General features: G+C 37.4%; 1 protein-coding gene across 2 annotated transcripts; it reads right to left on the bottom strand.

Moving 5' to 3' along the window:
- Window positions 1-34,021: 34,021 nt before the first annotated feature.
- On the bottom strand, window positions 34,022-66,843 carry VN2R621 (vomeronasal 2 receptor 621). Of its 2 annotated transcripts, XM_007497303.2 has the most exons (6): window positions 66,599-66,843; window positions 56,201-56,492; window positions 53,148-53,951; window positions 39,857-40,075; window positions 38,349-38,472; window positions 34,022-34,943 (listed from the first exon to the last, which is right to left on the bottom strand). In XM_007497303.2, exons 1-6 carry the CDS (start codon window positions 66,841-66,843, stop codon window positions 34,039-34,041), a joined length of 2,589 nt encoding a protein of 862 aa, XP_007497365.2. In that variant the 3' UTR covers window positions 34,022-34,038.
- Between the last annotated feature and the right edge of the window lie 5,246 nt (window positions 66,844-72,089).

Genomic DNA, 72,089 nt, shown 5'->3' with positions numbered 1-72,089 from the left:
GGTTTGCAATTTTCTTTCCAGTAAACCCCTGTACAATACATTTATTCAAGAGATACATCTGATTTCAGAAGAGGTGCAGAAAGATGTCTGTATCACAAAATATTTTTTAGAGTTTGCCAAGATCAGATCACTATCAAAAACTCTTAGTGTTTTCCTAGCTAATAAGATGGTCAATTTATTATTGAATGCTCAACTTAAAGAGAAGTGCCCCAATGGGATTTCACAATTATATACACCTAAATGAAATTGGTCAAGTTCCATTTTTGTCAGTGATTTGTACAAAAGCATAGATGGCCTATTCATTGAAATTACGAATCTCTGGGAGAGATAGCAAACACTTGTGATGACAAAGCCAGGACTCAAATGACTTCAACAATTTAAATGTTTGGGCCAAGGAAGTTATAGTGAAATTCAAGATAGATAAATGTAAAGGATAGCATTTTAGTTTAAAAAAGGACATCTAAGCATGTACATGATAAAAAAGTCATGGTTATGAAGATAAACATAAGATAAAAAAAATCAAAGTATTCAGTTGACCATAGAATCAATGTGAGTGAGTAATGTGATGTATCAATGAAAAATACTAACTTGGTACTGAATTAAGGAAAGAGAAATGTCTTTCAAGAATAAGAATGTTGGTTCTACTATAAATCACCCTCTTAAGAAGAACTCTGTAGTACAATATTATTTCTCATTCTACAAAGGACTTTGTCACCCTAGGGTGTTTCTGGAGGAGAAAACTAGAAGGAGAGTCTCAGGCACAAGCCATATAAGAACTTATTAAAAGAATTGAAGATTTTTATCCTGGAAAAGGGAAGACTTCTTTAGGGTGTTGAGAGGCTGGTGACGGTAGAGTCAATGAATCAATTAAAAAGTTATTAGGATTCAACTAATGGGTACACAGCCACTCTCTGAACAAAATGACGTCTACTTACTTAAAGGATGAAGATGATTTGGTCTTGCAGAGGAGACACTTGACAGGAGGAAGGTTATTGTCAATTCCTTCATGCTCATGAACGGGAAGATATAATTTTTCTCATAATCATCTGCTTATGATTTCAGATTCAGTTGATAAATCTTAGTCAGTATAGAGTGTCGAGGTATACTTTCAGCTTAATGCTGTATTGAAACCTGAGCATCATGAGGTTTAATTGGGTCCTCATATGCTTCTCACTGCAGTATTCTGTGTGACTCCCGGTACTTCCTGAGCCTCCAATATCCTGTGGAAAATATCACCAAAGACCTTTATCTGCTGACCAGCGTCAACCTGGAATATCAGATCTTCAACAATCCCCATCTAGCCATGGAGAACTCCTAGAGGTGGTAGTCAGGGACCAGGCTGACCTGATTGAATTATAGATCTGACAGGCAGCACAAGTCAGTTGTTTACCTCAGGGCGCCATCACTCCACTTGGCATCACTCTTGGCTCTCTAACATCATCAGGCAATTCCTAAAAGTGCCCGCTAGACATGAATTCTTATCTTCCTATTCAGTTAAGTGGTTCAGGGTTAGAAAATGCTGGGCCTGCAGTCTGGAAGATCTGAATTCAGATCTGATTGTGTATCCTTATGAGCTGGGTGAGCAAGTCATTTAACCTCTATCTGCCTTAGCGTCCTCATGTGTAAAGTATGAATAACAATGACACCAATGTCCCAGGCTTGTTATGAACATTAAAGGAGACAACATTGTGATATTCTTTTTTTTTTAATTTGCTAAATTTCAAACATTATTCCTTGGTTACAAAAATCATATTCTATTCCTGACTCCCTTCCCCCCACCCTTCCCTTTGCTGACACGCAATTCTACTGGATATTACATGTGTCTTTGATCAGATCCTCTTTCCATGCTGTTGATGTTTGCAATAAGATGTTCATTTAGAGTCTGTATCTCTAATAATATCCCCTCAACCTATGTAGTCAAGCAGTTATTTTTCTTCACTGTTTCTACTCCCACAGTTTTCCTCTGAATGTGGGTAGTGTTCTTTCTCATAGATAGTGCCGGGTTCTTCATGATCACTGCATTGCCACTAATGGAGAATTCCATTACATTCGATTGTACCACAGTGTATCAATCTCTCTGTACAATGCTTTCCTGGTTCTGCTCCTTTTGCTCTACATCACTTCCTGGAGGTTGGTCCAGTTACCATGGAATTTCTCCACTTTATTATTCCTTTTAGCACAATAGTATTCCATAATCAACATATAACACAAAATTTTCAGTCATTCCCCAATTGAAGGGCATCCCCTGATTTTCCATTTTTTCCCCACCACAAAGAACACAGCTATGAATATTTTTGTACATATATTTTCCCTTATTATCACTTTGGGGTACAAATCCATCAGTGCTATGGCTGGATCAAAAGGCCTACAGTCTTTTAGTGCCCTTTGGGCATAATTTGAAATTGCCCTGAAGAATGGTTGGATCAGTTCACAACTCCACCAGCAATGAATTAATGTCCTGACTTTGCCACATCCCCTCCAGCATTCATTATTTTCCTTTGCTGTCATGTTAGCCAATCTGCTAGGTGTGAGGTGACACCTCAGAGTTGTTTTGATTTGCATCTCTCTGATTATCAGATATTTACAACACTTTTTCATGTGCACATTAATAGTTTTGATTTCTTTGGCTGAAAATTGCCTATTCATGTCCCTTGCCCATTTATCAATTGGAGAATTGCTTGATTTTTTTGTAAAATTGATTCAGCTCTTTGTAAATTTGAGCAATTAGACCTTTGTCAGAGGTTTTGGTTATAAAGACTATTTCCCAATTTCTTATTTCACTCCTAATTTTGGTTATATTGTTTTTGTTAGTACAAAAACTTTTTAATTTGATGTCATCAAAATTATTTATTTTACATTTTGTGACTTTTTCTGTCTTGCTTGGTTTTAAAATCTTTTCTTTCCCAAACATCTGACATACATACTGTTACAAGGAAATCACTTTAAAAGACTGATATATATTAATTTAAGGTCGCCAAGGAATTCAGCTATGTAATTCCTAAATGAAAACTCAAATCAGCAGTTAATCTTTTATGGAGTTTAATTACAATAGGAGGAAGAAAGGAATTAGAGATAGAGAGAGAGAAAAAGGGAGAGAAGGGAATAGGGCTTAAAGCTTAAATACCCCTTCTGTTTAGGCTGGGCCAAAAGGCCCAAGCCCTTAGATAGCTGGGGCAAAGAAAAGAGATCAGTCCCTATTACTGACGTGACCAAAATGGAGAAACAGTCTCAGAGGCCCCTACCTTCAGCTTCCTTCAGAGCAAGCTTCTCAGAGCCACACCAACCACACCGACCAACTTCTCAACAACCACCCCGAGTCTCCAGACCCCCTTATCTTTAAGGAAACCCTCCAAGTTGCCTCCTCTCAGTTCTCACATCAACCAATCACTGTCCATCAATTTCCCTGTGCCAATGGAGGCTCTAGCTTAACCCAGGACCACCCAGAGGCTTTGCACATGTCTGTTGAAGGTCATATTTTCAAATAATTAAATCTTTGCTCCTTTGCTACAGCCATTTCTAAATCCTGTTAACCTGAGTAGGGTAGAGATTGGAATAATTAAATTTTGATCTAGGCTGCAGCCCTTACTCAATCCTGTTAGGACTGAATAGGGTGGAGATGGATTCCAAGTATCTCCATTGTATCAATTCTAAAATCAATCAGGACTCAAAGAAATTCCTGTTCTATGCTTAAGCATAGGTCAAAGCCCTTTCCATTGTTCAGCAAAAGGTTTCTGTCCTAAAGTAATCTTAAAAAAGGGAGTAGCAGGAACCTCCTATGCCAATGGGGTTCACATTCCAATAGTCAAGACCCACTATCAATAGGAAATTTTTCAAGTATGAAATTTCCCAATGGTGAAATTTCCAACATTTATAAGTCTAAGAAATTTTGAGGTTTCCAATACCCCCTGATGATCATTGGGAGACTAGTCTCCCCATTGATCATTTAACATAATCATTTTGTAGTTCTAAATTCACTTCTAACTAAAGATATACACAATATTCAATTTTCTAAGAGAAATTAGAATAGTGAGAGAGGAAATAGAAAAGAAAAGAAAGCAAAAACAATGTTTGCTAGGCGCAGAAATTTGACAGAAAGCCAAATTAGGGGCAGTCCCTTTTGGCATAAATGTGTACAGTTACAATAAATGTTCAATCAAAAGATCAGTCTAATCAATCACATCCAAAGTTCATTCTTGATCTTCTTGATGAAGTGTAGGGTTTCGGCATCTTTCTGCAACAGTTCATTCTCTGGATATAAAAATTTCAAGCTTCTTTCTTGAAGATCTTTTCTCAAACAGAATCAAAATCTTTGAATTTTTTTTTATAAAAGTAAAATCTTAAACAAAATTCTTGGATTTTTATAAAAATACAATCTCAAACAAAAAAAATTCAAAAATTCTTAAATTTTAAATTAAAATACAATCTCAAACAAAAAAATTAAAAAATTCTTAGATTTTAAATTAGAATACAATCCCCCCTGAAGTAAGTATTAAAAAAATATCAAGTTTAGCTCAGAATGCAATGTTCAGTTATGGGGGTGTATGTGTCAATTATCAAAAAAATAGAAAAATAATCAAAAACATAAGAAAAATTCAAAATAGACCTTGTATAGGTCCAGTTTAAAGTAATTTCTATCCCACAAGTATGTAGGACAGAATGCAGTAATATTTCACTTAGCCATTTGTAGCCAAGACTACAGGAAGTTGCCATAATATAAGAAGGAAAGAATTAGAATTCTATTTTGATGGGGAAATGTCATTCCCTTGTCTGATTTTTTCCTCAGGGATATAGGGAGCCAGCATGATAGTCAATCTTTGTACTTGTTTGAGTACTTCGAAAAGAGTGTAGATACAAGGAAGTCCTACAATTTAAACATAAGTTAAGCGTCGCAACCTCGAGTCTCACTTTAATATTTCTTGTGTGCTCTATTGGCACTATTCAGGTTTAGTCTGTGCTCCTTGTTTTTATCCCTTTTCCTGGAATCAGACACAAACATTAATCACAGTCCTATAATATTTTATCAATAAATGGCAGGTTCCCATAGTTTAAAGCTTTTAGGCATATATTGATATTATAGCAAGAGTATATATATTAACTTGTATTACTGCAGGGAAAAATAATATTAATATTAATTATGTGTACTTTCAGTACAAAAAATGAGAAAAAAATCAAATATTCTGATCAAAAAATAAAAGAAAAGAAATAAGAAAAATAAGAAAAAAATCAGTAATTCAATGTATTCTTGAAAAAAAACAGCATCCATTTGTCTATGGATTATTATCTCCAATTCATATGATAAGATAGAGTCACAATTCATATGATAGGATAGAGTCAATCAGTCTCAGCAGAAGATGCTTTCTTCACATGTGAGCAGTGAATCCAAGAGTCTCTTTCTCCAATCTTTATAGATGTTGGAGTAGTTAATAATATTTGGAATGGTCCTTCCCATGAAGGTTGAGTTGCTCCAGTTCGCTTGAAATTCTTGATATAAACTTTATCTCCTGGGTTCAGGTCATGCAGAGAAAAGTCTAATGGTCCAGGTTGTACTGCAGCTCCGGATTCATGAAGTTCACATAGTTTGTGCTGTAACTCCTGTATATAGGAAGCAATAGTAATATCTCCCCCTAATAGCGATGTATAAGCCGGGGAGAAAGGCTTAGCCTGTATAGGCGGATGTCCAAAAAGCATCTCAAATGGTGAAATATGTAAGTCTCCTCTAGGCCTGCTTCTAAGATAAAATAGGGCCAGAGGGAGAATTTCAGGCCATTTTAAATGGGTCTCAGTGCATAATTTGCCAATCATAGTCTTAAGTTCTTTATTCATCCTCTCCACTTGGCCTGAGCTCTGGGGGTGATATGGAACATGGAATTTTGGAGTTATCCCCAAGCAAGAATATATTTGATTTAAGACAGAATCGGTAAAATGATTCCCTTTATCAGAGTCAATACGTGCTGGTAGGCCAAAACGAGGAATAATTTCTTTTAAAAGTATCTTTGCAACAAAATCTGCTGTGGCTCGGGTCGTAGGAAATGCTTCCGGCCATCTGGTTAGTTGATCTACAATTACTAGACAAAATTTATAATGTCCAGCCTTTGGCATTGTTATGAAATCTATCTGTAGATGTTCAAAAGGTGTGTAAGCCAGAGGACGTCCCCCAAAGGCTTTTCCACGATATGCATGTTGGTTATATGCCTGGCAAATAGGGCAGGCCGAACATACTTTAGAGGCTATAGTAGTTATACCAGGGGCTATCCATACTCTCTTGACAGAGTCCACAATGCCCTGGGTGCCAAAATGACCATTTTTATGAATAGATTGGCAAATTTGGTTATAGAAACTTCTAGGGAGCAGGGGTTTTCCTTCAGATGACACCCATACTCCATTAATTTGTTTTGCTTTAAATTTTTGTTTCCATTTTTCCACTTCCTTTTCATTATAGGAAAGTGATAAATTTAAATTATCAGTGGTTGTTAATGTTAAAATTAATCCAGGTTCTTCTATGGCTGCTAGTTTTGCAGCGGCATCTGCTCGGTCATTTCCTCTAGAGGCAGGGTCAGAGCCACCTATATGGGCAGAGCAATGAACTACAGCTAGGGCTTTAGGCAGTTTGAGAGCAGAAAGAACTTCATTAATAATTTCTGCATTAGCTATGGATTTTCCAGCTGAGTTTAAAAATCCTCTTTGGAGCCATAACATCCCGATTGAGTGACAAATGCCGAAAGCATATCTAGAATCTGTATAAATTGTTGCCTTTTTATCCTTGGCAATTATACAAGCTTGCTTCAGAGCTATGAGTTCTGCTCCTTGAGCGCTAATGTTAGAAGGTAGTGAAGCTGACCATTCAGTGGCAAATACTGAGACTACGGCAGCTCCAGTGTAACGTATGCCATCCCTCATAAAAGAGGAACCATCTGAACAACAAGAGTATGGTGTGAGCATTCTCTTCCCAGCTGGCATCACGGACACCTAAAGGGAAGGAATGAGGCGGGGGCGGGGCAGCATTCTTTGAAGGGGGTCACAATGCACAAAGGGATCTATTTCTGTTTCTGTCCAGGCCTTTTCTTAATGCTGCAAACCAGAGACAGGCAGACCATAGGCCAGGGCTGTTTTGCTCCTGCAGAGTAACTGGTTCTCCCCGCCCGGGAGATCCCCGGCACTTTGGATAGCAACTTTTCCCAAGGCGAAGGACCAAGGGAAGTTTGAGGGAAGGGATCAAAGCGGTACGTTGCAGAAATTCCAAAGCAAAGCAGCCCAGGACAAATGGGAAGAGTGAAGGAGAAAAATGGAAACTGCCTATTACGTGGAGCAGGTATGTGTGTGACCCATGAGTCACAGCGCAGAAGATACACAAGGAGCAAGCATTTGTCTGCAAAGACCTCGTCTCCAAAGGAAGTCAGGACGCAGAGGTGGGCAGAATCCGTGCTCCCAGAGCCGCAGTCTAGCTTGAGGCCCAGAGGGTGCATTGACTGCAGACACCAGCTGGGGCTGGAGGAGAAGCAGGCCAGGCAGGGAGGTGGTGGCTAGTGGACACTTTGGGTGGCTGGAGGCCACCAGGAGTCGGTCCCTGCTTCAGATGGTGTCCCCCGGGTTTTGTTGACATGGGCAATTATTTTATTTTTTTCACTTTCACTTAAAAAGACCTGTAGTAAGTTCTCAACGTCCTTGTAAGACGGATTATACTGAAAAAATATGTCTCCCATCTTTTTTGTTACTAGAAAAGGATCTTGTTCATATGTGGGAATATTTCGTGTAAATTCATTTATTTCTTGGGGAGTAAAAGGTATCCTATGTCTTAAAGTCACCACATCCCCATTCCTTCCTATTTCAGGTACTTCTCTTAGAGGAAACAGGCCTCTAGTTGAATTTTGTACCTGTGGGTCAGTTTGACAAGGACAGGTTTCTCTAGGAGGACAAGATCTCCCTTGCATTGGAATTTGGTTTTCTGTAGGAGAGGGAACATGAGAAACTGGGATTGCAGGGGAAGGGTTTTGGGGATTAAATTCAGTCAAGTTTTGCACTGCACGAGAGAAGCAGTCTGTTAACTGGGTTATAGGGAAGATGTTTTCCATCTCTATTTCAGGGAAGGAAATTTCCTCATTCAAAGGTTCAGAAACAGGTCTGTTTCTGGTAGAGTGGTTGTTTGCCAATTGATTCTGTAAGAAACTTTTTAGATCTTCTAATTGGGCTTGCATTTTATCCTCAATTTTTCCTATTTTATCCTCCATATTTCCCATTTTATCCTCAATATTTCCTATTTTATTCTCAATATTTCCTATTTTATCCTCAAGTTATTCTATTTTATCCTCAATTTTTTCTATTTTATCCTCAATTTTTTCTATTTTATCCTCAATATTTTCTATTTTATCCTCAACATTTTCTATTTTATCCTCATTTTGTTTTATTTTATCCTCATTTTGTTTTATTTTATCCTCAATTTTTTTTATTTTTTCATCTCTAAATATAGTATTGAGGAGTACGAAATGACAGTACCTATTAATATAAAAATTTGGAGGTATCCTTCATTCCTCAATGCCCCTACTTCTTCAGCTGCCATATAATTGTCAAAGAATGTAGTACTCATTTTTTTAATATATATTTTGTAATTCCACAAAACACGTGGGGAGCAGGGCAAAGCCACAAACTTTCCACAAGGTTGTTGTTTTTTTTTTTTTAATCCAGGAAGTTGTTCCTTAAGGGAAAGGATATTTAGAAACAGCTCTTCCAGCCAGGAGTTTAGAGTCCTGTTGCTGAGATTTAAAACAGCTGTTTTCTGTCTATCAGAGTCACACAGCTGGGAAGTATCTGAGGTCCGATTTGAACCCAGGACCTTCTGTCTCCAGGGCTGACTCTCAATCAGGCTGAGCTACCCAGCTGTCCCTTAAGATTAAAGGGAAGAAAAAGAAAAAACTGCTGATTCCAATTTAACTTAAGAAGAAAAGAGAAAAGAGAAAAAGTTTTCTATACTCACGTGTTCTAGCAGCTGTGTCTTTAAGCCACGTTTTTTGTTAAAAAAAAAAGGGACTAAGTGGTGAGACGGTATAGTAAAAAGGCAAGGAATTTCAAAAGTTTTATTGAGAGGATTCTTTAGACTCCCGTGTGGTCAGCCACAATGTTACAAGGAAATCACTTTAAAAGACTGATATATATTAATTTAAGGTCGCCAAGGAATTCAGCTATGTAATTCCTAAATGAAAACTCAAGTCAGCAGTTAATCTTTTATGGAGTTTAATTACAATAGGAGGAAGAAAGGAATTAGAGAGAGAGAGAGAGAAAAAGGGAGAGAAGGGAATAGGGCTTAAATACCCCTTCTGTTTAGGCTGGGCCAAAAGGCCCAAGCCCTTAGATAGCTGGGGCAAAGAAAGGAGATCAGTCCCTATTACTCACGTGACCAAAATGGAGAAACAGTCTCAGAGGCCCCCACCTTCAGCTTCCTTCAGAGCAAGCTTCTCAGAGCCACACCAACCACACCGACCAACTTCTCAACAACCACCCCGAGTCTCCAGACCCCCCTATCTTTAAGGAAACCCTCCAAGTTGCCTCCCCTCAGTTCTCACATCTACCAATCACTGTCCATCAATTTCCCTGTGCCAATGGAGGCTGTAGCTTAACTCAGGACCAACCAGAGGCTTTGCACATGTCTGTTGAAGGTCATATTTTCAAATAATTAAATCTTTGCTCCTTTGCTACAGCCCTTTCTAAATCCTGTTAACCTGAGTAGGGTAGAGATTGGAATAATTAAATTTTGATCTAGGCTGCAGCCCTTACTCAATCCTGTTAGGACTGAATAGGGTGGAGATTGATTCCATGTATCTCCATTGTATCAATTCTAAAATCAATCAGGACTCAAAGAAATTCCTGTTCTATGCTTAAGCATAGGTCAAAGTCCTTTCCATTGTTCAGCAAAAGGTTTCTGTCCTAATGTAATCTTAAGAAGGTAGGAGAAGGAACCTCCCATGCCAATGGGGTTCACATTCCAATAGTCAAGACCCACTATCAATAGGAAATTTTTCAAGTATGAAATTTCCCAATGGTGAAATTTCCAACATTTATAAGTCTAAGAAATTTTGAGGTTTACAATAATATTCTGTGTTCATCTAATTTACTTATAGTTTTCTTCTTTATTTTCAAGTCATTCACGCATTCTGAGTTTGTTTTGGTGTAGAGTGTGAGGTGTTGATCCAAACCTAATCTCTTCCACACTGTCTTCCAATTTCCCAGAAGCTTTTGTCAAATAGTGGATTTTTGTCCCAAAAGCTGGGATCTTTTGGCTTCTCATAGACTGTCTTGCTGAGGTCATTTACCTCAAGTCTATTCTACTGATCCTCCTTTCTGTCCCTTAGTTGGTACCAAATTGTTTTGATGACCAATGCTTTATAGTAGAGTTTGAGATCTGGGACTGCAAGGCCGCCTTCCTTTGCATTTTTTTTTCCATTCATTCCCTGGATAGGCTTGATCTTTTGTTCTTCCAAGTGAACTTTGTTATTTGTTTTTCTAATTCAGTAAAAAAAGTTTTTTGGAAGTTCTATGGGTATGGCAGTAAATAAATGAATAATTTTGGGTAGGATGGTCATTTTTATTATGTTAGCTCATCCCACCCATGAGTAGTTAATATTTTTCCAGTTGCTCAGATCTAGTTTTAATTGTGTGGAGAATGTTTCATAGTTGTGTTCATATAGTTCCTGTGTTTGTCTGGGCAAATAGATTCTAAGAATTTTATATTGTCTAGGGTGATTTTAAATGGAATTACTCTTTCTAATTCTTGTTGCTGAGATGGGTTGAAGATATATAGAAATGCTGATGACTTATACCTGTTGTTTTTTTTTTTTGTATCCTGCAATTTTCCTAATATTTTTGATAATTTTGACTAGCTTTTTGGTTGATTCTCTAGGATTCCCTATGTGGACCATCATATCATCCACAAAGAGTGATAGCTTGGTCTCCTCATTGCCTACTTTAATACCTTCAATTTCTTTTTCTTCTCTAATTGCTACTGCTAGTGTTTCTAGTACAATATTAAACAATAGAGGTGATAATGGTCCACAGGCTATCATACCACTCTGGAAGAACTGAAACATTCAGAAACCAATAGGTAAAGCTGAGGGTAGCACCAAGAAAAAAATTGATGTTTAAAAAATTGCCCTCTCTACCTACCTTTAACTGAAAATAAAAGTCAAGTAAAAGGCTAAGAAAATGAAGAAATACCTTAAAAATCACTAACCATAGAAAATAATTTTGGAGACAAAAGGAGAGTAAATGAAATAGACTTTTGGTTAATTTGATTTTTAAAAATAAAGAAGGAAATTAAATCATTAGCATCAAATCAGTCTACAGACCCCCAAGAGATCTTCCCTTAACAATTTGGGAAAGGAAACAAACCTGTCCTAATCAATAAATCAAGAGTAAAACAGAGAGAGTAAAACATGCCAACCCAGGTCAGCATAAAGAGATAGAAAAAATAGATAGAAAAAATATTGTACTCCTAGAACCCAAGGCCCCGCACTGGGCTATGATATTTTGTATTTTGTTAAGGAATTTTGTGAAAGGAAAAGGTCTTCCTGCATCTATAAATTAGAATAACTTCCCTAATGTGTTTGACAAAAGGCAGGTCAAGCACTTATCCCTAACATACTAAATTTACACACATATCTGAAGAGTAACTCTCCTTATCCTCATGATGAAGTAATAGAGGAAGAGTTGAGATATATAAATCTCACTCATTAAAAGAAATACCCACAAAGTACCTTGTAATGTCATATTTATCAGATTGGTTAATATAACAAAAGAAGGAAAATAAAAACTGTTCAAGGGGATATGGAAAAGTAGGGACACTAATAGACTCTAAGTAGAGCTGAGAACTGGTAAAATCATTCTAGAGAACAATTTGCAATTATGATCAAGGGTCATAAAACTGCCCATGCATTTGACAGTTATACTACTATTGGATCTGTATTATAAAACATTTCCATAGAGCAAAAGGACATGCATATACATAAATATTTACTGTAGCTCTTTTTGTGTTGGAAAATAACAAACAAATATTGTTCAACAATTTTGGAATAACAAACATTTTTACTATATGATTATTATAGAATACTATTGTGCAATTTTTTGAACACAAGACTAATAGAAAATGATATAAAATGAACTTAGCAGAACTAGGGAAATATTTCAGACAGTAACAGCAAAAAAGTAGAATGATCAGCTGTGAATGAATTGACTATTATCAGCCATGCAAGGATCCAGGACAACCTGAAGGAACTCATGATATCAAAACCTTTCAACTGCCCTAGAATGTGTTTGAAAATGTTTGAATGCGGATTGAAGCATATCATTTTTCAATTTGTTACTCTAATTAATTATGACAAGTTTTTTTCACAATTATTCATTTTACATTTTGTAATGTATTCTATCTCTTGCTTGCTCTCTTCCTTTCTCATATATCTGAAAAGTATACTCATCAATGTTTACCTACAATTTCCCTCTTTCTATTTGTCATTTACCCATTTTGAATTTATCTTGTATAGGGTGTGAGATATGGATATAAACCTAAATTGACCCAGCAGTTTTTGTCAGATACTGGGTTCGTGGGTTTATTGAACACTATCTTGCTGCTATCATTCACTCTGACTCTATTCCTTTGATCCAATCTTCTATCTCTTAGCCACTTCCATATTGTTTCACTGCTTTATAGTACAGTTTGAGATCTGATACTGCTAGGCTTCTATCCTTCCCACTTTTTTCATTTGTTCTCTGGATATGCTTGATCTCTTCTTCTTCCAGATTACATATGTAAAATTTTTTTCTAATTCTATTAAAATTTTTTGATAGCTTGATAGATATAGTACTTAATAAGTAAATTCACTTTTTTCATATATCTATTAACTAATTTTTTATAAAATTTTTATAAAATTTTCTAAAAATTCATTCAGGTGAGAGGGGAACAAAAGAACAAAGAGGGAAGATCTTTAGAGCTCACAGTGTGGCTCCAGAGAAGGAGCAATTCTTATGGCAAGCAGCCAAGTTCAGGGGGATAGAAAAAGGGAGTAGTCTTGAAATTCCTGTCTTTATTAATGTACTGTGTGGGAGGCACTTAATGCATATGTAACAGCACACAGTGGATTGCCATTGGTTTAAATGTAAATTACCATAAGTTCCAGGCATGCATAACTTTATCCTGTGAAAGAGAAAGAAAACTGGATTTGCACCACAATGTTAAGAATGCTGAGATCCAAGGTCTCATGGCCAAGCCTTGATCATGCATTTCTTAATACAATCCCCATACATCAAATATATATCTTTTTTTTTTTAACCCTTACCTTCCATCTTGGAGTCAAGACTGTGTATTGGCTCCAAGGCAGAAGAGTGGTAAGGGCTAGGCAATGGGGGTCAAGTGACTTGCCCAGGGTCACACAGCTGGGAAGTGTCTGAGGACAGATTTGAACCTAGGACCTCTAGTCTCTAGGTCTGGCTCTCAATCCACTGAGCTACCCAGCTTCCCCCATCAAACATAAATCTTATACATACCATGTGTGGACTCTTACAGTTCTGAATGTAGATTGATCACATTATTTATTGTATTATTTTTCTTGTCTTATGGGATTTTTAAAATTATGGCTACTATAGAAATATCTTTTGCATCACTTCACATGTAAAATGTGTGTTATATCACTTGCTATTTCAATTTGTAAAGGAGGAAATAGAGATAGAAAGACATATTGTATTAAAATATGAATTACTATTTAAATGACCTTTTAAAAAATTAAAAAAAAACTTCTAGTCAGTGAATGTTATTCATAAGAAAAAAAATTTTTAAAGAGTGGAAAAGGGTGACTCAGTGGATTGAGATTCAGAATATGGACTTGAAATTCTGTTTTTATATATTGCCTCCAACACTTCCAACTTTTGAGACCTTGGACAAGTCTCTTAACACTAATAGCATCTCACTTACCAAGTTATTTGGAACAAATACATGGTGTTGATCCTAGGATAAAAGATAAGGGTATAAAGACAAGAACATTGAAAGATTTTCAATGAATGGCCATTTTCTCATTTTTATTACATCTTATAATAAACTACTGCCATTATGTTCAAGATAACATTCAGGAAACAATGAGAAAAGAACAATGAATCACTGACAAAGAATTATCCACAACAGACCATAATTCCACAATGAAATTTTTTTTAAATGAATGGGAGGTATAACTTCTTATGTTTGTTCATTTAGGATAAATAATCTTCCAGAGCAAATAAACTGGCTATTAATAATTCCTCAACAAATCATCTCTGGTTTTTTTTTTTGTTTAATTTTTCAAATGTTAGTTGACAAATATAATGACTGATATGATTCCCATAAACAAGTTGGGAAAGATAACACTTCCACCTTTTAAATAAGATATCTTGGTATCAGAATCCTAGATGAACTCTTCCAGGGTTAGAAATGGGAAAATACTAAACCAAGAATTAGAAATATTCCCCCCCCACACATAATTAATTTATTTTTATACTATTATTTTCATCTTCAGCAACATATTAAGGGTTTGTTCTTTAAAGGGCATTTTATATATTTATTAATTTAATTCTACATCTATTCAGAAATCAAGCAATATGACATTCTTCAAAATACTTTTCAAGTCTAGTACAAAAGAAAGACATGATGATAACAGAAAATAAATGGTATAGAAGCTAGATTATTTTAAATCAGTCATTAGAAAGCAGGAGCTACATCTCTAAGAGCTTGAGAACACATTGCTCCTCAGGAATTAGCTTTGTTTTTCAATATCTCCAGGGTATTTCTGTCTGCCTTCAGAAGGATCAAATAGCATTTGGGAGCAAAGATACAGGTGAGAATCCCAGCACTGGAGACCAGGATGGAAAAGATCTCCACGGCCACCATGGCCTTCCCTTTGGTGCTCTGATATGCAGGCAAGAAGGAAATCCAGACACTGCAAAACACCAGCATGCTGAATGTCAGGTACTTGGCTTCATTGAAAGTGTCTGGCAGATTCCTTGCCAGGAAGCTAATGTAAAGCTGACCAAGGCCAGGAAGCCCATGTAGCCAAGGACACAGTAGAAGGTCACAAGGGAGCTTTCATTGCACTGAATGACAATGAAGGAAGCCTCAGAGTGTGTATCCTTCTCGAGGAAGGGGCCATATGTGCCCAGCAGATGCCACAGAGGCTGGGGATGGTGGAGCAACTATCAGACGCAAAGCAGTCCCATGGCCACAATGATGAAGATGTCTTAAGTTTGGCATGTTCTTGACTGATCATTCGCCTCCTGTGACTTGACATTTCTGGTGAGGGAACAGGACCTTTCCCGACTAGGTAATTCCCCTTCGGCAAAGCCCGATCAGTTTCGAAGGGATCAGGTTCTACCCCTGAAAGACGCTCCGGATCCCCCTGTGGATGGAGCAGGGTGGGGGGGGGGGGAGTAATCCAGGGCTCCCAATGTAAGAGGAGAGGTTCAGAACAGGAGAACTTAGAGGTAGAAAAGCTCCTCCACGGGACATGGTGAATTGAAAGAAAGCAAGCTGTTCACTGAAATCATGAAACAGTTTTCAGAAAAGAGGAATAAAAGAGAGAAAAGTAAGCAAGTCACGGCTGACGAAAGTGTTGGAGTTTATTCAGAATTGCAGTCTGTGGTTCCCCAATGTGGGGACGGTACATGCAGACCCAGTAGAAAAAGGTAGCCCGGACTTAAAATCTTATAACATTCCAGTTTGGGCTAGACAACCACCGACAAGCCCCCGCCTGAGGGAAGGTGGAGTGAATGGTCAGGAATGAGGGTCCCCCTCCTCCTCCACCTCCATGAACCCCAGATCCTCGACTCTAGCAGAGAAAAGCACATTTTTCTATTCCTTGTCACCTTTTCAAATGTTTACACTTAAGGCTCCTGGAGCCAAAACACTTTTTTCACGTCTAACAATTTTAAAGGGACAGTAACTTGGAAACAGCAAGATGGGATTTTTCATTTCTTCTTCCTTTTTCTTTCTTCCTCAAGATCTTGAGAAAGCATCTTAAATCTTAGAAGCATGCTTTCCTTAGTGTGTGTTTCATGTTTGTTTTGTGTGATTCAATGTGTGTCTGTCATAAGTTTTGTGTCCTTGTTTCCTTAAATGGTCATTTACAAAAAATACTTCCAAGTCCCCTGCCAAAAAGAGGTAATTTATGTTCCACAAATCTTCCCTCCTTTTTGTTTTGGAAAGGGCCCTTTCGGAAAAAAGAAAATTCTGAAAGAGCAATTTGAGTTGGTAATTCAGAAATAATTATATATATATATATATATATATATATATATATATATATATATATATATATAAAAGAATTTTGTATTAAAAGTAGAGAAACAAAGAAATGTCCTTACGAAAGTTTTTCTATGAAACAGGAAAAAAAAAAGAACTCCTGCCAAACTCTTCATTTTAATTTACTTCCAGCAGAACAATCTAGATTTCTTGATTATGTTCTAGAAGGAAATAAATTTTACTTTGTTTAAAAATATGTTTGTTAATGTTGAAAGATTTGCTACATCTGTAAAAATTGTGACAGATATCCATCCTTTCATAGGGATTATTTAATGTCATTGAGTAACTTATGTGAAATATTATAGTGGGTCTGCTATTTTAAATAACTGGGCTATTGTGAATTTTGGGGACTTTGGTACTTCTTTGAATGTGAATTATCTAATATGTTACTTTTTTATTCTGAAAATCATTTGTACTCACACTTTACTGACAGTGTCATTGATTTTAACCTTATAGATTTTTTATTTTTAAAACTTATTTTTATGATTTTTCCTTTCATGTGAAATATAATATCTGAATTTTATTTTTCTTTCCTTTTTGTATTTGAAGCACATGTAAAAAGTATTGTGATGATTTTTCTTTAATTATTTTTATTTTTCAGTAATATAAATGTGCTCTAATACTAATGCATGTCCAAAAAGTTTTAGATTATAAAAATGATGCTATTGATTGTTTAATAGAATTATGGGACTTTGCTTCATGATTTTATATGATTCCAGAAGAAGGGAATATACAAAAGAGCCTCTGTACAGTGGTAAAGAAACACCGAGCACCTGCATAGTGCCTATGAGCACAGAGATCAGATCCCAGTGGGATTGAAGCAATTTTGAGTCAAGACAAGAGGACTTGAACTTGTTTGGAGTTTGAGGTTGTGGCTCTTTAACATGTGTTATAGACAGGTCTTCCTTGCCCCACATTCTACCAAATATCTCAAATTTGACTCCTACCTGGATCCTATGATGTAGTCCCTTTTATGTCTTTCATGGTGTGGCAAACTTTCTATAGTACTAGCTACTGATTGGTTAAATGCATAATTGCTTAAATCACTTAAATTGGACCCTGATTGAAGGACGTGTTATAGATTTGTTTTTCCTTTACTTAGATGTTTTTAGACATAAGATTTTTACATTTTGTATTTCATCCACAAGTTATTTTTCTCTTTTATTTGGATTTTTCATGTTTTTAATTTTCTTTTGCAAATTGATTCATATACCTTATAACTCAGCCATGTATCCCTGAATGATCCCTATGTTTCTTGTTATTCACCTCTGGGTGGGGGGCAAGTTATTGTTGTGAACTTTGATTTAAATTTGAGCAATTTTAGGATAAGAAACTTGCTACCTCCCAGAATCCAGAATGCACCATGAAGATAGATGTTTGCAGAGACCACATGCTTCACCAGAAGAACCAGAGTGAAATTTGTTTGGATGTGAATTGAACTATGAAGGGTTTGAAATACCTCTGTTTTGAATGTATCCTCTTTTACCTAATGGTACTGCTACCAAATTGGCTTTTTGTCTACCTAGTAATCATTGTTTTTGTTCTCTTTTCCTTTTATCCAACAATTATTGCAATTTTTAAGTTGATTAGATATCCATGATCCTTTTTGGGAAACCACTTTCTTAACAGGATCACAAGGGGTTTATGTTTAAATGGAGACTTTCAGCCTTCGGCTTCATCCCCCAGAAGTCCTGAAGTATTTCCCAAAATTCCCTTTTCCTGCATTCCCACATTTTGTGTGATTGTATTTAAGCGGCTGTAATTCCTCCCTCATCTCTCTCTTGGACTTGTGACCTGCAAATGGGCTGAAGTGAGGCAGTTCTTTTGTTTTAGTTATTATTTATAAAACTTTATAAAATATAATATTTCATGATTGATTATTAATTTTAAAACACACATAAAGAAGATTTTTCAATGAAGAGGATCAGGTGATTAATGGAAAATTGCTTGTAAGAATTTGGTATGTAATATTACATATTCATATGGCAATGCATTCAGCAGTACATATTACTACCATGGAATTTGGAGAAGAAGAGATTTCATCAGAGAAGATGAGAAGATGGAGGATCTGAAGTTGTGGTAGGTATGTTGCATACTGTGAATTTTAAAAAGTCTCCATCTTGGTCTAGCACCAAAAAAAAAATTGTGCACACCCACACTACACGGGCATGTGCTAGTCAATGACAAATCAGAAATAACTAACTGCCCACCTGGGCTGTCCTAAGCCAAGCTAGAGCTGTTACAAGGGAATCACTTTAAAAGACTGATATATATTAATTTAAGGTCGCCAAGGAATCAGCTATGTAATTCCTAAATGAAAAACTCAAGTCAGCCGTCAGCCTTTTTTGGAGTTTAATTATAATAGGAGCAAGAAAGGAATTAGAGATATATATAGAGAGAGAAAGGGGAGAGAAGGGAATAGGGCTTAAATACCCCTTCTGTTTAGGCTGGGCCAAAAGGCCCAAGCCCTTAGATAGCTGGGGCAAAGAAAAGAGATCAGTCCCTTTCACTCACGTGTCCAAAATGGAGAAACAGTCTCAGAGGCCCCCACCTTCAGCTTCCTTCAGAGCAAGCTTCCTCCGAGCCCAGGAACCACACCGACCCAAAAACTCCAACCCCTTCAGGCTCCAGACCCTCCTATCTTTAAGGACACCATCCAAGTTGCCTCCCCTCAGTCCTCACATCTACCAATCACTCTTCATCAATTTCCCTGTCAATGGAGGCTCTCGCTTAACCCAGGACCGCCCAGAGGTTTCTGGCTTTTGCACATGTCTGTTGAAGGTCATATTTTTCAAATGATTAAATCTTTACTCCTTTGTTCCAGCCCTTTCTAAATCCTGTTAACTTGAGTATGGTAGAGATTGGAATAATTAAATTTTGATCTAGGCTGCAGCCCTTACTCAATCCTATTAGGACTGAATAGGGTGGAGATTTATTCCAAGTATCTCCATTTTATCAATTCTAAAATCAATCAAGACTCAAAGAAATTCCTGTTCTATGCTTAAGCATAGGTCAAAGTCCTTTCCATTGTTCAGCAAAAGGTTTTCTGTCCTAAAGTAATCTTAAGAAGGGAAGAGAAGGAACCTCCCATGCCAATGGAGTTCCCATTCCAATAGACTATCAGTAAGAAATTTTCCAAGTATGAAATATCCCAATGGTGAAATTTCCAACATTTATAAGTCTAAGGAATTTTGAGGTTTACAGAGCCAACCATTGGATTTTGTGAGACACAGGAAGTGAGGTAGGGAACAGCCTCTGGAATTCGCTCACTTCCTGTGGAGAGAGCAAGACGGGAGTGGGTGTTAGGAGCTTGGACAGAGAGGACGCCCGCAGACAGCTTTCCTTCAGATCGGTCACGTGAGTTAAGGACTGATTCTTTCCACCTGGGCCTTTGGGCCTAAAACTCCCTCTGCCTTGGTCAGAGGTTGAGTAGCCCCTTTCCCTTTTCTCTTCTCTCCTTCTCTCCCTATCCTTTTCCCTACTCCCAGTGTGATTAAACCTCCATAAACTCCATTCTGACTTGGGTGTTTCATTTTTTAGGAATTTCATAAGTAAATTCCTTGGCGGCCATTGTTTAATATTACATAAATCCTATAGCCACATTCTTAACCATTACAATATTATAACCTCTCCCTAAAGCCCACAATTTCTACCATTACAGTATTGTCGAACCACTACGGGGAAAAAGAACTATCAGTCTTCTGATCTCCTTACTAATCACCTGGGAGAAGTCCCACCCCGGCTACCCCCTCTGGCTCTTGGCCCTGCTTTAGTGCTTCAAAGGTTTCTAGAACCTCAATAAATTTCCTGAATTTTCTTGCCCTTTCACCATACTTCCTACTCACTCCGTCAGTCCTTTTACCAAATACCTTGGCTTAAAGACACAGCTGCCAGAACAGGTGAGTATAAAACACCTTTTCTCTTTTCCCTTTACCCCTTAAGTTAAATTGGGGTCAACAGGATTTTTTTTTCTTCTCCCTTTTTTGTCTCTCATTTCCGCCTCCTTTTACTTTAAGGAGGTGGCTCAATAGATTGAGAGGCAGGCCAGGCTTATCTAATCAGAATCTCAGAAGGAGCTCTTAGGAGCTCCTAGCCCGCAAAAAGCAAAAAAAAAAAAAAAAAACAGCTGAATACAGCTAGGGAGCTAATTTAAAACCCATTTTTTTTTTCTGTTTCCTGGCCTTTCTAGTCTTAAAAATTTAAGTGGGCTTTGCTTAAGGAAGATAGCACATGGTCCTAGCGGTTTTAGCCTGAGGACTAAAGAAGATTGCTGGGACCCACCCATACCCACTTTGTAAAAGAAGGAGGTTTAGTTTTGCCTTTTGTTTACGGTCTATTCACTCTTAATCAGCCCTTTCATAGCTTCTACCTTCCTGTATGAGGGTTTTTGTAACCCCTCCCAGAAGCTTGATAAGGAGAATTTACAACACAATAGGCCCTTAGCCTGTATAGGGTTGTAGACTAGGGGGCCACCTACTGTAAAAAAAAAAAGGTACAGGCAACCTAGCAATTGACTCAAAGACAGAAAAAATGTGGCTACAACCAATGTCTGCTTTACTTCGAAATTGGCTTATAAGTTCAATGACCAAGTGCATTGGATTTTTAGTAGGTGTTCCTCTAGGATGGTATTTTTCAGAAACTATAAACCTCCTCGTGACCATTATATTCATCTTCCTTGGGATTGTAATTGTTGTACTTACAATGATATACCTAACCTCTAAGAGAGAACACTCCCTTGTTCCTTCTATTACTAAGCAAATTAAGGAATTACAGACTTTTATGGAAAACCAAATCACGGAGCAATATAATATCACTGATCAACGTATTAGGGAACTCCACACTTTTATTGGGGAGCAACTTCAGGAACAGAATAATATTTTTACTCAAAAAGTTAGGAACAGAATATTATAACTGATCAGAGAATTACAGAATTGCACACATTTATTGATCAGCAACATAAAGAATTGATTACTATCACTGATCAAAGAATTCGGAACCAAAATGCTTGTATTGAACAAATTAAAAAAGAAATTACTCTTATTTATCAACAATTGATGGAACGGGATGAAGTTAGGGAGGAAACATGGGGAGAGATAAAAACTTCCCTGGATGAAATTAAACAGGACAAATGGGGAGAGATAAGAACCTTCCTGCAAAACATTGATAGGGAGTTAAAAACATCCCACAATAGGAGTGATTTAACTCTCCATCCCCCATCATTATCAGACTCCCTGACCAACCCTGCCCAAAACGATTTGGCTCAAATAGAAGCCCCTTCCCACCAACCAACTCCTCCCCATCCTGACCACCCAGCCCCTCCCCCTGCCATTCTTGCCCCTCCCACCCTGGTTCCTCCTTCCATTCATACCTCTTACCCTGCCTCCTCAGCCCCGGCCCCTCCCCCTGCCCTTCCCCCCACCCATGCTCATGCTCCAGCCCCACCCCCTGTTCCTGCCCCAGCCCTTCCCCCTACCCTCCCCTCCACTCTTGCTCTAATCTCCAACCCCCATGCTCCAACAGCCAATAATCCTAACATTGAAAATGGAGCAAGTAGCCTAGAAACAGTAACACCAGATAGTTTAGACAGAAATTTATTTCCACTGAGGGAAGTACCCACCTTTAATAAAGAAGGGAACTTGGTGCCTGTAAGACACTATACACCTTTTAAACCTGATGATTTAGAAAAATTCAAGCACAATGTTCAATCATTTGAGGCAGAACCAATGTTGGTTATAGAAAAATTAGAAAATATATTCAGAAACTTTGACCCTTCTTGGTTGGATGTGGAGAATTTGTTAGATACATTTCTGACAAAGAGAGAGAAAAATAATGTCATCTCTCTAGCTAATAAGAAAAGTGGTAGAGGAGCTCATCACTGGCCAACTGTAGATCCACACTGGAACCCTAATATTGTACAGGATCAAACAAAACTAGCCCTGGCCAGAGAAGCATTATTAAAAGCAATGAGAGACTGCTCTGATAGCCCTGATGCATGGGAAAAATTTGAACAATCCAGGCAGGAAATTAATGAGACCCCCTCCCACTTTATGGACAGACTTATTGACGTAGGAAGTACATATATGGACCTTGATTTGTCCAGAGAAAAAGACATTAAACATATACGCAGACAATTCGTTAGGAATTGTTGTTTAGCAGTAAAAGACTACTTTGAAACCAACTGTCCCAACTGGGAGTCTATGGACCTCGAAGAACTGAGGAAAGTAGCAACATATGCCTATAAGAATCGTACAAAAAAACCTGAGACACACAATAAATCAGTGTCAGACTTAGAAAAAGAAATTGAAATTTTAAAGGAACAGTTGAAAAGTAAGGGAGAGACCATGGCCCCTTTGCAGGAATCCACAGATAGATCATTAACAAACCCCTTAATATGCACCTTCTGTGGGAAGAGAGGCCATGCAATGATAGTCTGTAGGAGCAGGCTACGGGAAACAAGAAATAATAACACCTTTAGGAATAATAAATATAGGAACCACAATGCCAATCAAAATGACGATGCTCAAAATACAGAAAATGATACTACAAAAAAAAATGCCCAACAACAATATATAAGAAATGGAGCTCGACCACGCTACATTCAGGGTGAACAACCCCAACAGCGTGGAGTGTCCCAAAAAACTGCCCAAGCATCTTTATGAAGGTGTGAAGGGGGGGTGAGGGCCTTGGAATCAAAGAATGAGACCTTTGATTTTCCAGACCCTGATATTTTAATGCCAATAATCCCTATATATTCCCCCCCGAACAGTAAGGAACCTCATGTCACTTTAAGGGTAGGGAATTCATACTATGACTGTCTTTTAGACACTGGAGCATCTAGGTCAGTTCTAGTAAGCAAACCAGATGAGAAATGTGATTCTATTGGCTCTTTAAATGTAGTAGGTGTTTCAGGAAAACCATTAAAGGTCCCAAAACTTTCTCCTCGCATGGTATGCGTGGGACCCCTAACTGTTGAGCACTCTTTTCTTTTAATGCCTGGATCTCCCACAAATTTGCTGGGGAGAGATTTACTATGCAAATTACAAGCCACAATAATGTGTGACCCAGATGGCTTCCTTTCTTTAGAAGTGCCCGAGGAAACCTTAAATTTACTCCCTGTATTTCTCTCAGAGAGCCAGGAGGCAAAGGAGCCTCCCACCTTTGAAATACCAACAGATATACCAGAGTCTCTTTGGGCCACATCTTCTACTGATGTAGGCTTACTTAAATCAGCTACTCCCGTGCAAATAAAAACTAAATCCAGCCCACCTCCTTGCATTCCTCAGTATCCTCTTTCCAAGGAGGCAATGGAGGGCATTACCCCAATAATAAATTCTTTAATTGACCAAGGAATAATTTTCCCTTGTAAATCTGAATACAACACACCCATCCTCCCCGTTAAAAAACCAAAAAGGGGACCCGATGGCAAACACCTCTATAGATTTGTACAGGATTTGAGGGCTGTGAACAATCACGTTATAAAGAGACACTCCATAGTTCCCAATATCAATACTATTATTTCTTCTATTCCTAGCACAGCTACATACTTTACAGTAGTAGACTTGTGCTCAGCCTTCTTCTCTATACCCATACATGAGAACTCGAGGCATATTTTTGCTTTCACCTGGAATGGCATACAATATTCCTGGAGTCGTCTGCCCCAGGGTTATGTAGAAAGTCCGACCTTATTTGCACAAATTTTGGGACAAGATACAGATAATATAAAATTTAAAAACAGCAAATTAATAAAATATGTAGATGACCTACTCTTGGCCTCCGTGGATGCAGAAGCATGTCAGGAAGATAGTAAACACCTTCTTTTGGAATTGTACAAAAGAGGTCATAAGATCTCAAAGGATAAAGTTCAGTGGTGTCTCCCCTAAGTAGAATATTTGGGGTTCATTCTGACAGCTGGTGCCCGCTCTATTTCTCCCAAGCGAATTGAGAATATTCAAAAATTGAGTGCTCCTACTACTAAAAAACAGTTAAGAGCAATTCTGGGAGCAACAGGGTTTTGCAGACAATGGATTCCTTGCTATGGGGAAATTACTAAACCTCTTATAGCACTAACAAGGGATGCAGTCCCTGAACCCCTCAAATTAGAGCCTGAACACATGTCAGCTCTATCAGAGCTAAAAAAGGCTATCTTATCTGCCCCTGCTCTAGGCATCCCAAATTACAACAAGCCATTCACTTTGTATGTACATGAGCGAAGAGGAGTAGCCTCAGGCGTTTTAACTCAGACTCTGGGGCCTTCTCAGCGTCCAGTTGCCTATTATTCAGCCCAGCTGGACCCAATAGCTTCAGGAGCACCACCATGTCTTAGAGGAGTGGCTGCTACTGCTTTACTAGTGACAAAAACCGTTGATCTAGTATTAGGATGCCCATTGACAATTATGTGTCCACATGAGGTAGAAGCATTATTGTTAAGACAGAGAACACAGGCATTTTCTGATCAGCGAATTACAAGGTATGAAATAACCTTGCTAAATAATGAAAATATTACTTTGAAACGCTGTTCTACCCTTAATCCTGCCACCTTGCTTCCAGACTTACCAACTTCAGGAGAACCTTTACACAGTTGTGAAACACTAGTGTCCATGGCAGAAAAGCCTCGAGATGATCTCTTGGACACTCCCTTAAAGAACTCAGACCTGATCTTATTTACTGATGGTTCTTCTTTCATGAGGGATGGCATACGCTATAGTGGAGCTGCCGTAGTCTCAGAATTTGCCACTGAGTGGTCAGCCTCATTGCCTTCTAACATTAGCGCTCAAGGAGCAGAGCTCATAGCTCTGAAACATGCCTGTATAATTGCCAAGGATAAAAAGGCAACAATTTATACGGATTCTAGATATGCTTTTGGCATTTGTCACTCAGTCGGGATGCTATGGCTCCAGAGAGGATTTTTAACCTCAGCTGGAAAATGCATAGCTAATGCTGAAATTATTAATGAAGTCCTTTCTGCTCTTCAGCTGCCTGAGGCCCTAGCTGTAGTTCATTGCTCAGCCCATACAGGTAGCACCGACCCTGTCTCTAGGGGAAATGACCGAGCAGATGCTGCTGCAAAGCTAGCAGCCATAGAAGGGCCTGAATTACTTCTAACATTAACAACTACTGATGACTCAAATTTATCACTTTCCTATGATGAGAAGGAAGTGGAAAAATGGAAACAGAAATTCAAAGCAAAACAGATCAATGGAGTCTGGGTGTCATCTGAAGGAAAACCCCTGCTCCCTAGAAGTTTCTATCACCAAATTTGCCAATCTGTTCATAATAATGGCCACTTTGGTACCCAGGGCATCGTGGACTCTGTTAAGAGAGTATGGATAGCGCCTGGTATAACTACCATAGCCTCTAAAGTGTGTTCAGCCTGCTCTACCTGCCAGGCATATAATCAACATGCCTTTCGTGGCAAAGCCTTTGGTGGACGTCCTCTGGCTTACACACCTTTTGAGCACCTGCAGATAGATTTTATAACAATGCCAAAGGCTGGACAATATAAATTTTGTTTGGTCATAGTAGACCAACTGACCAGATGGCCGGAAGCATTTCCTACAGCCCGAGCCACAGCAGCTTTTGTTGCTAAGGTGCTTTTAAAAGAAATTATTCCTCGCTTTGGCCTACCAGCACGTATTGATTCCGATAGGGGGAGTCATTTTACTGATTCTGTTCTAAACCAGATATATTCTTGCTTGGGGATAACTCCAAAATTCCATGTTCCATATCATCCCCAGAGTTCAGGCCAAGTTGAGAGGATGAACAAAGAACTTAAAACTATGATTGGAAAATTATGCACTGAGACCCATTTAAAATGACCTGAAATTCTCCCTTTGGCCTTATTTTATCTTAGAAGTAGGCCTAGAGGAGACTTACATATTTCACCATTTGAGATGCTTTTTGGACATCCGCCTATACAGGCTAAGCCTTTCTCCCCGGCTTATACATCGCTATTAGGGGGAGATACTACTATTGCTTCCTATATACAGGAATTACAGCACAAACTGCGTGAGCTACATGAATCCGGAGCTGCAGTACAAGCTGGACCACTAGACTTTTCACTGCACGACCTGAACCCAGGAGACAACGTGTATATAAAGAACTTCCAGCGTACAGGAGCAACCCAGCCTTCCTAGGAAGGACCATTCCAAATATTGTTAACTACTCCAACATCTATAAAGGTTGGAGAAAAGGACTCTTGGATTCACTGCTCACATGTAAAGAGAGCATCTTCTCTTGAGACTGATTGACTGTATCCTATACATGCATTGGAGATAACTACCCATTGACAAGTGGAACTGTTTTATTCTGCTTTTGACACATTGAATTCCTAAATTTAATTTTTTTCCTTTTTTCCTTTTTTTTCTCTTTTCCTTATTTTATTATTAATTATTTTTACATTATTTTATTTTTTCCCTTTTTCTCATTTCTATGTACTTAAGGTACATATGATCAATATTAATTTTATTCTACAATATTAGTTTAAATATATATACTTCTGTTATTATTAATACGCACCCAAACAGCTTTAGACTATGGGAACCTGCCATTTATTGATAATTGTTGTGGGACTATGATTAATGTTTGTGTCTGATTCTAGGAACGAGATCAAACAAGGAGCACGGAGATAACCTGGATAATGCCAAAAGAGCTCACAGGTCTAAAAATCAAAGACCAATCCAGGTAGAATTAATGCATTTCTAAGCCAATACTAAGGACTTGAACCTAGTGTGAGACTCGGGGTTGCGACACTTGACAGACGTTAAGATGTAGGCCTTCCCTGTATCCACACTCTTCGTGAAAATACCTACAGACAAGTACCTAAGGTTGGCTACCATCCTGACTCCATCCATTCCTGAGAACGAAGGTAAAATCAGACAAGGGGATGACACTTCCCTAGATATAAAAATAAAAATCTGGTCCTCTTTTTTCTCTCCTATAGTATGGCAACTTCCTGTAGCCTTGGCTACAAATGGGGAAGAAAGATATGCTGCATTCTGTCCTACAGACTTGTGGGATTAGAAATTACTTAACTGGACCCTAATACAGGAGCCTGTGAAAAAAAGAAAATAAAAAAAAAAATTTTTATTCTTGTTTTCTCAAATTTTATATACATAGATTTTTTTTGAATTTTGATACTGATTTTGAATTCTTCTTTAATATAAATATGCATATATAAAGGGTTTATATTTTTTCCCTTAATTTTTCCCTTTTTTTTCTCTTTTGATTTTGAATTTTGATTTTGATTTTCATCTTGTTTTGTTTTTCTTTTGAATTAACTCACACACCCCCACAACTAAAACTTGAATCCTCAGCTGGACTCAGTGTTTTTTCAACACTTTCTTCAGGGGGGATTGTATTTCATCAAATCCAAGATTTAAATTTTGTTCAAGATAAATCTTCAGAGAAGAAGCTTGCTAACTAACTGAATCCAGAGAATGAACTGTTTGTAGAAAGATATCTAAACCTTTTCACTACAGGAAGATCCAGAATGAACCTTGGGGTGTGGTTGATTGAACATTTTTTGAATGTACACTCTTATGCCAAAGGGGACTGCCCCCTAATTGGCTTTTGTCAATGCGCCCAGCAAAACATTGGTTTGCTGTCTTTCTCTCTCCTCTATTTCCCCATATTTACAACTATTATAATTTTCCTCTTAGTGAAAAAAAATTTTGTATACACTTATAGTTAGAAATTTTTGGGGTGTAGTATGCTTATGTTTAGTGATCAATTGGGGAGACTAGTCTCCCAATCATCATCAGGGGGGATTGTGAATTTTAAAAAGTCTCCATCTTGGTCTAGCACCAAAAAAAAATTGTGCACACCCACACTACACGGGCATGTGCTAGTCAATGACAAATCAGAAATAACTAACTGCCCACCTGGGCTGTCCTAAGCCAAGCTAGAGCCAACCATTGGATTTTGTGAGACACAGGAAGTGAGGTAGGGAACAGCCTCTGGAATTCGCTCACTTCCTGTGAAGAGAGTGAGACGGGAGTGGGTGTTAGGAGCTTGGACAGAGAGGACGCCCGCAGACAGCTTTCCTTCAGATCGGTCACGTGAGTTAAGGACTGATTCTTTCCACCTGGGCCTTTGGGCCTAAAACTCCCTCTGCCTTGGTCAGAGGTTGAGTAGCCCCTTTCCCTTTTCTCTTCTCTCCTTCTCTCCCTATCCTTTTCCCTACTCCCAGTGTGATTAAACCTCCATAAACTCCATTCTGACTTGGGTGTTTCATTTTTTAGGAATTTCATAAGTAAATTCCTTGGCGGCCATTGTTTAATATTACATAAATCCTATAGCCACATTCTTAACCATTACAATATTATAACCTCTCCCTAAAGCCCACAATTTCTACCATTACAATACAACAGAAACATAACACAACACAACCTAAACCTATAGATATAAACATAAACATAAACATGGTTAGTATACATGGATTCAAGTAGTGAATACATGAAAAACTACTTGTTATAGGATTTATTTATATATAAATGTCATGTAGATAAATGGATACTGTTTAGATTTTAGATAGGTTGGAATAGTAGTAGCATAGGTAGCTGGGCGGTTTTTACTAGATCACATTAAGATAGGATGTCGGAGGTCATGGTGATGTTAGGTAGTATATAGCAATGTAGTTAGATAAGAGTTTAGGGTTGATAGGTTAAGGTAGGGTAGAAAAATATGTTGCAACACACATTTCATTTTACACAATACATTGTATATAGTATATAGTATGTATTATATATCACATAAATATGTAAATATATATATAAAGTAAATAGTGTGAATCTTAGGGTTGAAAATTGTATTATAATGTATGTGTATGCATATACAAATATTTATGTGCATAATATGTATGCAAATATTATATTTATTGTCTACTGGGATTGGGGAGATGATTACATTCCAACCTTTCTCCTTAGACCTGTAATATTACTTACAAAGTGTGTACCTTTGCCTCAATTCCTAAGCCCCAAACTTGGGTTGTCTCTCTCAAGTTTATAAATATAGTACTTTTTGATTTCACTGTTTTACAAGAAGTTTTGTGTTTGTATTTTTATTTTAATATTTTCTTTTCTTGTTTTGGTTTTGCATAGGCTTATTTTTCTTTTACCTTTCCATTGTTTGAATCCCTAGAATAAGGTAGTGTTCGATAGGATGAGGCAAGTCAGTGTGGGCTGTTTATTATTTTGGGTAAGAATTTTAGTCTGGGTGTAAGTCAAGTTTATTGGTACACAAATGCCAAAACATTGTTTTCAACACTATTTTGGCTTTGTGCAAAGTGGGCAACTGTTATAAGGAAAAGTTAAGTCTAATAGGAAAGTGTATCAGTTTGCAAAGGAGAGTGGCATGAGACCAGCAAGAAGAGATTCTGGAATTTTGAAGGAAGGGTTAGTCTGAGGGAGCTGCTGTCTCTCTGGAGGTACCTGGACGGTGTGGTTGCTTTTCCTCAGGGGCTCATCCTATCCTTATTCCTGTCCTGCTTGTGGTCTTGTGTGCTTAATTTCATCCCAGAAGAACCTGGGAATCCTGACCAACTATCTGCAGTGTTTGTGAGACCAGCTCTGGGTCCTTTTATGATCCAGGACCTTCCTAGGGCCCTACCAGGCTTACACAGACCAGTTCCATCATATCATCTAAGATGGGGTTTAGTTGTACCTTATCAAGAACTGGAGCTGGGATTGATCTAGGCAGAGAAGAGAGGGATTCATGTAGACATAAACCTCTGAGAAGAATCTCCATGAGGAGACATTAGATCCTGGGACTTCTAGTTAGAGGGGTTTAGAGTTATCCCAATCCCTTTTAGCCTTTCCCTGTTTCATTAAGCTACTGTCCAATTTTATTGAGTGGTCTGTGTGTGATCTCAGAGCAGGCTCTGCCCTGGTCAGAGTGTCTATTAGCCTTCAACCCACAGTCAACTTACTGATACCAGCCCAATTCCATCCTTCCGATCCCAGCCCCATATACCACCCTTTTACACTTGTAAACATAGAAACTTTGAAATTACAATAATTTGAGGATAAGAGGGAAGAGAACAAAACCAGTGATTGCTAGGCACATTGACAAAAATCCAGTTAGGGGGTAGTCCCCTTTGGCATGAAAGTATACATACAAATTAAATGTTCAATCAACCACACCCAAAGTTCATTCTTGATCTTTCTTGTGCAGTTTGTGCTCTGTGGAGGCATCTTCATGATGTCTTCTCCAAAGAGTTCAGTTTCGGGATTCAGAGAGGTAGCTTTTTTCTTAACCTAAATTACTCTCAAAAGGAATTTAAACTTTACAATTTAGAATAATAATAATTTAAATTACCCCCCTGAAGATAGTGATTGAAAACCACAGGAATCATTTAGAGATGTGTGGATGAGTTATGAGGTACATGAATCAATTGGCAAGAGAAATAACAAAAGCCATCAGAAAAACCCAAATAAAAAAAGATAAGATCTGGATGAAATTTACACTATCAAAATCGTATGTGTAAAAATTCTAAGTAAAGGAAAAGTAAATATATAACAGATCCTTGAATCAGGGCCCAATTAAAATGATATAAGCAATTAAACATTTACCTAGTCAGTAGCCAAGGCTACAGAAAGTTGCCACACTATGAAAGAAAGAAAAGGGAATAGATTATAGGGGCCAGGTAGGAGCCAAATATTGAGATACTTGACTGTAAGTATTTTCATGAAGAGTGTGTATAAAAGGAAGGCCTATGTCTTAAGGTATGCCAAGGGTCACAACCTCAAATCTCACACTAGGTTCAAGTGCTTTGTATTGGCTTAGAATTGCATCATTGCTACCTGGATTGGTTTCCTCTTTTTTTTTTTTTGACCTATGTGTTCTTTTGGCATAATTCATCTTTAGCATTGTGCTTCTTTAGCCCTATGCAATGGTTCTTTTAGTATTATCTTGTCCTGGAATCAGACAGAATCATTAAGCAAAGTTCCATAATTTTATTACACAATTAGTGGCATCATTTTTTTATAGTCTCAAGCTCTTGGGCCATGCATTGATATCATAGCAAGTATATTTTAATTTTATATTACTGCTAAATCTAAAAAGTTAAAGAAAATCTTAATTCTGATGACAGGTGCTTAAAATATGAAAAGGAGAGAAAAAATAAAAAAAACTGAAATATCATCTTGCACATGCAAGAAAAATATAATAATAAAAAAGTTTTAAAAATTAAAAAAAATGTACCATATAATCATTAATACACCGTGTCAGCCAAGGAAATATAGAATACAAGGCTTTCTCACCAAAACTGAGATCCATTTCCTCTTCATTCCCGGCCATGATCCACTGTAAGGACAAGCAAATGAATTTCCAAAGTTAGCAAATTTTTTTAATAAAGAAGAGAAGTACAAATATGTAGGTATCGATATCACCAAAATTCTCAATAGCCCAATTAATTATAATAACAAACAAAACCACTATCATATTTTACATAACTTGCTGTACAGCACTTTTAAAAGCCAGTGAACTGATGGATATTTGTCACAATTTTCACAAATGTAGCAAGACTTTCAACCTAGGTCATCATATTTTTAAACAAAGTAAAATGTATTTTGGATCTAGAACATCATCAAGAATTCTAGATATCATTCTCATGGAAGTAAAGTGAGCTGAAGAGATATAAATGATAGATGCTCCTCTTTTGAGAGTGATCCAGGGGTACTCTAAGCCCTTGGATTAACTTCCCAGCTTCCATTCACATTTTTATAAATGTGGGAGGTGGGGATTAAATTTGTGTTTTGCTTCTGCTACTAAAATGGACCTTACCTCCTGTTAGGGGTAGGCAAAATGACCAGACTTGTTGGAAAAAAATCCTAAAAACCCTTAAAATCAATTTGAGGTATTTAGCTCATTATATTTTCCAAAGGTTTTTATACAATTATAGCATTGTTCTGATGGAGTCCATCTATCCTCTATGTAACAATTTACAAAGTTAAAAATAGAAAAGCTATTTGTATATGGGCTTACTCAATAATATTTGTCCAATATAGTTATAGGGGAAAAGCAACAGAATTTAACAGTAGTTAAAACTGTACATTAAAATGATTCAGTGTAACAGAATAGTATTGAATGCATTAGTATATGAACATAATACCACAAAGTTAAATCTTAAACAAAATAATCAGCAAAATGCAATAAAATACAGAGATTTTTATAAAACATTGGAGTCTAAAAAGCCTTAAAAATATAACCACCAGTCTCATTAAAATTCCTTGTTTTTTTTATCCATTTAGAAGCCTATTGTCAGAAGGCAAAAGAATGGTAAGGGGTAGGCAATGGGGGTTAAATGACCTGTCCATGGCCACACCGCCAGGAAGTATCTGAGCCCAGATTTCAACCAAGGACCTCCCATCTCTAGGCCTGGCTTTCAATTCACTGAGCCATTGAGCTGCCTCCCCATAGTGAGGGTGGGTTTTTGGAATTTCAAATTGGGCCAAAGAATAGCAGGGAGCTTAAATTTTTCCCCTGAATATCTGAAAGAATTAGAGGGAATAAATTTAAAGATTTCTTAGGCATTTCCAATGATAAGGAATCATCTGGGGAGATAAATGTAAGGACCTTTGCACTCAAAAGATATCTATTTAACGCCATGATTGTAAGTTCCTGTTTGGAAAATTCTCTTCCTTCTCTTTGTTCTCCCCACCTGTGATCCCCTGGCCCTTGCCACATGGAGGCTAATCATAGCCTAATGAAAAATCACCCCTGTCTTTTTACCAGCTGGTGGAAGTGAGTCCTGGGTCTTGGGCGATGAGCAATCTGCTTAGAGGACAGAGTTGCTGGGGCCAGGTGGGTTGGGACCAGGAGAGTGGATCTGGGTCAAACAGGTCCAGATTCCAGGAGCCCAGAAGCAGGGCTTGGTGGTCAGAACTGGGACCAGGTAAGCAATCTGAATCAAGAAAGTCTGAAGCAGATGGCTTCAGGTAGGAGCACAAGCAAGCAGGCTTGAACTGATCAAGACCTTTTCTAAAAGCCTTAGAGAAATGTGGCTGAGAAATCATTATCTAGGCTATCTTAAAAAAATATTGAGAAGTTCTCATCCAATCTAGTGGTTGCAAGAACTGTAACAGTTAAATTCTCTACTAAAAGAATTATATTTTTAGAGTTTTATTAAAGATTATTAGAAATCAAGAAGAAAGATATACATAAATAGAAAAAAAAAACCTAGGGCAGGCAAGCCCATTCAATTTCACTTACTACATCTTGAGAGACATGTGTACTTAGAAGCAGAAGCAGAGAGACCTAAGTAGGCTTTGCAGTCAGTTTAAATACAATTGATGATCTCTCACAAAGGTGAGGACTCAGATGAGATTGTAGGGCATTCAGGGAAGTGCCAAGGACTTCTGGGGATTGAAGTCTGGGGTTCAAATCTCCATTTTTACAGTTAGAAATGTGAAAAATACTAAACCAAGAATTAAAAATCAGGCACACACACATTTAGACACACATATGTAATTTATTTTTAGAATATTGTTTTCATTTTATCAACATATTAAGGTTCTTCTCTCTAGAGGCCATTTTATATACTTAGTTATTTAATTCTAACTCTCTTCAGAAATCAAGCAATATGACTTTTTCAATATAATTTATGCATTTAGAACAAAAGAAAGACATGATGATAACAGAAAATAAATGGTATAAAATCTAGAGTATTTTAAATCATTCATTAAGAAGCAAGAACTATATCTTTAAGATTTGTGAGGAAGAGCTTGAGAACACATTGATCCTCAAGGATTAGCTTTGTTTCTTAATATCTGCAGTGTATTTCTGTCTGCCCTCAGAAGGATCACATAGCATTTGGGAGCAAAGATACAGATGAGAATCCCAGCACTGGAGACCACAATGGAAAAGATCTCCAAGGCCACCATGGCCTTCCCTTTGGTGCTCTGATATGCAGGCAAGAAGGCAATCCAGACACTGCAAAACACCAGCATGCTGAATGTCAGGTACTTGGCTTCATTGAAAGTATCTGGCAGATTCCTTGCCAGGAAAGCCAATGTAAAGCTGACCAAGGCCAGGAAGCCCATGTAGCCAAGGACACAGTAGAAGGTCACAAGGGAGCCTTCATTGCACTGAATGACAATGAAGGACACCTCAGAGTGTTTATCCATCTCAAGAAATGGGGGATATGTTCCCAGCCAGATGCCACAGAGGCACATCTGTATAAGTGTACAAATGAAAATGAGGGCATGAGATACTGCTGGTCTCAGCCACCTCCTGAGCTGGCTCCCTGGCTTAGTGGCCCTAAAGGCCAGAACCACAGTGATGGTTTTGGCCAAGATGGAAGCAATGGCCACAGTGAACACAATGGCAAATGTGGTTTGTCTTAAGATGCAGATGGCTGGTGTGGGACGACCAATGAAGAGTAAGGAAGAAAGGAAGCAAAGGGTGAGAGAGATGAGCAGAATATAGCTGAGACTGCGATTATTGGCTTTTACTATGGGGGTGTCTCTGTGCATAACAAACACTCCAAGGACAAAGGTTGTGAGAATGGAGAAGCAGAAAGCTGAAGAGGCCAGAATCATTCCCAGAGTCTCTTCATAAGCCAGATAAGTTACTGTCCTGGGCAGGCATCTATCTTTCTCCTTACTTGGGTACTGATCTTCAGGGCATTGCATGCACTGTTCTGCATCTGGAAATACAACAAAAATTAATCTCATTCTGTTTTTTATGCTATATATTTGTCTTTCTCCAATAAGTTCAATATTAGACATTCCACATGAAGCTCAACTATTTTTTGGACTCCTCTTCAGTCAGAAAAATAAGAATTCTAGACAGCCAATAATATTAAAAAAAATATTTGAGTTTTTCTTTATCTCTACTTGTGGAAAAAAAAAACACTTGTTAATTATTCATTCTGTCACATATTTCTTAAATGAAAACTAAACTATGACCCTTTCCAAAATTTAACTCTCCACAGTAAGATCTTAAGGCCTAAGTGATGACTGTATATATATATATATATACTGTATGTGTATATTTTTATACTTGTATATAGTATTATCACAATAGCAATGAAATAGAGAATTATTTATTCTGTAATCATTGTCTATTATAAGAATTCGTTTATGAAAATGCACAATTGCAAGTCCTCCGGTTTCTTTAGGTCCAGGATTCTGTTGATGGTAATCAAACATGTCCCATTGCATGTTGTTAAAGATAGTTTTCATAAAAGTCGTGATTTTTTAAATTAGAAAATATGTCATGCGTCTATAGCAATGGCTCCAAACTTTCTTCAAGTTATCAAGTGTCGATTTCAAATCTGTCTTCTTCATGATTTCCATGCATCAGGATGGTACTTTAATTGCATAATAGTGGTAGTCTCTCGGTGAACGCGAATGACGATTGTCTTTGTGCATGACCATCTATTGATGTACCCTCATGTGGTTTTGAAGTCCAAAGGCTGAGGCGCACAGCCTGTGGCACATGGGGCCTGGGACACCAGTTGTTACGGGAGGTGCGGTTGTGTCCTGGTGTCAGAGTTCACGCGCTGAGGCAAGATGTCGACGTCGCTCATCTTCAAAGGTGGTGGCGGCATGGTTAATGTGGGTTCGCCAGATGCTTCTGACAGAGGCAGCGAGTTCTAGTTGCTTTGGTGTGATGCCAGCCCACTTCAAGTTTGACTTTAGCTGATCCTTGAATCTTTTCTTTGGTCGACCTTGTTTCCTGAGTCCAGCTGACAGTTCACCATTAATTCACCAATAAATTGCATTGATTCAAACACTGGTGGATTAGAAATCTTTCATTATTCAGTTAGAGGGTGGATGTCAATTTGGTAATGATCTAGAAATATTGGATATAAACATTTCTTTCCATTGAGCTTTGGGCAAAAATTTAAAAAAGTAAAAAATCAATAATAGGTAGAAGGAAGACAAGTCACCGTTTGTAATTTATACATGGCATTTTTATACTCAGTTTTTCCATTTCATTTGAATATTAGTACTATGATATTAATAATCTTTTAATCCTTTTTTCCCATGAAGAAATGGAGACAGTCATGGATTCTTACTTTATTAGACTCTCATTATTTTATTCAATCTTAGCAAACAAGGAAGAAAAATATGTGATAAACAAACATCATAAAAGATTGTTCTAAGTCGTATATATGCTATTCTGCCTATGCAAATAGCAGAGTTAGGGGAAAGGGAAATAAACTGGTGTGAACCAAATAGAATATTCATTAGATTGAAATGCTCAAGAATTCTTTCATATCTTTCTAGTTTAAATGCAAAATACTTATCAAGGAATGAGGAATTGTTTTATTCCTGTTATTTGTACTTAATTTTAAATATATCATAGTATACATTAATACCTTATTTGTAATTTATCTTGTGCTTTTGAAATTTAAGAAATCTTTGTTTCAGAATTACAGTTAAATATGTTTTAAACAGGGGATGCTCTTAGATTATAGATTGATCTTTTTTTAAAAATATAATACCAACAGTTATATGAACACGAATGTTTAATGGAATATTTTTAAAGAAAATATTAAGTTCACTATAATAAACAGAATTTTAATTTGAAAATCATTTTGCTATAATCTTAAAAACATTTATAAACATATAGAATATTTTAAAGGCATAATGTAAATACATAAATATAAATCTGACACAATGTAATCTCTTTATTCTGAAACCTCAAAACGAAGTTAGTTTTAATTGATAAGTAAAAAATGAATGGAAGATAACTGTGTGGAAAATATGCAAATATAATTTTCAAGTTCTAGGCTGTGATAATTAAAATGTTTTGGGAGCAAGGGAAATATATAACAATTATGACCTCTAAAATATGTTTTCTACTGTGTCTTGGTTTTATATAAATATAAGATGGTCGCCAGGGAATATATTCCCAATTTATGAATATGCCCAAGCCAACTGGGTTTTATAGAGAAATTTAATTAATAATACACTGATTAATCAATAGAAAAAGAGAGAAAGTAAGAAAGGAATAAGAATGAATAAATCAGTCAGTTGGTTTTATCACTCACCCAAGATCTCTCTAGGTAAGGCTTCTCATGCCAACCTCAGGCTCCAACTTCAAGAGAGCCACCTTTCAAGAAATGTTCCAGAGAATTCTCCTCCTGACTCCTCCTGAGTTCTCCTTCCACAGCCTCCTTGAAGACCTCTCCAGGAGCTCTCCCTCTAGGACCTCTCTCCTCTCAGACTCCTTCAGAGCAAAACCTCTCAGAGCAAAACCTCTGGAACTCTCCTCCCTCTGTCCTCAGACCTCGCTATCTTTAAGGAAACCATCTATCAGACTCCTTCAGAGCAAAACCTCTCAGAGCAAAACCTCTGGAACTCTCCTCCCTCTCTTCTCAGACCCCGCTATCTTTAAGGAAACCATCTAAGTTCCCTCCCCTCAGTTCTCACATCTACCAATCACTGTCGATATCTCCCCTGTGCCAATGGTGGCTCTAGTTTAACCCAGGACCTCCCAGAGATCTGTCTCCTTTGCACATGTGTGTTCAAAGTCATATTCTCAAATAATTAAATCTTGATCTTTGCTGCAGCCCTTCCTAAATCCTGTTACTCTGAGTAGGTTGGAGATTGGAAGTTCCAAGACCTGGTTCTGTCATTCCCAGTATCTCTATTGTATCAATTCTAAAATCAATCATGACTCAAAGAACTTCCTGTTCTATGCTTAAGCATAGGTCAAAACCCTTTCCATTGTTTAGCAAAAGGTTTCTGTCCTAAAGTAGTCTTAAGTAGGGAGGAGAAGGTCCTCCCATGCCAAGGGGTTTCACATTCCAATAGAGTTCTTACTATCAGTAGGAAATTTTTTCCAAGTATGAAATTTCCCAATGGTGAAATTTCCAATATTCATAAGTCAAAGAAATTTTGAGGTTTACAAAGCTGTGGTGAAAAGAATTTTGCTAATAAAGTAAATATTCTTAGGACTACCATATAACATAGAAATATTACATATTACTATGGTGAGAGAAAAATTTCTCCGGTTCAGCCATGAAACAAAAATTAAATAAAAAAAAAGAAATTGAATGCCTATAAATTGGCAGAACTCTTTATTTTTAGGCACCCACCTGTTTTATTGGAAATCTTCCCATCTGGGCACAAGGTACAGTCAAAGCAGCAGATGGGCTGGCCTTTACGAAATTGCTTCCTGAAACCAGGGCTACAGGCCACACTGCATATAGAAGTAGGAATCTGAGTTTCCATAAATTAAGAGAAAAAAATATCAGTGTAAGAATGATTACTAAAAAGGAGATTCACTGAGGAAATGATCATTTAAGACTTCTTCTGTGGAAAACATTTAGAAAAACATATTTGAAGTTTGGAAATAAAAGGATGATATATTTCTGAATGGAGATTTTCTCCCAATTTTCCCTCTTCTCCTCCATCTCATCTTTTCCTAAAGACATGAATGTGGGCAGAATCAACACAAGACACATTATAGATACTCAAATTTATAAAATACAAATGTGTTGATAGTATATTTTCCACCAAATATGGGACAGCACATCTCTACAATGAACTTCATTTTGTATAAGGAATGTTGAAGTAACATCTTGCTCACAGGATAGGAAATATTTCTTTTTATTTTTTTCACTAAAAAAGTCCTGTTCTTGGTATTTAAGTAAATTATCCTGAATTTCTCAGGGAGTCATAACGTTAGAGAATTTATAATTATATTTTAATTAAAAATTTAAAGCAATAATTAATTAATATTTGAGTCTGAATCTGCTTGATTAATAAGAATCAAGTTATTTGAATGGTTGATCTTGTTTCCTAGTCTGGCATCTGGAGGTACCTCTGCTGATTCAGAGAAGGTGGGATTTATGACTTCCCATAAACAAATAAAATTGAATCTAAAAAGAAGTTCTATATCAGAAGAGGAAATACACAGAAAATTTGATTTGTCTTTTGGTCATTTAGCATTTGTGCCACTTGTCACAAACTTACTTGGGATTTTCTTGCCAAGGATGCCAGACTGGTTAACCATTTCCTTCTCCAGCAGATTTTACCAAAAATAAAAACTGAAGGAAAAAGGATTCAGTGACTGACCCAGACTCATAGAGCTAGTAAGTATTTGTAGGCAGATTTGAACTGGGGAAAAGGAGCCTCCCTGACTCCCGACACTCTTCCCATTATGCAGGAACATTTGAATTAAGAGCCTCTAAAAGCAGACATGGGACTTTTGGGGAAGACAAACTCATGATCAAATGCTTATATTAGCTATACTTTGATGTTACAGGTCTCTTTTGTGGGTAAAAATTTTCCACTCTCCCTCCTTCTGTTGTGATTCAAACTTGTGCACTTGATCTGAGGTATTTCAAGATTTTCATCACAAGATTTATTCAGATCATTATGTAACTTAAACAGAAAGACTTTTAAAGGAATGTTGAGAAAAAGATAAATAAGAGGAATCAAGCTTCTGTCTTACTGAGAGCAAAAGCGGAAAGTAGATGTTTCAGTCCTTTCCTAGTCATTCACAATGTCTTCTGGGAAGTTTTAAGGTCTAATGGAAAGAAAACAGTGTCCAGACTTCTAACACCCTCCTTTATGTAGCTCTCATTCACCAGACTCTTACCTGAGGGAAACCTTCTGGCCAATCTATGTCCTCTTCATTAATGCTTAACACTTTTTCCTGAGGAATCACTTCTCCAACTTTCACCTCTGACCAAATCTTACCAGGGAATGATCTAAAATTCAGGATATCATATGTCTCAGCAGTCATGGAGGGGCCATCCCCACATAACTCATCTTTGATGCCACTGACAGGATTCACACACTTCAGGAAGTGGAGGAGCTAAAGGCAAGGGCAGAAGTTTGTTACTCCTTAGGGAACGAAGGGTTCATTCACTCTTCTAAGTCTTGATAATCAACATGAAATGGCTATGTGTTGGAAGCTTACAAAAACTATCATTCTTTTTTTAATAAATGCTTCTTACTGAGTTTTACCCAGCATTCCACACTCGATTTCCCTTTTTTCCTAGCAAGTCATAGGTGCCATAAGAGTAATGTTCTAGATAATGAACCGACCTCAGATGTAATTTTAACTCCCCTTCAACAAATCATGAATTTCTTTCATATACCTCTGATATCTGGCATTCCAAGTTCTTTGGTAAAAATCTGTATTCACAGACAATATATGGCTTTCAAGAAGAAGTCTTTTTCCTTAGGGAAAAAAGTCTATCCCAGATCTATAGAATATTTGATTAGGTAAATTTAGGATTAAAGAACTATTTCCATTCTTACTGCTGAAATTCAAAGTAAAGAAGAAAAGGAGAATACAAATAATTAAAAGAGTAAACAATTCCAAAAAGTTCATTGAAACAAAATAATGGAAAATAATTCCAGTAAAATAAAATATTTAATCCCTGCTTTGTAATTGAGGGTTATGAGAAAAAAAGAGATTAAGTGACTTCTCCAGAGTCACACAGTTATTACATATCTGAGGAATGGTTTTAGAGGTCTTTCTAATTCAGTCAGTTGTCATGGCTGTCTGGTGTAAAGATTAAAATTAATATCCAAAACTCCAAGTATTATATTTAATAACATTTATTAAATATTTATCTTAAAGTATAAGGACATAAGGCTAGCAAAAACCAAAAGCCTCTACTCCCTCCTCCACCATTGATCCCAAGAGACCAAGTGGGTAGAAACAGGATCTCAAAACTCCCCCCCACATGAGACACACAAAGTGGAAAAGGAAAAGGGGATTTTGGATAATGTAGTGTCTAGGGTTCCAGATTCTAAATCAATACATTTTCCCCTGTGATCCTTTGGGAGACCAGTCTCCTCAACGCATCAAGAAAATATAACTTATAACATGAACTGGAGGTATATACAAATATTACAGTTTTTAAAGGAAAATTACAATAATTTGGGGATAAGAGGAAAATAAGAGGGAAAAAGAACAAAACCAATCATAGGTGCATTAACAAAAAGCCAATTAGTGGCCAGTCGTCTTGGGAAAGAGATTATACATTCAAAAACAAAAGCAATCAAGCCCCTTAAAGTTCAAATTTGCCATATCTTAAAGTTCACTCTGAAACTTCTGGTACAGTGTGTGGTCTCTGTAGGCATCTTTCAGAGCCTTCTCAATTCAGGGAGGTAGTCTCTTGTTCTATCTTTGGCTCAAATTCAAGGCAAAGTTTACAACGATAACATAATCCCCCATGAGGAAATTAATAATACATTCCCCACTAAGGAGGATATAGGGATTCATGTTGTTGTTGATTGTCTCTCGAACCGAGGATGACGATTGTCTTTGTGCGTTTTTGTGCACAAAGACACCTGTGCATAAAGATTTAAGTGGAAAAGTCGATGCACAGAGACAGTCCCACTCTCTCGGCGTTGGAAGCCTGGGTCCATTGGCACGAAAAGTCATTATACCTGGAGACTTCCTCAGCTGCATTGGATGGCCGTGTTGTCTTTTGTGCTCCAACATGCCCTAAGCACTCCACTGTGCCTTGCTGCATCGCCATCTTAGCGGTTGAACCTTATTGTTGGTTTCTTCCACCTGTTCAGCCGAAGCAGTCTTCACATGCTGGGTGAGCAAAACCCTAGTTCACCAGGGGTCGACGTCGACCCGATGGCTACCCTCACAAGGTTTAGCCAGCCTGTCGAAGCTGTTGCCCGGGGTGTGGCTTCTGCCACATTCTAGCAGCTACTGGGAGCCACAAGTGAGAGCTGGGTGTCAGGTGAGGGTCAGTGGCTGGAGAGCTGCCCTAGAAGGGTATGACAAGCCCTCCATACCAGAGATATTACCCCTCCCTGAGCACCCCATATGTAGGAATTACACATAGATACAAAGTCTAATTATAAAGCATATGTATCAAATATCAAAAAAATCAAGTAATAAAAGAAATTAAAATAAAAATGGCTTCTGAGTCAGGTAAAAAAATATAAGAAGAAAAGTTGAAAAATAATTCTGGGAAGAAGAGAAAAAAGAAGAAAAAGAAAAAAAATATCACAACTCACAAGAGGTTCTTGGTGTGATCCATGACCCATAAGTATACAACAATATTTAGTCACTAACCAAGTTTAGCAGTCTTGACTACAGTAAGTTGTCACATCATGAGAGAAAATAGAAAAAGGGACTAGATCTCGAGAGAAATGAGAAATAGAATTTCCTCGTTCAACCCTTTTCTTCATTTTTTTTGGGATAACGGAGCCAGAGCAATCGATGTAATATTCTTGATATAATGTGTGGTACTAGGAAGTCTTACAATTTACAAATGTTAAGCAACCACAACTTCCAATCCCACATATGATCAAGTCATTGTGCTTTTGGTACAGAATGTCATCAATCCTCAAAGGATTGGTTTGGTTTCCTTCACTTTTTTGTGCTTGTTTGGAATTTTGCAAGTCTAGTTCTGTGCTCCTTTGTGGTCTGTTTGTCCTTGGATTAGACATAGTCATCGAGCTATGGGATGAATAATAGGCTACTGGGTACTGAGCAGGAATCAAAAATTGATTTAGAACACTTGAAGTTATCCTTTTTTTAATGGACATATAAGATAAATTGTTTATCATAATTTTTGTGCTATAGCAGAGGCATAGCAGATAGCTTGTTTTAAATTTGAGAGTTCTTAGGTGTTCTGTTTCCAATTTAAGTGTTTCAGGTATTGAGTTATTTTGTGAGTGCTACAAGGGGCTTAGCAATTTCCCCATAGCAAGGGATCAAATGTTGACCAAATCCAGTTGCTCCAAGAAGAGCTCTCAATTGCTTGTTAGTGGTAGGAGCTTTTATTGGGGGATATTTTCAATAGGCTTTGGAGACATTAAATAGGATCCAGCAGTTAAAATGAAGCTTAAATATTGTACCATGGTGAGACACCACTGAACTTTGTCCTTGGAGACTTTTTGGCCACTCTTATGTAGCTCTAAGAGAAGGTTTTTCCTATCCATTAGGCATGATTCAGCATTTGGTGAGGCCATGAGTAAATCATCCATATACTGAATTAAAAGAATGGTATCTGTATCAGCAGTTAAGAATTGTGTAAACAGGACTCCTGGTCAAGATGACCACTTAAAAGCAGCAAACGTTCAGACCTCGGAAAACCCTTCCTTATCTATCACAAACTGAATGCTCCTAGGGCACTGAAATTCAAACTGAACAACAGGACAGACCCGGGGAACCCTCCTTCTGGACTCGGATCAAAAGGTACAACCACCTAAAAGCCAGAATTCTAGATCACTCAGATCTAAGGGGAAGGCAGAAGGAAGGTACCAGGACCCCTCCCCCCCCAACCCAGAGCACTGAGCCCACAGCAGCAGGGGGACACTCAGAGCCCACAAAATGGCCTCTGGGTTAGCTATTCTGAAGGATGCACCTTGAAAGTAACCTGGTCCAGTCTTGGGGGCCCCCAAAACAGACGGCAAGGAAACAGAAAGAGATGGAGTGAGCCTGTAGCCCCTTGGCTGGGTCCTTCCATCTGAGTTGGTTCCTGCTTCCATCTGTGCAGATTCCTTTATCAGGGCACATTCAGCCCAAGCCAGCTGAACCTAATCACATCGGAAGCCCTCAGAGCTTCTGAAAGGATAGAATCCTCAAGGCCAGCAAAGGGGTTGCTCTGACAGGAGAAGGGCTTACCTTGAAAGTAACCTGGGCCAGCCTTAAGGCATCTAACACAGACAGCAGAGGAGGTTTCATTTGCTTCGGGACTCATTCAGCCCAACCCAGCTGAACTTAATTACACCAGGAGCCCTCAGACTTCAGGGAGGCCAAGACCCCTACCCCCTTAGAGTAAACAATGTTCTGAAAGTACAGAAACCTCAGGGCTGGCAAAGGCATTGAGGTACCTTGCGGACAGTGCTGTGCCAGGCTCAGACTGTGGAAGTAAGGCAATGGAAAAAACAACAGGAGGTAATTGAGAGCAGTAAAACCCGAAAAGCTGGCAGGCAGGGGAAGGCAGGCTCTGGGCTTCCCCGGGAAGACAGAACAGCTACGGAGAAAGGACAATCTGCCTGGGGCTAAAGCCTCAGACCATCAGACTGATACACGAAGAGCCAGTCCTCCTCACTCAGACAGAGATGGCAAACAGTACAGAAGTACAAAAGCCTCCAAACACCAAGAAAAGCAAGAAGAAGGGGGTGACTTTGGATACATTTTATGGAGCAAAAATACAAAATACTGAAGAAATAGAAGATGAAACACAAGCAAATGCTCTGAAACCCTCCAAAGGAAATGGAAACTCTCCTTGAACTCTTGAAGAATTTCAATCAGAAATGATCAAAAAGATGATTAGAAGATGATGTGGCCCAGGGAGATACAAGTATATCAGTTGGGATCTCAAAAATAGGAGTCTCCTTCATTTCATGAGTATCTTAACGAAGTACAGGGAGTAAAGTTAAGGATTCCTCAGGCAGTTCCAGTGTCATAGAGCCATCTGGGGAGCAAGTATCTTGGCTCTAAAATTGCACAAAAGTTCTCTCCCCAGCTAATTTAAAGGGAATCCAGGCATTAAGAGGAAACAGTGTTCCACATTAAGGGGTCCTACAGACACTATTCTAGGGTTAAGCCTTGGAACCTTTATAGGGTTCTCCCTGGCACTCCCCCGACATTAACTGAGCCAATGAAATTGCAATACGAATCAGGTGTACTATTCAATACAGACCAGGAAACTCCAGAATCAAAAGGAAATCATAATACTTGTTACCAACCATTAATGTTACAAGGGGCTCATTAGTATGGGGGAGGGAGAGGATAGGGACAATGGGCAGTAAGAAGTCATGGTCTGTAAAATCAAAGATTGTAGCCTCTGATTTCTGTGCCCCGAACCCCCACCCTGTACATCTTCATAATCTTTGGGCAGTACCTTGAACTGAGCCCTGAAAGGCAATAGCTCCCTGTGTGGTTCAGGGATGAGTTCCACTCAAAATCTACTGCTGTGGAATCATTTGGTATGAGTTGTCAGGTGACTGATTTATGTCCCTAGGATTATTATCAGTCCTAAAATTATGATTCCAGAAATCACCATTATATTTATCATTCCTATAATCATTCCTATAAGAATTTCTCCTTTGTGTATAGCTCATCATCACCCACAAACTATTCCTACATTTCATCATTATGTGACTCTTCTTACGACAGAATTAGTAAGGGACTGATATTTATATTCTTCGAGAGGGGCTAGTGCCATTGCTTGAGCATCATGCCCTTTGTTTTGTTTATCAATTTTTACCTCCAAACATTTGATTTGTTTGCTCAAGGCCTCTATCATTATTAGCTTCTTCCTGTTTTTCCTTTTGGCCTTTAAACACATAAGAATCAGTGTTTCTCAACTCTTCAAGGTCCATCTGAGGCTACCATGGCCAATGCATCTTAAAATAATCTTGGACTACCCTGCAAGATTTGTTGACAAAATGTTTCCTTATTTGCTTTATAACTTTGTCTTTAGAAATATCAAGGTCTCAATATTGACCTGCTAGGTCAATGAGCTTATCCATGAATTGGGAGAATGTCTCATTATCTGATTGTCTAAGCCTTTCTAATTTTTACCATGCTCCCATATGCTCAGAGCATTCTCGCATAGCTGTTATAATGGCATCCCTACAATGATGTAGTTGCAACTGTTCTGTGCTACTTTTATAATCCCATGCAGGATCCTGAGCTGGCCAATGTGCTCACCCCTTGACCATGTTAACATAAGAGGTGATTTCCTTTTTCTCATGTTCCATTAGAAAAGCATTGAGCAAATTCTCAATATCCTTAGAGGATTGGTCATAGTGGTAAAAAATATTAGCCATATTCTTGATCATGACCAAAGTTTCAGATTCAAATCAAGGTACATTATGTTTCAGTTGTCTAATTTCTTGGGATATAAAAGGAAAATGATGTCTTAGGTTCACCACAACCCCAATACTTCCTATTTCGGGCACTTCCCTTAATGGGAAAGAAGCTTCATAGTAGTCATCTGATGTCTATGATTCCTTAGGAATTGACTGTGGGGATGCTAAGGCAAAATGGGTAGGAAGAGTTATGGGAGTAGAATGATATTTATTTGGAGTTTGGGCTAATCTTGGGGTGGGAGAAAGGGCAGGAGAATATGGAGGGTTAAAGGAAATCAGAGGGGGTAAGATCAGCCAGGAGTTCCAGAGAATGAAAGAGATGTTGCAGAGTACTAGAGAGAAGGATCTGTACCTGATATATATGGGGGGGGGGTGTTTCATCTGCATTTCAGGAGAAAAAGGAACAGCCTCTATTTGTGGTTCAGAAGCAAGTCCATAGAATTCAGATATGTCTCGGGTGGGATCAGTATTTTTCATTGGTCATTTAAGTGTTCGATAGTTTTTTATTGAATTTTCATTTTGGCCTGCATTTCTACTTTAATCTCTCATATAGAGGCATCTTTTGTTTTAAAGAAGATCAGAAAAATAAAATATGGTAAGATATAAGGATGAAGAGGGAATTTGTAATTGTACATGCTTCTAATTGGATAAAAACAAAAGGCTTTCACATATGGTAGCATTTATATTGCTCAGCATTTTGATCAAAAAAGGAGAAAAATAATATATATTTATTGATTTATTATTTAATTATTATTATTATAATGGGTGGGATTAGAAGGTGAGGGCATTTACTTCCTTTTATTATATTTCATTATGATTTTATTGGATTATTTTTTTAAAGGGGAAAAAATTAAATTATTTATTTATTGCTGCCATCTAGTAGCAGCAGACAACCACTGTGGCTAAGCAGGAAAAGGGGAAAAAATAAAAGAGAAGAGAAAGGGGAAAAAAAGGAAGAAGAAGAGAGAAGAAAAAAAAACAGTGCTTTATATTGAACTCTAGTGACCAGGAGGCAGCTCTACAACTGTGAGGGGTTAGGGGTGGTTTTCAGGGTAAGGGCTGTGGTTTGGGGCTGCTAGAATCCAAAATGGAAGATATTACTACACAATTGGGCAGAGACTGAGAGATGGATTTATGGGAAATTTGGTAAAGCAAGGAGGGGTAGGAATTAAGCTGGGTTGGTTTAAAAGAGGGCTAGAACTCTCCCAGCCAAGGCAAAGAGCCTGATGGAGCCTAGGGGGCAGTCAGCTGTTCATTGGTGCGAGGGGTTCCCTTCCACACTGGCTAGGGAAAGGGAAGCTTATATTTACCAGCTGGAATGGATCTGGGCAGCAGAAGTGGCAAAAGCAGCAGCAGAAGCAGCAAAAGCAGCAGCAACTCAGGAGTAGGGGCCAGGCTAGAACTAGCTCTGACTAAAAAAAAAAATCCCCATAGCAGTTGGGGTGCAGGTATGGGAAGACAAGCCAGATATGACTAGGCTTTAGCAGCTGCAGTACTTAGTGGCAGCATAGGCGGGGCCTGGGATGCCATGGCTGAGGTAGTAGTTTGAGGCAGCTGGGGAGGGTGGGCCTGCCTCTTAGCCAGGGTTTGGCCAAGCTGCAGACATGAACGGTCAATCAGGCTCATTGGGCTGCTTTCCATGTCTTGGGTGGGGAGCTGCTTCTCCACCAAGTCCCCTAAATTAAGGCAGCTGGGCCAGTAAGAGCCTGCAGGCCCACCAGGGTTTATAAAAATACTCACAGCTGCCATAGGCTCAGAAGGTAGAAGCACAGCTATAGGAATGAGCCACAGTTGGGCAACTAGAGAAGGGTTTGAAAACTCCCAGTAGAAAAGCAGTTTCAGTTGCAAACCAGGAGCAGTTTTGAAACCAACAGGATGCTGGGCTGTAACCAGGCTGTAGGGTTTAAAGAAACAGGCTGCCAGATTTTCTTCTAAGGGAAAAATAAAGTTATAGAATCTCTTTTTGATCTGTCAAAAATATGAAGATTAAAATTAATATCCAGGACTATAGGTAATATATTTAATAACATTTATTAAATATTTATAATGAAGAATAAGAAATCAAGGCTAGCAAAAACCAAGAGCTACTCCTCCCTCCTCCATCATGGATCCCAGAGACTGGTGGGTGGAAACAGGAAGTCAAAACTCCCCCCATGTAAGGACACACAAACAGGAAAAGGAAAAGGGTATTGTGGGAAATGTAGTCTCTAAGGTTCAATATTCTAAATCAGTACACTTGTCAATTAAGAGATGGGAGGTAGTGAAGTCAGTACACAAAGGACAGGAGCTTACGGTTTTTTTTTTTTCTGGATCATCTGTTTCCTGGTAAACATCTTTCTCCTGATTTAGTAACAAACATCTCCTATGGTGGCTAAGTTTCTGTGCCTCATCTTTGGTCTATTTAAGAAAGTCATGTTTTTCTGACTCAAAATTCTCTTAATGATTATTGAATAAAATTCGTTGAACTTCCAGTCAGTTCTGTGGTGACTGATGACATAGAATTTTATTTCATAGAATATATTCTGTATAATTATATTTTAAATATGCTTATTCAAAGTCTAGGCTTTCTGTACCCAGATATATGAGCTTATTTTATGAATTCTACTAGGCTAAGATGATTCCATACACCTCCAATTTCCCAACATGTTCACCAAGCAACCAGTTACTCTAGGACTTAGCAATAAGACATAGAATACAATTTTCACTACTGGGTTCTCTTCTTTTTAAGAAATAAATGTATCATTCAGGCAACTGTGAATATAATCATTAATGTGCAAATATCAAATATTTTGATCAGCATTCATTTGTTGTTAGAAGGTAAAACAGAATTGATCAATGAGATTCTATATATAAGCATCATAGTATTGGTAGTATATAATTGAAAATCAGTTACCCTAAAAAAAGCTATATTTCCCAGGAGTCCATTTTCTTCCTCTAATTACATACTTCCTGTAGATAAGGGATATTAGGCAGGGACAGGGAAGGTCCCAGCTCTTCACTTTCTGTCCTGAGCTTGGTGGTGAACTGACTGATCAGCCATGGGCACATGGTCTGTATTTTGTATCTTCTTTATTCCTTGATTTCTAATGATCACTAATAACACTCTTAAAATATAATATTTCTATTATTAGAGATTATAATTGAATTTTTACAGTTGGTGAACAAATGGGACAAGAAATTTTCTCAATTGTTTTTTTAGATAACCTAGATAATTTTTTAAAGTCACATTTCTCCTGCCAAAGCTTTTTGCCCACCCCACCCACCCCCAGAAACTCCAAATCTCTTTGGAGCTGCTGTGTTTTTTTTGTTTGTTTGTTTGTTTGTTTGTTTTTCTACTTTTTGCTGGTTACTTGTTCTCTTTACTGGCCTGGCCTGGCTGGAGGTCTCTTGATGAAGAAGAGATAAACCACTTCTCTAGCCCAACTGCTTGAGTCCTTCATTCCTCGTTCCTCTTTCTTTCTCTGTCCCTCACTGTTGACTCTGGCATTGCTGATACTGCTTCCTCCAGCCCCTGACCCCAATCGCTTATCTGGCCCCAAGTCCCAGTCTCCCAGCAGCTCTGCTCCTAAAATCGGCCTTCCAATCAGACCCTGACCCCTACTGATACTGCTGATTATTGCCACCAAGAAGCTAAGAGTCAGGGAAGATGGTAAAAAACTGGGGTGTTCTGTCCTTAGGCAACAGTTAGCATCCATGTGGCAGAGGAAGGTTGGAGGGTGGGGGGTGAGGAGAAAAAAGATACTCTTCCAAACAAGAAGTTGATTATAAGCATGGCATATTCTATGAAAGAGCAGTGCATTGTCTATTTCATTCAGCTTCTACCATTCATGAGTACAGTGATCCTTTTACTTATCTTACCTGAGACTCAGGGGAGAAGTTTATCTCTCTGCAACTCTTTTTCCATTTGGGACTGCCCAGTTTGAGATTCCTAAAACCCATGTTCTCCCAATACTGACAAAAGGAATCTCAAGGGATTTTTAAGGATCTTTATAGAGACTGGAGGTTAAATTTTTAAGGCCTTTTCAGATTCCATTGTTTCATAAAATCCTCTGCATTTTATTGTATTTTGCTGATTATTTTCTTTTAGATTTAATTTTGTTTTAAGTTCATATATTAATGTATTCAATACTCTTCTATTAAACTTAATCATTTTAATCTACTGAAACTTAACTATTACTGTTTCCTTTCCCCTAGGGCTACTGCACAAAATATTGTAAAATCCCATAAATATTTTCCCCCATTTATCATTTATTAAGTTTCACATAGATATTGGATGAACTCAATCTAGCTAACAAACTTTAGAGAATTTAATAAGCTAAGAATTTAATGATGATTTTAAGCAGTCTTCAGATATAATTTTAATTAACTAGTTGTTTCTGAATGGATGAATTTTTTATGTTTATATTTTAAAGAATGCTGAATTGAAGCTAGAGAAACAAAGAACTATTCCTCAAAAAGTGTTTATATGAATCAGGAAGCCAAAAAAAGAGCTCCTGAAAAACCTATTCAAGTTAATTTATATCTACCAGAAAAAGCTAGATTTCTTGGTGATATTCTAGACCCAAATAAGTTTTACTTTGTTTAAAAACATATTTTCCAAGGCTGAAAGATTTGCAACATCTGTAAAAATTGTCACAAATATCGATCAGTTCATAGTTTGTTGTTGTTTTTTTTTTGTCATAGAGCAACTTATATGAAATATGATAGTGGGTTTGTTTGCTATTATAATTAAATGGGCTATTGTGGATTTTGGGGATTTTGGTACTTCTTTGAATGTGCATTATCTACTATATTAATGTTTTATTCTGAAAATCACTTGTACTCATACAGTGGTTAAGTTAAAAAGGAAATAGATCTCATTTTTTGGGTGAGAAACCTTTGTACTCTACATTTCCTTAGTGGACACAGTGTGTATATATCTGTAAGCTATATATATTTGAATTTTAAAACACTTTTGTTATTGTTTTTTGCTTACAGGTGCAACAAACTATTTGTTTTATTTTTCCTCCTTTTTCTGTTTGATGCACATGTCAACAGCATTTAGAAGATTTTTTAAACTTTTTTTTATTTGCAGTAATATAAGTTTAAAATATATTTGCTACAATATGAATGTATACCCACAAGCCTTAGACTATTGAAACCTGCCATTTATTAAAAAATACTTATGGGAATTTGCTTAATGATTCTGTCTGGTTCCAGGAGAAGAAAATACATAGAGTCATTGCACATTGCCAAATAATCACAAAGCTAAACAGCATAGTGTCAATCAAGCACAAGGTCAAAGAGACCAACCAATACCAATTGGATTGATGCAATTTTGAGGCAAGACAAGAGGACTTAAACTTGTTTGGGGTGTGAGGTTGAGGCTGTTTTGAAATATATCAGAGGCAATTCTTCCTTGTCCTACATTCTACCAAGTATCTCAAATTTAACTCCTACTTGGCTCCTATAATCTAGTCCCTATTCTGTCTTTCATAGTGTGGCAAATTCCTGTAGTCTTGGCTGCAAATGGGTAAGTAAAATACTACTGCATTTTGTCCCTCAGACATATGGGATAGACTTTACTTTAATTGAACCGTAATATAAGGGTTTCTTATGAATTTATTCTTGTTTACTCAAAATTTTGTGCACATAAAGTTTTGGTATTTTGATTCTGTTTTTGAATTTTTTCTTTCTCCCAAAAAGTTTACTTGTTCTTCCATTCATTTTTCTTTTATGTTTCTGTTTTTTTCTTTTGATAATTGATTCATATACCTCAAAACTCAGCCATGCATCCCTAAGTGATCCCTGTGTTTTTCAACATCCTCTTCAGGGGGTAATTATTATTTTAAATTGCAAAGTTTAAATTTTTTTTTTTGAGAATAATTTTAGGTTAAGAAACATTCTACCTCTCTAAATCAGAAAGTGAAGTATTTGGAGAAGGCACCATGAAGATGCCTGCACAGACCACACAATTCACCAGAAGATCCAGAGTGAACATTGGGTTGTGGCTATTTGAACTGTGTGTGGTTGAATGCATTTATTTTGACTGTATACTCTTATGCAAAAGGGGACTGCTCCCTAACTATATTTTTGTAAATGTGCTGAGCAATCATTGATTTTGTTCTCTTTTCCTTTTCCCCTAAATTATTGTAATTTCAATGTTGGTTATGTTATAAGATCTTTTGGAGAAATCAGTCTTCCTCAGCTCTCAGTGGGCAATATATAATTGAAAATCTGTTACCCTAAAAAAGAACTACATTTCCCAGGAGCCCACTGACTTCCTGTCATTATGTCCTTCCTGTAGATAGTGGATATTAGGTGGGAATGTGGAAAGTCTGAGCACATTACTTCCTTTTATAAGCTTGGTTATGGTATAGAGGGTATATGACCTGGTTGAGCAGCCATAGACACATGTTCTTTATTTTGTATCTTCTTTATTCTTTGATTTCTAATGATCATTAATAAATCTATTAAAATATAGTATTTCTATTATTAGAAATTATAATCTAATTTTTATAGTATTATTGTGATCTAGCACAGAATAAATATCCTAAATTTGAGTTGAGTTAATGGAACTCTCCTACCACATAGAGTTATATGCTGAAAAATGTGTATAAAGAAGAACATCAATATTTTTCCCAAGATTATTATATTAGAATTGGAGTAAATGGTAACTATCTAAGAGAATACCATGGTTTTTACACAGAACATCATATAATCAAATAAAATAGACAAAAATAGGGAGTAAGTGGTCATATTGAAGTCTCAAATTATTGCAATATCATACAAAGATAGATGTTTCAACATAGAATAATGTATTTTCTTATTTTAGTATATGGTTTGGGTTTGGGGTTTTATAAGGTTATTCACTACCAAATATGAATACTATGGAAATATGTTTTGAGTAATAATACACATATGACCAAGATTGAATTGTTTCTCAACTCCAGAAATGGGGAGGGAAAATGAGATGGAGAGAGCATGAGTAATATAATTTTGGAAAACAAATAAAAATTTGTTATTAAAATAAAATAATGATAAAACAAAACCAAGTATTTTGAGTAGCCTGTGCAAATTCTAGGTTGCAAGAGGATGGTTACCTTCCAAGAGAGAACCGGGTATGCTAGAAGTTCTGATAAATCTTTTATCTCAGTCTGAAGAATTTGGTGGAGAGCATGAGCCAATAAATAAACTCCATTGTAGATATTGGAACTCAATTCCATTATGGTCTTGTCAAAATAAATAGTAGGTACATCTTCAAAGTACAAATTTTCATCGCATTGCCAAGAAGTTATATTTAAATTCTTTATTTCTGAAAGTAAACAATGAAAGACTGTCTGCCAGTAAGACTTAAGGAAAATGTCCTCAGGGTTGGCTTGGGGATGCACACTTTTTAGGAAATCTGTGAAACCAGGAATCTCCCTCTTGAATTGAGAAAATTTTAATATACCATGAAAATTGCTCATCATTTCACCTGTAGAATCTGCAGAATAATCCCAGGAAGCACTGATGACCAACAGCTTCCCATAAAACGGAAAGGCAAACAATAATTCAGAAAAACTTTTAAGGGAGTCTGTATTTCCATAGATGAAAATCACATTGGATGAGGACCCCAGGATCCTAGACAAGAATTTAATAGGATCACCTTCATGTTTAAATTTATCAGAAACTCGTTCTGTAAAAGCCAGACAGATACCATTCCAGGCCATCTCCTCTTTTAGATGCTTGGAGAATTGTTCCCCTGTCAGGTCATCTGAAATAACAAGTCCCATCCATGTCCAACCAAAATGTAGCATCAGTTGAACTGCTGCCAGGTGCAGAGTGGATTCCCTGCTGCCCAGCTGATAGACGTATGGATACAGGACCTCATCAGACAGGAGAAGATCAAATGAGCCATAGCTGAGCTACATGAATATAAAGAAGAAATAATTAGAGTGCTGATATAGAAGCAAATTCTGAGTTCTTTAAATTTCGTCTCAAGCAAATATCAAAGCCTTATATATTGAAAATATTGATAAATTCTCTTTAATATAATTGGATAGATCTTGTCTACAATAGTTTTAACAGAAGGCAATTCTCGAGGTGGATTCAAGATTGAGATCACAACATGACAGAATTAAGAAGTGACATATTTTGAAAGGAACTCCTAATCTATCCTAATATAAACTATCCTTTTACTAATATCTGCTCAAACAATTATCTCTGTTTGAAGCTTTGTAGTGAGGTAATATCATCTTCCACTAACAACAGTATTCTACTTTTAGACAACTCTTCCTATTAGTCCCTTTTTTCTTACATTCATCATTTTCAAAATCAGCTTCTATGGAACATCTGCTCATTGCTCCAAATTCTTTTATTGTGGTGCAAACAGAACAGACACTTAAGTCTCTTGAATGAACTCATGAGTTGAATATTGAAGCATAGATATATGTCCTCTTAGTTGATCTCATCACTTTTTAACCTTATACAACAACCATGCTTTATCCAGCCTTTCTGTGCCAAGCATTTTATTCATGTCTGAGTAAGAAGGAGCAATTGAAGGATGAAGATTTTTTAATCAGGGGACCACAAAATTTCCAAATCAAATGTATATAAGAATAATAGGACTCAGACTTAATAGGAGTTGATAGTCCCCCCTTCAAACCCAATACCTCATTGGTATCTATCAACACTCTCCTGTAGCTCCTAGGAGCTCTAGCAAGCAAAGTGACCACATACTAGTAAAACTTTATTGGCAGACAGTCTAAACCAGGTGGAGGGTAAGTGTCTAGCCCCATCCACAGACTCAGTTAGGAATGAAATGCTACTGCATGAAAATGGGATGATGAGAACAATTTGTTCTAAAGGCCATCAAGTCAGCTAATTCAGTAGCTATTGAGCAAAAGTAGTACAAAAGTAATTTATGAGAGTAACATAATTAGTGCCTGCTTTTCTGACCCAACAGAATAATAAAAATTACACAAAATAATGAGGATACATTCATTTTTTCTTGTAACTCTATTTTCCTTATTAGTGACTTTTTTTGCATCATGAATATCACATGACACTGTATACTCAATGTGGTTTGAATGGAATTGTACTGATTCCTAGTTGGGAAATTAGTCATTTATTTGAGTGACCCGAACTTCAAAGGAATGTTGATATTCACAATTGCTACTCATAGGAACTTGCTAAAAAAGGGGGATGATGGATTACCATCATCATGATCTTTGAAGAATGAAAACTGTGAAACTACCAAAGGGCCATGTAAAGAAACAATGACATTATGAGTAAGTTGTGTCAGAGAAATACCAGGGAATTTACGGAAATATGTAATTCCTTACTTTCCTAGTGCAAATACCCATCTTACTTGCCTATGAAGGGGTGCATTCGGACAAGTAAGTAAATGGAGACCAGCCTTTGCACTTAACCAGCTCTTGATTCTACATCATTGTCATGATGATGACTCAATATCCAGAACACCCAGGGGTTTTTTCTTCTTCATCATAATATTCTCTGAGGATCCAGTTAGAAAATGCATATCAGGCATTGAATATTTATTCCCCAGAAATATGTTCCCTTGAACAGATAAACAATTTGTGTCTAAAGAATACATCACATATTTAACAAATCAGGCCCAGATTAAATAAAGGAACAAATTCTCAGCTGAAATTTCAAGATCACTCTGAACACAGAATTAGATGCTAATTATTAGAACAGAGCACTGAAGGGATGGACAGATGCTTCATATAGGTAGCATAAATGTACAAATTAATTTCACAATGTATATAAGCATATTCCTTACCCTGGCAAATTTCTGTTCTGAGACTGGAAAAAAATAACCTCTCCAAATTCCTCAGAATTTTCCCCTAATATTCCAAGGTGAACTGAGAGGATATGACTATTGCTTGGGAAAATGTTTACTCATTCAAAATTATCACTCAAAATGAATAATTCAATATAGCATCACCTCAAGTAAAGAACAGAGTGAGTTCCTTCATGGAAGGGACATTTATTACTACTTTTTCTATTTCTTATTTCAAATCTGTGCCTAGGGCTTCTTGATGAATGTGAATTGACTCCCTGATGCCAGTACAGATTATATAAAGAATTGTGTATTATAAACTCATAGAGAATATGGGTTGAAAATGGGCAAAAGTATTGCCTCACATACCTGTGGGACTTTATATAGTCCTAACAAAGTGGCCATGGCCATGGACAGTGTAGATGACATCCCTCCAATGACAACCATTGATTTGTGCTGCCTGTCACAGCTATAGTTAGGGATCGTTGGCCCCTTCCCTGACAACCACATCAAGGAGTTCTCCACAGCCAATCGACTTTCATGGAAGTTATTGAGCAGCTGGTATCCCAGAGATATGTTGGGCAGCAAATGGGGGTCCTTGTTGATCTCATCCACCGCAAATTGGACAGTGAGAAAATGTTGGTAATGTTTGAGCATGTATCTAATGTGACGAGGAAAAAGTAAGAATTAGGCACAACTTGGCAGGCACAGGAATGGCAAAATATCATAATGGATTAAATAGGGATCATTAGCTGAATATTTCGAAGACTATATAGAAACCATGACTGATACTTAAAGGGCTATAATTGAGTGAAGGAAAAAAATGTAAGTGGAAAATTTTCATACTGGTTGAAATTAGGAGTGTGCAAGTGAGTGTATACACCTCTTCATGAGACACTGGAATCAATGAATAATGGAGAGACAACTGTGACAATAGTGTATTTGGAATGGAGTGGGAGGATATCGACATTATGCTCAAGGCTTTTGTTTTCAGTATATTCAGTCTATTCAGGCAATGATAACAGTTGACTTTTAGGAGAAATGTGAGATATTGGAAGTTTGTCAAGTCTAGCATGAGAGTTAGAATAGCTTTTGTGGAAAAAAGAAAAATAAATCACCCACAGCAGTATCCAGCAGTACACTTGTAATGTTGCAGTGAAATCGATCTGCAACTGTTTCTGATATTCTCTATTTTTTTAACACAAGCTGAGCAGGAGGGGAAGCAATAATTGCTACGAATAATCTGGGGTAGGTGTTTGACAATACTTAAATAAGTGATTGTTGCAGTTTGAGAAGTCATGCTATCAGAAATTCCACAGTGGAAAAGAGTAGCCACTTGTCCCTTCTTCTGATTTTTTCCACCATGGTTTATTTACATATTTATTTGTAAATTAAATTTTCTGTGCCAAACACCATTCTTGGAGCTAGAAATTTAAATATAAAATTTAAATTCTAATTTGTATTTATCTATACATTCAATTCATAGGAAATAAATTGTATATATACATGTACATTTATATATACATGCAATAAATGTACAAAGTATATACACAAAACAGTTTACAAAGAAATTTTAGTAATTTAGTAAAAATAATTTGAAAATTCAAAGTAAAACCATTATTGTAAATAGTAGTCATGATCAGCTTTAAAGGAAAAAAAAAGTATTTTGGTAGACAGAATAGACATGAGAGCATCTTTGAGACATAGGTAACAGCCTGTGTTAAAATACCATGAATGAACTGTGATTTCATGGGTGAAAGAAAGCAACAAAATCCTTTTAGACTCAATGGCAATATCTTGAAATGGATTGTTGTATAATAAACCTTCTAAGGAAAAGTAGTTTTGAATCAGAGGCTGAAAAGCTCTGAAACTGCAATAAATAAGTTCTAATTTGGTACTGTTGGCCATAATTGGCCATTGATGTTCCTTTGTACCTGGAGCCAAGGAATAATATTGGCACAAAACTTAGGTCATCAAACATTATTCCAGTAGCTTTGTGAAGACCCAAACATTCCTACCAAAAGCTAATCTTTCCAAGATAAATCAGGTCTTCTGCTTTCTTTTAAGGTTCAAGACACCACAATCTCTAAAAGGAATGCCTTCAATATTTACATCACTTAAACCATTAGGAGGTCATTTTTTTAAAATATATTTTATTTGATCATTTCCAAGCATTATTCATTAAAGACATAGATCATTTTCTTTTCCTCCCCCCCACACCCCATAGCCAACACATAGGTCCATTTGGCATTACATGTTTTCTTGATTTGAACCCATTGCTTTGTTGATAATATTTGCATTAGAGTGTTCATTTAGAGTCTCTCCTCTGACATGTACCCTCAACCGCTGTATTCAGGCAGTTGCTTTTCCTCGGTGTTTCCACTCCCATAGTTTATCCTTTGCTTATAAATAGTGTTTTTTTCTCCTAGATCCCTCCAGATTGTTCAGGGACATTACACCGCCACTAATGGAGAAGTCCATTACGTTCGATTATACCACAGTGTATTAGTCTCTGTGTACAATGTTCTCCTGGTTCTGCTCCTCTCGCTCTGCATCACTTCCAGGAGGTTGTTCCAGTCTCCATGGAACTCCTCCACTTTATTATTCCTTTTAGCACAATAGTATTCCATCACCAACATATACCACAATTTGCTCAGCCATTCCCCAATTGAAGGGCATCCCCTCGTTTTCCAGTTTTTGGCCACCACAAAGAGCGCAGCTATGAATATTTTTGTACAAGTCTTTTTGTCCATTATCTCTTTGGGGTACAGACCCAGCAGTGCTATGGCTGGATCAAAGGGTAGATATTCTTTTGTCGCCCTTTGGGCATAGTTCCAAATTGCCCTCCAGAATGGCTGGATCAAGTCACAACTCCACCAGCAATGAATTAATGTCCCTACTTTGTCACACCCCCTCCAGCATTCATTACTTTCCTTTGCTGTTATGTTAGCCAATCTGCTAGGTGTGAGGTGATACCTCAGAGTTGTTTTGATTTGCATCTCTCTGATTATAAGAGATTTAGAGCACTTCTTCATGTGCTTGTTAATAGTTTTGATTTCTTTATCTGAGAACTGCCTATCCATTTCCCTTGCCCATTTATCAATTGGAGAATGGCTTGATTTTTTGTACAATTGATTTAGCTCTTTATAAATATGAGTAATTAAACCTTTGTCAGAGGTTTCTATGAAGATTTTTTTCCCAATTTGTTGTTTCCCTTCTGATTTCAGTTACATTGGTTTTGTTTGTACAAAAGCTTTTTAGTTTGATGTATTCAAAATTATTTATTTTATATTTTGTGATTCTTTCTATGTCTTGCTTGGTTTTAAAGCCTTTCCCCTCCCAAAGGTCTGACATGTATACCATTCTGTGTTTATCCAATTTACTTATGGTTTCCTTCCTTATGTTTAAGTCACTCACCCATTGTGAATTTATCTTGGTGTAGGGTGTGAGGTGTTGACCAAACCTAATATCTCCCACACTGTCTTCCAATTTTCCCAGCAGTTTTTATCGAATAGTGGATTTTTGTCCCAAAAGCTGGGATCTTTGGGTTTATCGTATACTGTCTTGCTGAGGTCGCTTTCCCCCAGTCTATTCCACTGATCTTCCTTTCTGTCTCTTAGCCAGTACCAAATTGTTTTGATGACTGCTGCTTTGTAATATAGTATAAGGTCAGGGACTGCAAGGCCCCCATCATATGTGTTTTTTTTTTATTATTTCCCTGGATATCCTTGACCTTTTGTTCTTCCAAATGAACTTTGTTATGGTTTTTTCTAAATCAGTGAAGAAGTATTTTGGTAGTTCAATGGGTATGGCACTAAATAGATAAATAAGTTTGGGTAGGATGGTCATTTTTATTATATTGGCTCGTCCTATCCATGAGCAGTTAATGTTTTTCCATTTGCTCAAGTCTAGTTTTAGTTGTGTGGCGAGTGTTTTGTAGTTGTGTTCATATAGTTTCTGTGTTTGTCTTGGGAGGTAGATTCCTAGGTATTTTATTTTGTCTAAGGTGATTTTGAATGGGATTTCTCTTTCTAGTTCTTGCTGCTGAGCTCTGTTGGAGATATATAGAAAAGCTGATGATTTATGTGGGTTTATTTTGTATCCTGCAACTTTGCTAAAGGTGTTGATTATTTCAATTAGCTTTTTGGTTGAATCTTTAGGATTCTTTAAGTAGACCAATATGTCATCTGCAAAGAGTGATAACTTGGTCTCCTTCTTGCCTATTTTGATGCCTTCAATTTCTTTTTCTTCTCTAATTGCTACTGCTAGTGTTTCTAGTACAATGTCAAATAGTAGAGGTGATAATGGGCATCCTTGATTTACTCCTGATCTTATTGGGAATGCATGTAGTTTATCCCCATTGCAGATGACATTAGCTGATGGTTTTAGATATATACTGTTTATTATTTTTAGGAATGAGCCTCCTATTCCTATGCTTTCTAGTGTTTTTAATAGGAATGGGTGTTGTATTTTATCAAATGCTTTTTCTGTGTCTATTGAGATAATCATGTGGTTCTTGCTGGTTTGCTTGTTGATGTGGTCAATTATGTGGATTGTTTTCCTAATGTTGAACCAGCCCTGCATCCCTGGTATAAATCCTACTTGATCATGGTGAATGATCCTTCTGATCACTTGCTGGAGTCTTTTTGCTAGTATCCTATTTAAAATTGTTGCATCTATATTCATTAGGGAGATTGGTCTATAGTTTTCTTTCTCTGATTTTGACCTGCCTGGTTTTGGAATCAGTAACATGTTTGTGTCGTAAAAGGAGTTTGGTAGAACTCCCTCTTTGCTTATTATGTCAAATAGTTTGTATAGTATTGGGATTAACTGTTCTCTGAATGTTTGAGAGAATTCACTGGTGAGTCCATCAGGCCCTGGGGATTTTTTCTTAGGAAGTTCGTTGATGGCTTGTTGGATTTCATTTTCTGATAAGGGATTATTTAAGAATTCTATTTCCTCTTCTGTTAGTCTAGGCAGTTTGTATTTTTGTATATATTCATCCATTTCTCCTAAGTTGGTGTTTTTATTGCCATATAATTGGGCAAAGTAATTTCTAATGATTGCCTTAATTTCCTCTTCATCGGAGGTGCTGTCCCCCTTTTCATCTTTAATGCTGTTAATTTGCTTTTCTTCCTTCCTTTTTTTAATTAGATTGACCAGTACTTTGTCTATTTTGTTTGTTTTTTCAAAGTACCAGCTTCTTGTCTTATTTATTAAATCAATAGTTCTATCACTTTCGATTTTATTAATTTCTCCCTTAATTTTTAGGATTTCTAGTTTGGTTTTCTGCTGGGGGTTTTAATTTGATCGCTTTCGAGTTTTTTCATTTGTATTTCCAATTGATTGATCTCTGCTATCCCTTGTTTGTTAATATAAGCATTCAGGGATATGAATTTACCTCTGATTACCGCTTTGGCTGCATCCCAAAAGGTTTGAATGGATGTCTTGCCATTGTCATTTTCCTCAATGAAATTATTAATTGTTTCTATGATTTCTTCTTTAACTAAACGGTTTTGTAGTATCATATTGTTTAATTTCCAATTGGTTTTAGATTTGGTTTTCCATGTACCATTACTGATCATTATTTTTATTGCCTTGTGATCTGAGAAGGCTTCATTCATTATTTCTGCTTTTCTGCATTTGTGTGCTATCTTTCTGTGACCTAATGTATGGTCAATTTTTGTGAATGTGCCATGTGGTGCTGAGAAGAAGGTGTATTCCTTTTTATCCCTATTTATTCTTCTCCATATGTCTATTAATTCTAATTTTTCTAAGATTTCATTCACTTCTTTTACCTCTTTCTTATTTATATTTTTATTTGATTTATCTAAATTTGATAATGGTTGGTTTAAGTCTCCCACTAATATGTTTTTACTGTCTATTTCTTCCTTCCATTCTCCTAGTTTCTCCATGAGAAACTTGGGTGCTATATTACTTTGTGCATACATGTTGATTAATGATATTTCCTCATTGTCTAAAGTCCCTTTTAACAAAATATAATTACCATCCCTATCCCTTTTGATCAGGTCTATTTTTGCTTTGACTTTATCAGATATCATGATTACCACTCCTGCCTTCTTTCTATCAGTTGAGGCCCAGAAGGTCTTACTCCAAACTTTAATTCTAACCTTGTGAGTGTCAACCCGCCTCATGTGTGTTTCTTGAAGACAACATATGGTAGGGTTTTGGATTCTAATCCATTCTGCTATTCGTCTACGTTTTATGGGTGAGTTCATCCCATTCACATTCAAAGTTATGATTGTCACTTGTGTACTCCCTGGCATTTTGATATCCTTCCTTAGTTCTGACCTTTCTTCTTTAGCTATAACTTTTTCAGCCAGTGATTTACTTTAAATCAGTCCCCTTAGTCCCCTCCCTTGATATGTTTCCCTTTTTAGCTCCTCCCTTTTTGTTCCCTCCCCCTCCCCCCTCTCCTTCCCTCCCCTTCTGTTTTCCCTCCCCCTCTCCCCTTTGTTTTCCCTTCTCCCTACCCCTGTTGGGTAGGATAGAATTCAAGATCCCAATGGATCTGGATGCTCTTCCTTCTCAGAGTTGATTTCACTGAGAGTAAGGTTTAAGTAAACATTCTCTTCCTCTCCTTCTTATAGGAGTTTTCTTCCCCTCTCCTTCCCATGTGAATCTTTGTGTGAGAAAGATTTTTCTATTTGGTCTTTCTTTACCCCCTATTTATACATTACATTTCCCCCACATATTAGTATACATAGATTGATATAAATGTACTCCTTATAGAAGAGAGTTTGCATAAAAGAAGAAGATAACATTTTTCCCCTTTCCTTAATATTTACCTTTTCAGGTATTCCTTGCTCTTTGATTTTCGGTATCAAACTTTCCACAGAGCTCTGGTATTTTCTTTGCAAAAAATTGGAAGTCTTCTATTTTGTTGAATGCCCATACTTTCCCTTGGAAGTATATAGTCAGTTTTGCTGGGTAGCTGATTCTTGGTTGAAGACCCAGCTCTCTTGCCTTTTTGAGGATCATGTTCCATGCCTTATGATCATTCAGAGTAGAACTTGCAAAGTCTTGTGTGATCCTGATTGGCATTCCTTTATATCTAAATTGTCTTTTTCTGGCTTCCTGTAGGATTTTTTCTTTTGTTTGATAGCTTTGGAATTTGGCAATTACATTCCTGGGAGTTGTCTTTTGGGGGTTTAGTGTCGAAGGTGTTCTGTGAGCTCTGTCAGTGGCTGTATGGCCCCGTTGTTCTAGAATTTCTGGGCAATTTTCTTTGATTATATCTTGTATCACGATGTCGAGTTTGGTGTTTATTTCTGGCTTTTCTGGGAGTCCAATTATTCTTAAATTATCTCTTCTCCCTCTATTTTCCAGATCTATCACCTTGTTGGTGAGATATTTTATGTTCTCTTCTAATTTCTTGGTATTTTGGCTTTGCTTTATTAATTCTTGCTCTTTTATACGTTCGTTGTCTTCCAGCTGCCTGATTCTGGCCTTTAAAGCCTGGTTTTCCTTTTTAGTTTCATCACACCGGTTTTGTAGATGCGTGAATTTCTTTTGCATTATTTCCCACTTTTCCTCCCAGAAGGTTTCCATCTTTTTGGTCATTTCTGATTCAAATTCTTCATGTGTTTGTGGAGAGTTTCCATTTCCTTTGGAAGGTTTTGGAGCATTTTCTTGTGCATCATCTTCTATCTCCTCTGTATTTTGTATTTTGGTTCCATAGAATGTGTCCAAAGTTGCCCCTTTCTTCTTATTTTTTCTTGGGATTTTGGGGCTTCTGTGCTTCTGTGGAGTTTGCCATCTCTGAATGGGGAGGATTAGTTTTTCTTATCTCTGTCTGGTGTTCAGAGGCTTTAGTTCTGGGCAGATTGTTGGTTCTATGAGCTTTCCCTGGGTTGCCTTAAGGCAATGACTTTCACTGGAACTGGAATGGAAGGGTCGGACCACGAGGCCACACTCTCCCCTGGTTCTCTCTGCTTCCCTGCTGCTAAGGTGCCCGCTCGACTGGACTGGGTTGGGTTGCTTTCAGGAAGTTGCCTTCAGAATAGCTGGCCGTGAGGCTGTTTTGTTGGCTCTGAGGGTTGCTATTGTTTCAGAGGACCCTGCTCTCTGAGGAGGAAGGAGCCAGGAGCCGCGAGCCGCGGCTTCCTGGAGCTCTGAGGGCAGTGACCTTCACTGAGACTTGGATAGCAGGATCCACCCTGTGAGGTTGTCTGCCCTGAGGGTTGCTGTTGTTTCAGACAACTCTGCTCTCTGGGGGGGGAGCTCCGAGGGCAGTGACTTTCACTGGGACTCTGATAGAAGGCCCTGAGGGTTTTTGTTGACGACCCTGCTCTCTGAGCGGGGTGGGGCTGCGGCTTCCCGGAGCCTTGGACTCTGCGCTCCTACCCCTTAGGTCCGAGTGATCTCGGGTTCTGGCTTTTGAGGGGTCCGTACCTTTTCATCCAGGTCCAGGTCCAGGAGGAGGGTTCCCAGGGTCTATGCTGTTGATCGTTTTGAATTTTGGCGCCTTAGGAGCTTATAGTTTGAGATCGGTTGGGAAGGGTTTTCCGGAGATCTGAATTTTAGCTTTCTCTAAGCCGCCATCTTGACCGGAAGTCCGAGGTCATTCTTTCTAAAAACCCTAAATTTCTTTGTTGGCAAATTTAAAGCAGCTCTCATATTTATTGACTTGATTCAAGAAAATTTAAAAAATGAAGTGAGTTGTCCAAATCACCCATCATTGGTACATGATAACATTTACACATTTCCCCTAGGTTTCCACATCCTCTTCAACCTTCTGTTGAATTTTGTATGATGCTGAATATAACACAATCCACTAATAGTGGTCGGAGTAGAATTTCATACTAAGAGACCCTCACATTCTTTGTCCTATAAGAAAATTCTTCTCTTACAATTGTTTCTTTTTTACTAAATTTATCCAATACATTTTCTCATTGTTACCATGTCAGTTGTTTTATTTTGGTGTTGTTGATTTTAAAGGCATAGTAAAGACTGCATATAACACAGCCAAGTATCTCCTTACTTGATTCCTTTGCCATCACGCTTCTTCCAAGACTGTTTTTTGATCTAAGTTTACATTCTTTCTTTTATTAAAATTTTCTAGCTATATTTCTTTGGAAAAAAGGATGGATTGCACTCTTGTAATTCACCAAGCCCTTAGAAAAGGAGGAACATAAATTATTGCATTTGGGGGATATATTGATTGAAAAAACTGGGGACCTCCAATTATATTCAGAATTGTCAGTAACTAACATTGAAGATGTTTAAAAATAGAATCTTGACAGTTATTAGTTGGGAGAAATACTTTAGTCACATCAAAACCTAATGAGATTGCTAAAATACTTTCTCTATCCTCAGAGCTGTATGTTCATAATAAAGACAAGATAAAGGAATTCTGGGAAAAAAAGAAGACAATTATCAACTCATAGAAGGATTGAAAGGAGAACAACTTTGAAGGAAGACTATGAGGAGCTGTAATAAATTGTCATATGTAAAGGAAAAGAATTATATAAGAGTAAGGGAAATAGTCATGAGTGATTTTCCATGCCCGTGGCTTAGCAAAACTCCCCCTGCTGACTAGATAGTACATGTGAGAGGAATAAGAAATATCCTGCATTACACACATTTCAGGTTGGATATATCCTAGAAAAGAACACAATGCCATTTTCTTGGAGGACATTGTGCTAACCATTTATTGGTGATTCTAAAATCAGATTAAATCACTATCTTCTCTCCAAAAACTAAAGAAAAATCAGAAAGTAGAAAAGGAATATTAAAGAAAAATAGAGAAACCAGAGTAAAAAGTTTGGGTTTAATAAGAAGAAGTGAGGGGATTTTATATAGAAAATCTCTAAAGGTTCCAAAAGAGCAATCTTGTTCAAAAGGGGAATTATTGACACACACAATAATCTCAAATATAGATAACTTTGCCATGTTCTTAATTGACAAATTATTCAGGCATCTAAATATATGGCCCTTGTGTATATTTAAAATTTAACATTGTTTTGGTATTTTATTCATATTTTACTATTATATTATAATTGCAAAACCCCAATAAGAAATTACTTTCAACAAATTGTCCTAAACCCCATAAAAGCTTGTAGGGAAAGATAAGTATTTTGTATGTTTCTATTGCTAAATCTCTTTCAGACAGGTAAGACATGAACCTTTTGGTTGGAAAAAACTTTGGAGTGATTGTAGATTTCTGAATGAATTCTCTTTCCTGGTGACTTAGCAAGTCAATTGTAGACCCTTCTTCCAATTTGTTACATCAGATTCAGAGACTTCCCCTGGCAAACTTATCCAATCAGAGGACAAAAAATTGATTCCAAAAACTTCCTCACCAATATGTGTCTGATAAGAAGTCTGTCTCTCCATGTTTGAGACTCATAGCCTTTTCTCGAATAAGGATATTCTTGAGGAACCTAATTGTGCCACTTGAAGCCCAATATTCAGTGTTTTCCTTCCCTGATATGTCTACCTAAGCATTTCCCTTCATGAGTATCTTCCATTCATGGTGACAAATTCCTCATTATCTGTGTTGCCACATAGTATGTATATATACTTTCATTCTGCCTGTTTGCTCCACAATATACATTGGAAAAGCCTATGATTTTATCAGCTTCCTGACTACCATTTTCCTCCTAAGATTCAAAGCCAAATCTTTTCTTTACCCAAAGCTGTGAGGCCAGGTGAAACACAATTCTGCCCACAAGACCAGTCAGTCAGGAATGTGAATGATGACATTTTAGCAATGAGAAAAATAACACAGAAATAACAACTTACTCTGTCTCTCTAGGTTGCTTCATCAGAGGGCATTTGAAAGAGTTCTTGTCAGTCTGTAATTCAGCATTCTCATATAAGGACAGGGAGGCCCCTATAACGATGTCTCCTTCCTTTGTATACGTGAGGCTGAAATCTCTTTTTAAGTGACAAGGAGGCTCCTGCATCTGATATTTAGAAAAAGAAAACTGAAAAATCAGGATCACAAATAATCTAGAGAAAAAGAGCCCCCATTTCCTTAAACCCATGGCCAAACTGCAAAATCTATGAAGTATTAAAGAAAAGAGAAATCTAATAGGATTGGTCATTTTTTTCATGAATCTACAGACACATTCTCTGTTTCTAAAGATTTTGATTTTATAATAATATTTTAAACTGTTCTATTTTGAACAGTTCCTCATATTTGGGAAAGCCTAATAGGAGACATGACACAGGCCTCTGTTTAGGTTAAAGGGAAAAGATAGCTGAATTGGGTGTATTTATGAGACATTTTTGCCTTCTGGATATTTTTCACCATGTTCCCTATGGATAGGGAGTGAAAATGGCCTCATCTTTATGCCTCTGGAGTGTTAGTCAAAAAACATGTTGACCAGAGTCTGAAAGTGAGAGCATCTGGGGACCGTCCTGGCCTGCAACTCTTCACCTGCATCCTCCTTCCAGAGTTAAAAACTCAAGTGACAAAATAAGTTTGGCCACCTGCTTCCTTGCTTCAATCCCTGCAGTATTAGCAGCTTCCCTGGAGTTTGAGAGGTCAAAAGTGCTGTTGGCTGAAGGACTTCTGGAGTGATACTTCCCCTTTCACCAATCTAACTCTCTGCAATGACACAATATTTCCAGATATTACATCAGGCAGATTCCAGCTTTATATGAAGAGGCAGAAAGTGTCAGTGATAGTTTCCATGACAAGGCCCGACAGTTCCTAGATGGGGCTGAATCTAGCTGTGATAACACACACTAAGTGAATCCTGAATGAACGTATACATAACAGTAATAAAAAGAATTTCAATGTTTGATGATACCCTTACAATGAATTTATCTTCCAGAGATTTTGATCACAACCCAGATATACCTGTCCATTCTGGAAGACTCTTTTCTTAATCTTCCCATCAGTTTCCCTTTGTGGGACCAACACTTATTGTACATATATACGTAATTTCTCAATACAGGCAAATGTTACCAAAGAATATGCTATCACTTCATCTATTTGCTACATATATCATGTGATCCAGTCTACTTATGTTTTTTACCTGCAAATAATTAATAATGATGTCTACACTAGTTTCCTTTATATGGCCTTTATTATAACAAATCCCACTTTGATAATACCTATTAAAATTATTTATTTTTAAAATATTGCTCTTTTCATTAAAGAATTATAGTTTTCTATGTAATGTTATATCAATTCATTGCTGTGACCCCTCCTTTTTTAACTATTTAAGGACAGTTTCATTCTCAGCCCATGATTACCTACAGCTACACTGGACCATCACCAGCCATTTTATTCACAATGTCTAGAACAGTGCTTTACATGTAAAAGGTGATGAATAAATGCTGGCTGGCTTCTTGCTATCAAAATCACATTTGGGAGAAGACAAAAAACCGTGACTGTAGTCTGTAGTAGAGGATGGCTAAATAAAACACTGGAGTACAGATATGGAAATATGTACAAAATTTGTACAAAATTTGGCCTTCTACAAGATTTTTAGAGAATGTGGGCTACCTTCTCTTCCATTTTAGGGAAATGAATATATTCTTTTAAAGAGTTAAAGCTGAGAGTCTGTGAAAGGAAATTCAAATTTCTCTTTGATCTCTTTGAGTTCACACTCATGAAAAGGAATCCTTTATTTTCTTTGTCTAGTTGGAGTTAAACCTTTGGTTAACAATAACTTAAGTATCCCTATTTAGTACCTTTGAAGATTGTGAGGACAGGATTAACTCTCCTCTTTCTATCTTTTGATTGAATCAACATAAGCTTGATTTAGATGAGAAGCCAGTAAGATACTGGAGAGCTCCACCTTTTTTCCTAACTCAAATGGTCAGAAACTTTTGAGTTCATACATAACAATTTACACACTCAGAAATGTGTGAATCTTAGGAGGAGAGTTAACACCTATAGATGTCTTAAGTCAATCCCATAGACATTGCCTCTGAGCAGTGCTAGACATTTTGGAAACTGTGATTGGCTCCTGAGAAGAGGAGACAGGAGACCACCATAAAATCCACAAAATATTTTGGCTGAGGCAGTCTGGTCAAGTTGAGTCTTATGGAGAGTGTCTGGTGGAGTTAGTCTTAGAGAGAACTTCACCGGAGCCTGCCTTGTAAATTGTGGTTTTAACATAGATTCTGACTCCTGGACTATTTCATTGGGTGAATAAAAATATCTGACTCTTTTCCAAGTTTCCTAAAGACTAGCTTCCATTTTGGAGAATGACTTGTAGTTACTCACTACCAGCTCTCCTGGATGAAGACTAGTATTGGTATTTTCTCTAACCACTCTCACAATTCTCTAATTTGTTTTTTCCCTTAAAATTTGGTAAATAAACTTCTGACTTCAGATATAATAATTTTGGGAATCACATTATTTCATATAATTTAAGTCCAGCCACTAAATTTACCTTTTAAAAATTGGAGCCAAGATGATGGAGTCGAGGCAAAGAAGGCTCAAACCTCTCTGACTTTACTCTCCGAAATACATTGAAAGAGGGATTAAAAAGATTTCTGGTGCAGTAGAAGCAACAAGGAAACAGAATGAAACAACTTTTTGTAGAAAACATCTTGGAAGATATACAGAGAGGGTGAGTTACACTGAGGTGATAATATTTTCATTATTGAGATTACATTTTACCTTTGACAGGATGAATATTAACAAATATTTAAATTTCCTAGATTAACAGAAGATATGGAATACTACACTTGTAAACCTTAGAATTTCTTAGACTTATAAATGTTGGAAATTTCACCATTGGGAAATTTCATACTTGGAAAAAATTTCCTACTGATAGTCTATTGGAATGTGAATGCCCCTTGGCATGGGAGGGTCTTTCTCCTCCCTACTTAAGATTACTTTAGGACAGAAACCTTTTGCTGAACAATGGAAAGGGCTTTGACCTATGCTTAAGTATAGAACAGGAAGTTCTTTGAGTCATGATTGATTTTAGAATTGATACAATAGAGATACTTGGAATGACAGAACCAGGTCTTGGAACTTCCAATCTCTACCCTGCTCAGGGTAACAGGATTTAGGAAGGGGCTGCAGCAAAGATCAAGATTTAATTATTTGAGAATATGACCTTCAACAGACATGTGCAAAGCCACAGAACCCTGGGTGGTCCTGGGTTAAGGTAGAGCCACTATTGGCACAGGGAAGACATGGAGAGTGATTGGTAGATGTGAGAACTGAGGGGAGGGAACTTGGATGGTTTCCTTAAAGATAGCAGGGTCTGAGGACTAGGTTGGTTGGAGAGGTTTTGCTCTGAGAGGTTGTGCTCTGAGAAGTTTGCTCTGAAGGAAGCTGGAGGTGGAGGCCCCTTAGACTGTTTCTCCATTTTGGTCACGTGAGTGATAGGGACTGATCTCTTTTCTTTGCCTCAGCTATCTAAGGGCTTGGGCCTTTTGGCCCAGCCTAAACAGAAGGGGTATTTAAGCCCTATTCCCTTCTCTCCTCTTTCTCTCTCTCTATCTCTAATACCTTTCTTCCTCCTGTTTGTAATTAAACTCCATAAAAGGTTGACTGCTCACTTGAGCTTTCATTTAGGAATTACATATCTGAATTCCTTGGCGACCTGAAATTAATATATATCAGTCTTTTAAAGTGATTTCCTTGTCACACACCCCATATTAGAAAAAGATATTGAACAAGCCATCAATGAACCTCCTATTAAAAAATCTCCATGGCAAGATTGATTCACAAGTGAATTCTATCAGACAATTAAAGAACAAGTAAGCCCAATACTACATAAACTATGTGACAATATAAACAAAGAAGGAGTTCTACCAAATTCCTTTAATGACACAGATATTGTACTGAATCCAAGCCAGGCATATCAAAAACAGAGAAAGAAAACTACACATCAATCTCCTTAATGAAGATAGATGCAAAATTCTTAAATAGATTATTAGCAAAAAGACTTCAGCTAGTGATCACAATGGTCATTCATTATGATCAGTTTGGATTTATGCCTGGAATGCATGGATAGTGCAATATTAGGAAAACCATCCACATAACTGACCATATTAAGAAGCGAACAAACAAAACCACATGATTATCTCAATAGATGCAGAAAAACCTAACTTAAGAAATAGAGAAATTTGTATTTGAAGGGATGTCTTATATCAGGGCTCCTATATACTTTCATCACACCCTCACCCTTTTATTCAAATCCCTGCTATTCCTTTAAAGTTAAACTGACATTTAAAATATATTTGTTAAGCACTTACTAAATGTCAACCAATATACTGGCATTACTGATGTTGGCAAATGCATATATCAGTAATGTCAATTTGACTTTAAAGGTACAACACAGTTGTGAGAAAATAGAGTTGGGTGGGGAAAAAGCCCAAGTGGAACCTAATCCACAAAGAGGAAATGGGATATGGAAACTTCCTAACAGTCAAAACTCTTTTAATTATTTCTTTTTTAGTTTATTCATGCATTCTCTGAACAAAGTCACATTTTATTAGAGAGGGTACTTCCCAACAAGAATGTAGATCTCGGCGCCACAAGCAGCCAAAAGACCTCAAATTGGGAGTGTGATACACTTTTACAAGCATACAAATGGCAGAACAAATTCACATCATTAGTTATTACATTAATAACATAATGGATTTAGGTTATTATGATTTGTTACATTAGTGAATGATCTTGCCCTCTTTACCGAACCAGGTTAGGAATCTGATAGAAGTAACTTGTAACTACCTCCAAGAGAGTAACTGTCAACGGTAAACCTTAAAATTTCTTAGACTTATGAATGTTGGAAATTTCACCATTGGGAAATTTCATACTTGAAAAATTTCCTACTGATACTAAGACCTCTATTGGAATGTGAAACCTCTTGGCATGGGAGGATCCTTCTCCTCCCTACATGAGACTACTTTAGGACAGAAACCTTTTGCTAAACAATGGAAAGGGTTTTGACCTATGCTTAAGCATAGAACAGGAAGTTCTTTGAGACATGATTGATTTTAGAATTGATACAATAGAGATACTTGGAATGACAGAACCAGGTGTTGGAAAATACAATCTCCACCCTACTTAGAGTAACAGGATTTAGGAAGGGCTGCAGCAAAGGATCAAGATTTAATTATTTGAGAATATGACCTTCAACAGACATGTGGAAAGCCACAGACCTCTGGGCGGTCCTGGGTTAAGCTAGAGCCACCATTGGCACAGGGGAGACATAGACAGTGATTGGTAGATGTGAGAACTGAGGGGAGGGAACTTAGATGGTTTCCTTAAAGATAGCGGGGTCTGAGGAGAGAGAGGAGGAGTTTTTTG

This window comes from Monodelphis domestica, chromosome 6 (assembly GCF_027887165.1).
Source record: "Monodelphis domestica isolate mMonDom1 chromosome 6, mMonDom1.pri, whole genome shotgun sequence".
Taxonomy (NCBI): domain Eukaryota; kingdom Metazoa; phylum Chordata; class Mammalia; order Didelphimorphia; family Didelphidae; genus Monodelphis; species Monodelphis domestica.
Note: the sequence above shows the minus strand (reverse complement) of the source record. Positions and strands in the feature narration are given on the sequence as shown.

What these genes read in the sequence shown, in the direction of transcription:
- VN2R621 (XM_007497303.2), bottom strand. Translation starts at nt 66,843, where the DNA reads ATGGGTTTAAGGAAATGGGGGCTCTTTTTCTCTAGATTATTTGTGATC. An exon ending in ACCCGGTTCTCTCTTGGAAG is followed by an intron (nt 40,076 to 53,147) that starts GTAACCATCCTC and finishes CCTTGCCTTTAG; the next exon opens with CTCCTCCACTTCCTGAAGTG. An exon ending in GAAGATTTCCAATAAAACAG is followed by an intron (nt 34,944 to 38,348) that starts GTGGGTGCCTAA and finishes TTGTATTTCCAG; the next exon opens with ATGCAGAACAGTGCATGCAA.